The sequence below is a fragment of the Argiope bruennichi genome, chromosome 8 (assembly GCF_947563725.1).
Source record: "Argiope bruennichi chromosome 8, qqArgBrue1.1, whole genome shotgun sequence".
Lineage (NCBI taxonomy): Eukaryota > Metazoa > Arthropoda > Arachnida > Araneae > Araneidae > Argiope > Argiope bruennichi.
The window spans coordinates 100,977,493-101,049,581 of record NC_079158.1 but is presented as its reverse complement, the minus strand read 5'-3'; the positions used below and the strand labels follow the sequence as shown (position 1 = coordinate 101,049,581).

The 72,089-nt window shown below is 27.9% G+C and overlaps 1 protein-coding gene across 1 annotated transcript; it reads right to left on the bottom strand.

The window, feature by feature from the left end:
• Positions 1 to 15,973: 15,973 nt before the first annotated feature.
• LOC129981339 (homeotic protein ultrabithorax-like) lies at positions 15,974 to 63,330 on the bottom strand. Its single transcript, XM_056092134.1, has 2 exons — positions 62,664 to 63,330; positions 15,974 to 18,042 (listed from the first exon to the last, which is right to left on the bottom strand). Exons 1-2 carry the CDS (start codon positions 63,103 to 63,105, stop codon positions 17,681 to 17,683), a joined length of 804 nt encoding a protein of 267 aa, XP_055948109.1. The 5' UTR covers positions 63,106 to 63,330; the 3' UTR covers positions 15,974 to 17,680.
• Between the last annotated feature and the right edge of the window lie 8,759 nt (positions 63,331 to 72,089).

Sequence of the window (72,089 nt, the reverse complement as noted above, 5' to 3'; positions counted from 1 at the left end):
TCTTAAAAATTTTTGTTGTCCAATTATTTTTATTTACGTCTCTTTGTTAATTAAATCTTCAAAGTGCTTGCTGGTTTTGAAAAAAATAAGGATTATCTCATAGATATATTTTACATCTTTAAATCATCATATTTCAATCTTATCAATATATCGTTCAAAACAAAATGTATTTAAATCTGCGCTAATTTTGGAAACTTGATAAGAATAGGTTAATTCTTATAAAGTACAAAAACTTAAAATTTTTTATTCACTTCATTTATTATTTATTGAACTTTTATTAACATATTTCTCGCTATTTTAAAACATAAATTTTTTTCCAATTCCATGGGAGGTGTAAAAAAATTGAAATTTAGTTTACCATTTATTTTTGCTACACCGCTACTGAATGCTCTAATATTTCCCACTTATATCCCTTATACTAAAAGAAATTCTATTCTCAGTATAGAAATTAAAAAAAGAGGAAGAAAAATAATGTCGGTGAATATTAAAATATATAAACGTAGATTTAACTTAAAATCTTATTACAAAAATGAAAAAGTTATACTTGCAAGAACCCGTATCATATAACTAGCAGAGTACAATGGAAAAGAAAAAGAAAGAAAAAAAAAAGAAGAAAAAATATGCACTTGAATCATTAAAAGAATTTACAGTAATTTATAAAGTATAGCACAAAGAACAAAAAGATGTTAATTTTTTAAATAATTGTCAGTTTTGATGAAATTTTTTTCTTCCTTTATAGTATTTACCCATTTGTTAATTTCCTTATTTTAGTTTTTATAGCAATCAATATCTTATCTGTCAAATACTCTACGTTTTGTTTCCTGAATCTCTAAGGCTAAAAGTTTAAAAAAGGGGGGGGGGGGAAGGGAAGAAACAGAAAGAAAGGAAACAATCGTATTAATATAACCAGACCATACAAGCGATATAAATATAAAGAATTCTTTATTGGAAAAATTGGAACGTATCTAACCTTTTAAATCTGTGTTAAATAATGGAAATAGAAATAAAATAAATTTTCTCGTCTTGTTTTAGGAAAATATGAATAGTAAATCCCTTTCTATATTTCATTTTACTAAACAGACAATGAATGCATTGAAATAATTGCATTTTATATAAGGAATTATATATTTTAAAGAAAAATCTTTTACAATTTTCTAATGGATGTTGCTACATTGTAAAGCTGAAAACAGCCAATGCAAAACCGACCAATCGCGACTCTTATTAATTGTCAGTAAATTTACAAAATTCTATAGAGAAGATGAAATATATATGATAATATTTCATTTGCTTCTAGTATAAAAATTTTCCGTAAAGTCTTTTATATTTTTGGGTTATATTCGGCTATTTAATCACTGAAACATTCTTGAATTTAGGTATCTCATTAAGGATCCTTAAAGAAGGGTTGATAGTTAAGTTGGAAAATTTTATTCAGTATAACTGTTAAAGGCAATGTTCCTAAAGCAAGCAACTTATAGAAAATTTAGGCATTTTTAAGCGAAATATTAAATATGAGATTTATTTTAATATACTTTATACTTATATACCCTTAGGCATTCTACTAAAGATAAATGCTATTTAGGTAAAGTTCCATAATTATATCCGAAACGAAATGGCGATACATATTTTTCTAGTTAGTCGTTTGGCAATGCATAGAATGCTAACGAAATGCTCGAATTATTTTCAGAATAAAAAATGTCTATTAAATTTTAATAGATATTGTCTGATAAAATTTTCTAAAACTGTCAAGATATTTTTAGACAGGTTACCGCGTTTGTACATTGTTAATAAAATAATCATAAAGATAGGTTTTGCTTATCTGTCAATTTGTATTAAGCAGCCGTTTTGATTAAAATGCTTTCCTATTTCTATTGTATGTTTCTCATGATTTACTTTTTTACGATTCAGTAAATATTATTTATTGCATTAAACTTAAGAATACAATATATATCATATAGCCATTATGATCTTCATGAGTTTGCAGCGAGTCTTTATTATTTATGTCTTAAATATTTTATTTTTCAATTGCGCAGTTTAAATATTGAATTTTCTTCTTCTTTTTTTTTTTTTTTTTTTTTTTTTGCAATTAAAGAAAAACTATATATGAAATAATATAATTTTTCTCAGAGTAAAATCATATAGATTATAATTTAAAAATTATAATGCGATTTAAAATAAAAAAAAATCAGTAAAGTATATTTAGATTTAACCTTAACAAATCATATATATAACATAATTTTATATAAATAACTTTTGTTAGCTGCATTGCCAACGTTCTCATATCAAAAATTAGGAAAAAAAAACCCAATTAAAGCTATATAAAAAATCAGATTTATTTAATTAAAAAATGAATAAGTGTTAAGTAATTCACCTAAGTGTAAAATTTCTATTAATAGTATTTATATCGGTTAACTAATGAATAAGAAATCAATTTTTCTGCTAATCTCCAATTTAAACTAATGATCTAAAAGAAAATTTTGGATTAAAAAATGTTTACATCCTTTGAAATCTTATTTTTATTGCTAATTTGTTATATAATATTTGATATAATACTGAAAATACCCAATACACATGATAAATATTAACAATATAAAAGTGCGAGATATTTTAAGTTGCTCTACTTTATTAACTGTATTAAATATCACTTAACATCCAAACAAACTTATTCAAATCTATATAGAAAATACCGGGACCAGATGACCTTGCTAACAATTAACCATTTTTAATAAATTCTGTTTTAAAAGTAAACTGTTTTTTTAGCTTTTATTATAAGAATAGCCTTTTCTTGTACTGTTCCTAGTTGGGCAAATTTTTATTTTGTTACAATCAGTATTATCTTCTTATTTTTAAAAAATAATACCAAAAATACCAGTTTGTCCTGAAATTGTGGCAACATGTTTTTGTCTTCTTCACAAAATGCCAATCTTAGTAAAAAGTGGATATATTTTAACCTTTAGCAGATATAAATGCAATGCACTAATTAATTAAAAATTATTATGTGTGTTTTTTGGAATAGTATGCAATAAAAATGTTGTATTTAAAACTCTGTCATAATAAATTAATACAACTCAAAATCAGTACATATTTTATTATTATTATTATTATTATCAAAAACTGAGCATAGATTTATTTCTTAAATTTAAGTATCCAATTTCTTAAAATTGAGCATCTCGACAACATGTGTAATTTCTGTAACATTTTATCCTAATTCCCTAATAGAGAGTCAAAATAGTGCACTTTCTTAAGAAATTTCAGCTCACTTTATGAATCTCAAGAAACAATTTCAGTTTCTTAATAACAACTCCTTTTTTTTCCCCCCACATTCTGAGATAGCTGATATAAATATTCATGTCGAGCATTATACGTATCCTCTGGAATTAGCATATTTTCCAAAATCGATATTGTTAAAATATTATCTATAGATCTATACGATTAACAGTATGAACTTAAAAAAAAGTTTGTAGGTTATATTGATCAGATAATTGCACAAAATAGGAAAAAATTAAAAAAAAAAAAAAACATAAAATAGAAAACAATAATAAGCATTTGCGACTAGAAGACGAGCTAAACATCTTATTCATTTTCCTGTATAGGAAATATTAAAGAGCTTTTTTAGTAGTAATAACGAGAATAGAATATAAATAAGTAGTGATTATAAAAAGTGATTATTATATTATGGAAGATAGTCATGTACAACAAAAAATAACTAAATATATTCCCTGCCAGTTATAGAGATCGATTTCTCATCAAAATTTTTCCTCTGTAAATTTAATTTCTGTCATAAATAAATTTAAAAATAAGGAAATTCAATTTCGTTATTCAATAAAAGTTTTAATTTACTGAAAAACCATTTATTTAGAATCTTCTTTTTATGTGTTGTCATATTTATTTTTAATTATATTATATTTCTCTTCGGCTAGACTAAAAGAATGAATAGATTTCTAAAGTTTTCATCTAGAAAAAGAAAAAAGTATTATTTTTTTAAACGTATTTTGCATTCAGCAATCTAAGGAAATTAGTCAGGAGTTGCAGAAATGTTTCTTCCCCCCCCCCCGGAAGATGATTGTGAATATTTTTATTCTTCTACGAAATTCAAAAAATCAAGATGGATAGAAAAGAGCTCATAAATAACCAGAAGATTAAGTACCGTTAGAAAAATAATTTCACCAGTTTATTTTAATATTTATAAAACTTTTTGCAGGTCGAATTCCTAATGTTCAACAGAAATTTGTAAAAATATTTAAATCTAAACTCATGTTAATACTGCAATTAAGGAAAATTAGAAATATTTTTAAAATATGCATATGCATATAAAGGCCATTAAAATTAAGATATCTTACAAAAATAAACGCGAAGGGCAAACAACCCCAAAACTAAATCACACTTCTCAAACAAAGGAAAAGGTCATTTCGACGACTCCTTGCAGCTTGTTGTCAGTGCAGTAATTAGGAGCCCCTATGCATTAACACATGCGCAAAAGTTCTGATTTAAGAACTTTCACCCCGATTCCTTAGAACTTAAAGAGACTAAGGACCTCCTGAAATAATTTGAGTGGAACTTCCTCTCTTCTGGAAGAAATCGCACACGTTGTATTTTTTCCGGGAGCAAATTTTCGGACAGTCTTTTGTGCGAGAGAAAAGACCAAACGGAGAAATGTTTGCACACCGTGACATAACTTAGGTGGAAGGGACATTAAAAGACAGAACTTATTCGCAAAAGTTTAATTAAAAGCACTTCTTAATCGTCTTAATGAGGTCTGGCACGTTCTCAGAATCGAGATTGGTCTTAATGACTTTCCACTTTAATTACTGAGAACCCTTCGAAATGTTATTGACGGAAGCTGGTCTTTTCAGTTTGCACAGGACACGGGGAGTTTTTTTGTATTTGGCTCGTTTTCTAACGACTTCCTCTCATTTGCATATATCTCTTAATGCGAAAGTTTTGAACGCCTTCAACCTTTGGTATCTGCGGATGTGTGTTTAAGGTAAGAGAGGGCATAACTGCTTATATAACAAACAAGTTTCTGCAATAATTTCTTTTTGGAGAAACTTCGTATTGACAGTTTGATATCAGAAAGTTAATTAAACTATTTTTCACTGACTGAAAATTATTTTTCTATGTTTTAAAAATTAAACACGAGATTACAGCTACATGTTTGGATGGAGAAATTGTACGAAGAAAAAAAGTTTTATTTTAACAATAATTTTTTTTTTTTTTTTTTTTTTTTTCAATTTTAGAGGAGGGGAATCTGAAATTTTTATGCTTAATAGACAATTTTTTAAAACAACAAAATTCAACGACTATGAAATAAATATGGATTTCTAAAGACTGACAGATGTAATTGAAACTATTTTTCTATTTACTGATATCACAGTTGCTTTCTCTGAGCTTTCAAAAAAACAATTAAAGCATTTGAATTTGTTGAAATTTCTCACAATGCTATGATATATTAATATCCTTTTTATTTTATTAACTTGAATACATGTTCTTCTCATAAACTAAGTTGAAAGCTTTATAAACGAATAAAAACGTTTGTATATAATATAAATGACTTCATAGCAGGAAAAAAAAATGCATCACGCTTTGAAAGATAAAAGACATTATTTGAATTTTTGATCATATATCTGTTCAACAAACTATAAATTAATAATATTCAACAAACTATAAATTAATAATAAAGTACCTAGGTTTTACATGCTCTTCTCGTAAACTAAGTTGAAAGCTTTATAAACGAATAAAAACGTTTGTATATAATATAAATCACTTGATAAAAGGAAAAAAATGCATCACGCTTTGAAAGATAAAAGACATTATTTGAATTTTTGATCATATTTTTGTTTAACAATCTATAAATTATTAATAAAGTACCTAGGTTTGACTGTTTTAACTCTAACTGAAACAATACCTATATAGAAAATTTTAAAACAAATATCGTTCAAAATATTTTTAAAGTGTACATAGAAGAAATGCATTTCTTTCTCCTGATATTTAACCTTTAATAAAATCCTTGGGCACACAAGTGTAAAATTTCAGTTAATCCTTTTTTTTTTCTTTTTTTTCATTTTGTTATCGTTATTACAATATACTGTTTTCAAATCGCATCCAATCAATACTCAAACTGTAAAAGTGTTGAAATTTATGTGTGAACAAGAATGTTATTTACTGACACTACAGAAAGAAATATATATTTACTGACATTACAGAAAAAAATATTTTTTCGTTACATCTAACAAAACATTGATTTATGCGTGAACAAGAATGCTATTTAGTGACATCTCCGGAGAAAAATGTAATTTCGATGCATCTAAAAAAAACATCGTTTCCTAATTTTAAAAAAAATATATACTATATTTAACATCTCATAGTTTTTAAATCTTGAAATGAATTTATTGACAGAATTTCATGCAAGTAGATTTTTTTTATTGAAATGTAATGAATACAGCTTTGAAATTTTTTGCAAATAGACAGAATTTCTAACTATCCATGATTCTTAATTTTTTTAATGTGCAATTCTATTTTTCGATATTGTAAGAATTAAATAGAATTGAAAGAAAAGATGCCATATATTTTAGATACTACAGAATACTAAACATTGAACCACATCCATGATCATAATTCAAGCTACAACGAAATATGTTAATCACGATGCGCTGAAGGCTAGCTTCAATATTTTTATAACTGTAAAGAAGTAGAAGAAAAAATAGCTAGCTTATCGTGAGTGCAGCGAAGAAATTATTTTAGTGACACTGCTCGGGAATGGGAAGGATGACTGAAAATATTCTTATTCGTGAATTACACTGACAGCAGATTTCAGCTTCTGAACAAAATACAGAATTTTAGTAGGAAAGTAACCGAAATTCCAATTGCTAAATATCGCACACTTTATCATGCTTCATTGTGGGATATCTCTTGAAACAAAAATTATGTTTTAAAAATAGAGCTGTAATTTCTGAAACAATTTGATTTTTGAAATTCTTCCCTTCTTTGGGCGGAAACATATATCCTTCATTCCTAATACACTTTAAGACTATATAACTTAACAGTCGAGCTTTTATCAAAAAGTGACATTAAAATAAAAGAAAGAGGCGAATCTCAGCTTTCTCCTTCATTCTTCCTCCTCTCTCATTATTTTGTTTAATTTATTACTTTCTGAAATCATTTATTATAGTTTATTAAAATATATAAGTTTCATTTATTATGGCTTGATTTCATATTACGTGACTCGTTGGCCCCATTCATGTAAAATCTGTCTTTTTTCGTTCCTCCTACCCGATTTATTAGTAACTCTCCAAAATAATATAATACTTTTAATTTTCTAAGCACAACAACTTGCTAAGTAATCTCAGTGCCATGCCACTATTCTATTCTTCTGTCATATCTGGAGGGTATGAACTTTCAATTCAAGAATTCCGCGACACTCCCCTTAAATCGGCAAGATGCAAGTTCGAGACTAATATAAAATAAGAAAGCAATATAAGGTCGTTAATCAGGCAATGAGGATTAGCCATGCCTGTGCAATGGCGTAGTTCAGTCAAGAATGATTCTTGAGCCAGGAAAACCCCAAACCCAAATAAAGCTTGCACATATCGCGTCGTAGAAAGTACAGTGTTTCTCCCTCCCCCCAATGAAAATGGATTTAAAAGAAGAAAAAGAAATTAAATTATTCCAGTATGGGATATATTATTTATGCAATTATGTATGGATAGCAAATATTAGTAAATTAATTATTCCAGGATAACCTTTCACAACGCTTCTTTTTTTCAGTCGAAAAAAAAATCTTTCCGCTTTTAGCAAATATAAGTGAAAAAAAAAAATGGTAAATGAATTAGAAATTAAGTTTTGTAAATTTTTAAGAAATACTTTTGAAAAATAATATAGCATTTCTCTCTAGCTAAGACCGAAAATTTCTATAGAAATCTGTACTAAATATGTTTTCGCAACCATGATGTGAATAACTATCTACAATTTAGAGAGCATTCTTTCAACTAAAAATCTGGTGGGGTGCGGAAATTTGGAGACGGTATTAACGCAAATGTCGGTCTCGTTACAAGATGTCAAAATTATGAGGTCAGTTTCCAAATACTCTGTAGTATTGCGTTGAAACGAAACGCAAATAAAACTATTAGATTCCACATTTAAATGATATCTTTTCTCATAAATAAAAAAGACATTTTATCTTAGTAAAACCAATATCGTTAATTAAACAAATGTGAACAATACTGATCTATTTTTGGTCTTTGTTACTAATTTAATATCAAGGACATAAAAAATATGTCGAGAAGCTAATTATGAATTTTTTTTTTTTTTTTTTCATTTTCTTATTTCTAGATCGCTTCTTATACAACATTAATTTTTAAATGCTTGTTTAATATATTACACATTTATTTGGTTCCAAACTAAATTGAAATCTTTGTTTAGAAGGTGGGAATGTAGCGTTACCGCGCTTCGAAAACGGTACATAAAAAATATTTAGGTAATTACATCAGTATGAGGAAAACCTTTTTTTTGGGGGGGGGGGTAGGGATGGTTCTTAGGTAGTTAATTTTAGACAGGCTAAATGACATCCGCGAATATTCCAATAATATACAATAATTTAGTTTTCCTTTCGATTTAGTGGTATCATCTGAAATTAGTTTTATCTGCTTGAAAATAAAATTTCAAATGATCGGGAATTAAAGGAATTTAATAATATTTCTGACTCGCATACATTTGATTCAAGAAAAGTAACTGGATATAAAATTAATTCGAAAATTATAGAAATAGCTATAACGAAATTTTACTAGAGAAAAATCAACACTAACCTCCAGATCAATATGAGGGACAGAATTGTCACAATATATCCGAAGATTATCTACTTCAAAATAAATTTATCCAGTATTGGGGAGGTTCGGAAAAAATAATTTAAATTTTAGCCGAGATTAATTGTACTCTGAAATATAATATTAGTTTTAATATATCGGCTATTTTAATTGATAAAGCCGATATAGGGGATTCTAATAAGAAATTCAGAAAGTAGATAATACAGTACAAAAATTTCATTCTCTGCTTTATCAAATAAAAAACAAACTTTTAATAAAATGCAGAAAATGCACTGTCTGCATCATAAAAACTGAAGAGAATTGTATGAATTGCTGAAAAATTACTTACAATTATTTCAAGAACAGTATACAGCTTATTTTAAATGAAAAATTAATCTTCAAGTGAAGATACGATTCATGAAATTTCTTCAGTAAAACAATTAGGGACAACTTTGAGAATCTGACTCCCCCCCCCCCCTTTATTTCTTATACTAGCGAATTTAGACATTTTGCAGTCCTAAGCAAAACAAATCATGAGGACCCTAATTTAATAAACTGAACTATTTACTTTCATTTTTAAAAACATTTTAAACTTACACAGCAAGTTATCGATTTAGTTTTAGCCAATCTTTTATTTTAATAATTTTGTGATAGTGTATATTTATTATGACTCATGACTGCGCAGCGTTCACGTCTGTGCTCAACATTTTTTTAAGCACATGATTAGTATTTATAAATAAATACTACGATAACTAAAAGGATAGAAAGAAACAGATAGGTACCTGAATTTGTAAAGTTCAAAAAATTTAATTACCATCCTAATATCTTTATACAATCTAATATCTTTAAATGCAATCTTAATATCTTTATACAACCTACTATCTTTCAATACAATCCTAATATCTTATTATGGCTCGTGACTGCACAGCACCCACCCACGTGTGTGTTCAATATTTTTCAAGCACACACTCTGTGCTTATAAATACTATATTAGCTAAAAGAATGAAAAGAAACGGATAGGAAGCGAACCTTTTAAAGTTGACAAAATTTAAATACAATCGTAACACTTTGTAATTCATAGAATTCATATTTTTTAGAAATTTTGTTAAAGTACAACAAGCTAATAACAGCCTTTTAATCGACGTGTCTGCTACCTTAACTAATTGCCTAATCTACTTATTCAGGAATCCGCCATTGATTTCTTCCTTATCCTGAAGATACAAACTACCATTTATTTACCGCCGTTATTGCCAAAAAATCATATTAGATTTCAAATGCTGCACTTTACAACCTTAACGCATTTTTGTAATTAATAACTTGAAAGTGATAGGATTTCTTTTTAAATAATTATGTGACAAACAGAAAAATAAATTTAAGAGAGATTTTATAGTTTAATTTTATTTTATACTAACCGCCTCTGGCGTCAGCTTTGTTCGCCTAAATTATTGACTTTTTTAAACTGTCGAAAAATTTATATAATGTATTTTATGAAAAACTTGTCACCCTGTAATTTGATACGACTAAAAACCATGAATTCAATAGAAACAGCTTACAGGTAATTAAAAAACAGCGCAAGAAAAAGTGAAAATCTTACAAAACAAAAGCAAAAATGAAAATCTTACTACGGAATTTATGATTTGTAAAAACCTGTGATTGAATATTTTGATGAACGTATTTGAATTCCATCATAGCATTTAAAAAAAAGGGAGAAATCTACGAAAATGAGATTGATATCATTAAATAGGCATTTTTTTTTTTTTTTTTTAGTTTTAAGATAATATTAAAACTATTTCTTAAGATCATTTTTTGGAAAATATTGACATCAATTTTCGTTGCCAAGTCATTATTATTACCCATTTAGCGACGGTTAAATCAATTTTTACACTCGATTAAACTTTTCATGAAGCCCATATTTTGATTTCTTTTAAATCTTCTCCTTCTGACTAAATGTACAGTTTCTTGACATGGTGAACCATATCCAGAACATTTCTGATATTATTTTGCAGCTCCATTAATTAGCTATGCAGAGTGCTGCTGTAAATACAGCTGCAAAATAATTCAATGACGCAGTCTAAAATTCTTATAATAGTTTGTTTACTTTTGATTGTTGTCATTCGACATTAAATAATAAGCGTGATTTCTGTGCCACGTAAGAGTTTTATATATACAGTACACTCCCGATTATTCGCGAAATTAGGTGGCGCGGCCGCCGCGGATAACAAAAATCGCGGATAATCCGAAAAAAGCTAAAAAAGGGTATAGCAAAAGAAAAAACAGTCATTCCAATTTTGAAAAATTGTTTTATGTACCATGAAACGTAAAATAAACAGCAGGAAATGTTTAACTAACGCTTACTATTTTAGTATATCACTCAAAACTAACCTAAAATGCATTTTGTTAATGAAAACAGAAGTGTTTTGTACTGACGAGAGGCGTCAAGAATACACAGAAAAATTGATACATATGTACTGTTTTTAATACTGTAATATATTATGTAATTACAAAAGCAAAACTGTAAAACTACACCTTTTTGAAGAAATCAGTCATTTGTGCTTGCTTTTTGCTTTGGAAGCATTTTCTCTTTGCTTGGAAGCAAAAAAAAAAAAAAAAAAAACTTAGTGCGGCAGGCGCAGATAACCCGCCCGCGGATAATCGGGAGTCTACTGTATATATATATATGTATTCAAAAATAGTTGAAGAGGGAAAAAAAAAGAGAGAGAGAGAGAAATTCTATTTAAAATATATCAAATCCACTTTTACTCCTCCCCCCCAAATACATACCTTTGGAATTTCATCCCTATTTCGAAATAGTACTATTTTTTTTTTCTGTAAAGCATTTTCTTTACAGAAAAAAAATAAAAGAGACAGAAATTATAATTCAACAAAATGATATATCTAGTCATGTATTAAATTGAGATCAATCAGTATACTGATGTGGTTGCGTATTTGTAAATGATTTATCGGCATTGTAAATAATAAAAGGGGGAAAAGTTATGTTCTAATCTTAGCCACTTCCTTGTATTATCATACTACACAAAGTAATTGAATTGATTATTGAATTTCAACTGGCATTATTGGAAAAACACAGAAGAAAAAAAACGTGCTGTAGATCTAGACCTAGAGACATGCAAGAAAAATAATTGAGTAAATAAACTGGATATGGCTTTGTCACTTGATTTTTTTCCGGAAATCACCCAGGTATTTCAGCAGATGTAACTATTTATAAATTCTGATATAATTGCACATGATTATTAAACAACGTTTCGGAAATTCTTTAAAAGTAATATCTTCAGAAATTTCTTCTGGTCATATTCAGTATTAATATTGAATCATATAAAGATTTTTTTTTTTTTAATTTCAAAAGAGGTATTTTCCATGCCCAAAAATAATTAATTTAAATTTTACAAGATGAAATATTCAAACACTTTGAAATATGTATTCTAATTTTCTAAATTAAATGAATCGTGTTTTTCGACGAACGATCTATTTCCTTTGTTTGAAATAAATCGTTTTTTAATTCGGAAAAAAAAGTATAATATTATTCTGGAAAAATATCCCAATTTTGTTCAGAGGGAATTTCTTTTTACTGCTGTCATCCAAATATAACCAGCTCCAGTCAAATATTTTTTATTTATCATCCTTCCCTACAATAATCACCATTTCATCATTGCATAAGTAAAATATCTGAACAAACACAATCTTATTTTTTAAAAATTAACTTATTAGTTTATATTTTTACTTAACACTGACTTCTTAAAAACTTATATTGATGTTCATATAAATTTTAATTGTAATTTTTTTTCAATTTGTACTTATATACTTTGACATTTTATGAAGGACTTCCAACATTCTTTTTAAAGATTAAGAACAAAACACACTTTTAAGGATTTTATATATCCCTGCATTAGTATTATTATTGTTTTTAGTTACTTTTTCCCTCTTTAAAATAATACTTTTAATAGGCTTATGCCTGAAAATTTAAAAATAAAGCTTTTTGCGAAGATTTTTAATTGCGCGATGCGAATATAATACATCGTATTTCATGCAATCAGTATTCGGTACGTCTGTTAAAAGCTCTGAAAAGGTTATCTATAATGCTCATTTATGTGTATTATCATGTTTAACGTAAAATGAAAAATATTCGTTCCCTAACTATTGAGAAACTTTCCGATTTCAAATAACAAAATAACATTTAACAATAACATTTTCTGAGAAGTCACTATAACAGAAAAAAAAAATCACAAACCAGGTTAAAATGGTTTTGTAAAGAAATTTAGTAAATAAAAAATACGAATCTGTTGATCAACCATAAATGCATTAAATCGTTTCATCGAATTTGTAAATTCCGTAATGTACTTTTTTATATATATATATTTTATAATGTCGCACATATTTTTAAACGTATCTTTTCATCTAGCAGGAGCAACTGAACACACAAAGACAATTAAAATTCGCACATTTATAATCTTTCAATTAAAAGAATTTCGTTATTGTGACTAAAATTCAGTAATATGCATTTTCATAACACAGGTTGATTCCTAGGATGTATTTATGTTTTTTTAAAATTTTATTGTAAAAATTTGAGATTATAAAATTATTAAACGAAAAAAGATATTTTTGAACTATTCGGCATTGGACAATCGGTTATAGCTATGCCACTAACAGTTGCTGACCGAGAAAGATAAATTTTGACTCCAAAAATAAAAGTTCTACGGTAATCAAATAGAATTTTGTGGTCATCAGTACATTATCAGGTCCAGTTTGACAATTCTCTTCATTTACTGTAAACAAACATTTTCAAAAATTCCTGCATTTTTATGTTGTCTCTATCTTAAGATAAAAAAAATGGTCACAAAATCTGTAACTACTTAAGGCCTATTATCAAAACATAGTACAACTTCATATACATATTAATGCTTTTTACTAAGTCAGTGCCTCGAATTTTTAACCCAAAATAGTTATTCAAAAAAAAAAAAGTGTTTTAGTACAGTGTTGAGTATTCATCAAATTTTCCCCCTAACCAGCAGGATTTCTCCAAGAATCTGTTTTTATATAATCAGTCCTATTCTTTCACATACATCTCCTATTACAGGACTAATCACAAAACTCACATATAAAGTTCAAATATTTCAGGAAAAGATCCTGAGAACAATGAAAACTCTCCATGGAATATGAATAACGAAGTCATACACAAAGAACCTAAGAATCGAAACTCTACACTAAAAAGTTGGCAAAAGTTTTCATCATGAAGTCGAAAAACCATGGGGCGAAAAACTCATAATAGCCAAACATGTTCCGATTGACTAGAAGAATAGGAAATAACTCGTACCCATGTTCAACATCAGCTCAATATTCTGTTTTTCTTAATGTTATCCTTTTTCTTAACAAAGATGTAACAAATAAGTGTAAACAGTATAATCTAACGCATTATTTTAGAAACAGTTACATTATTTTTATAATATATATATATATATATATATATATATATATATATATATATATATATATATATATATATATATATATATATATATATATATATATATATATATATATATATATATATATATTTCTTCTTAAGGTATTTTTTAAAATTCTTTTTCAAGCAGAGAGAAACTGCTTAGACGGTGGAATTCGATAGTTTTATTTTTTTAATTGTGATATTCAAGTAAATGCAGTCTTTGTGTTTGCACTAATTCTCACCAAAGAGAAATGTTGCGTCGATCAGTTGTCCCGGAATAAAATATCATAATTACTACTATGACTTTACTGATATATTATATTAGTTAGTAAAGATTATAAAAAATCAAGAAGTCCTTAAAAAATTAATATAAGTTGAATTAATAAATAAGTACAACATGAATTGCAGTTACTGCTCCGGACTAGGTCGTAAAAATAGAGACCAAAGAAATTATATTGACATTTCATAAAAGGTCGCTTTTCATTTCATATTAAGATTTTTCAATTTTGAAACATTCTTATTACACAAGAGAGTAACTTCATTATTTATCTTCTTTTCATACATGCTTTTGAACATAGGGAAATAATATATACAAGTAATTTCAGCAATAGTGAAAACATTTTTACTTTCTATTTCTTAACGAATGACAAAGAAGAATACGTGTTGGTGTTCTATAGACCAAACCGTTTGGTCTAGAGTTGCCAAACTAGCTATATAACTTCTTCTTTAGACGGTAGAAATGTGTATCTCGTAGAGACTTTTTTCAAGCGATATTTTGACATTTTTTACCATAACTTCCAAAAATATTACAATACAAAAATGATGAAGTTAATGTTCACCATTTTCATTCATTTCTGTGGAAATATTACATACAATCTAATTAAGTTCAAAAAGTTATCTTTTCATTGATTCTAATTTCATAATAGTGCAATTTCTTTCTGAATTTAGGCAACAAAAAAATTTTTTTAACCTAGTTTTGAACAATAGATATTATATTACAATCCTGAAACCCTTTTTCCAACGCTTTCTTTGTTTCATCAAAGAATTAATAGCGTGATCTTTTTTTGATTAATGAAAGCCAAAGAAGAAAGATTCTGTTCAATATCTGTGTAGTTTACAAAACGAATTAAAAAAAGTAAAAATTACAATTTTTGAAATTACAAAATTTTGAAGACAGATAAAAGGCACATTTCAGGATTTTAATAGTGCTGTTATGTCTTAGGACCTGTTTCAATTGGAAAGGTTTATATACGCAAAGAACAGAGCATAGCTAAGACTATTAAAATAGCATGGCTTTAATGTCTAAAAACTTGACATGAAGTAATTAATTCAGATCAAAAACTATTTAACTCTAATCAATATAGCCAATATCTAACACGGACCAACTGGTTATTAAAGGCGATTAATATACCATAATTACTACAATTTTAAAGCATGCTCCTTCTTCAAAATTCCACAATATATTCATTACAGCACTCCGACATGGAAAACCAAATGAATCTCTCCTCGCAGTTAGATTTTGATCTTCTTGATGGAAAAACGTTTTATAATCGTAACTCATGCCCACTTTGTTCCTATGTTTAATTAAAAATATATTATAACAAATAAAATTATGGCATCAAGTCACACACTAATTGCCTTTTGCGATTTAATGCCAATAGAAATTAACTAACACTCAGATCAACAGATTTTAAGCAGGAAATAAAAGGCCATCAAATGAAGATTAAATACATTTTATTCAAAATTTATACAACATACATCAGCCTGATTGCACCTTACACGCGGTGTACAATATGAGGACGATAGATTGAATTCATTACATCAATACGTATATCATCATTACACGGTTCAAGAAATAAATTTCTATGCTTAAAATTCACGACTGGATCTCACTGTTCGATGACTGTTGTGGTTGTTTTAACACACAGAAAAATACGTATAATGATGCTTCAACTGAATGTTGAAGGGATTAAGTACAATACATTAAGACTTTGGCAACCAAAAGGGACATGAATTGCCACCTTTCGGATAAAATTTGTATTCACTAGTGATTAAATATTTATTACGAATCTGATTGTTCAGGTTTACGAATCTGGATCAGACGTATATATTTATGTGGCGTTAACTTTTAAATTGTTTTAACAGCTCGTATTGAGCTGCGATGACTTAGACAACAATAAAAACTTGTAAGACATGCTATTTACTTATCGTTAACTACTGAAAATTTGCCTTAGCTGTAAGCAAATTTATAAAAAAATATTTGAAAGCTATACGTTTAATTTAATTTTGTATATAAAATCAGACATATTCCTAACTACCAATAATAAACGAGAAATTCTCGTAGTTTATTAAAATTCAATTAAAAGTTGTTTGCATAAAATAACATTTTATAAAAACATTACTGCTTAAATCAAGGCGCTGTACAACTAGTAATAAATATTAGAAAATAAATTTTTTTTTCATGGGTCTCCTATATTAAAATGAGAATCTGAAATTTAAATATCTAATAAATTTTCTAGATGCGTATTGTAAAAGATTTTGTTTAATCTTTTCCATCATATAATTATATCAGATAAAAATAAGAAACCTAGAAAATTTACATATAAACCGAAAACTTTTAAGAATTTTTTTAAAAAAATGGTATGCCTCCCACGTAACAAAAAAATGCTATTTAAAATTATCCTATACACGCATGTATTATAGAATACTTACCGAGTTCATTATAGCAGCGTGAATAAATTGTAGATCACATGCTTTTTAACCATTACACATGCTTGTTATAATTAGCATTTAAGACGAAAAAGGTAGGGGAAAAAATCGTTACAAATGGGTTGGACACGTGACATCAATACGTACACAAGAAAATTTGTTCTGTACAGTAATAAGATTAAGTTCACATTCTATTAATCTATTTGGCAACTTGGCAAATATAACTTAAATCGAGTCACAAAATTAAAATGCATTCAAACACGTAAAAGTTAATTACGCCATCAAATGACGGCGCAATCATGAAGTCACAGCGAACATGGAACGCTGTTCAGAAAGATGAGAAATGCAAATCTCAATCCAATAAATACAATGTAGGTGCGTCTGCGTGTTACACAATACGAACAAAATGTAAACCTAAAATATTCGGTAGTTTTTTTTTTTCCAAATGGCTACATTATGTACACCTTAACATCCCGCAAGGATGGTTCTTGGACAACGTCGCTGTTCCGATAAAAATGAAAATTCCCAATACGATTTCGCAGCAAAACGTTCAAATAGTTCTTCCTTCAAGCCTTTCAAAGATGATGGTAACGTTTCCAGAAAGGATGGGTTGAAAAACGAAAGTCTAGGCTGAAAACTGTTCAATGAAACATGAAGACACTTGAGAAGAAAACATGAATGGAACTGAGGGACATAACACTGATTGTCTTAGATCTTACGTTTTGTTGGTGCTGATGTTGATGGTCGTGCTGCCTTCTACGGGCTTGGTGGAGGAGGAATTGTTGGTTGAGGAGGAGCTGTTGTGGTTCAGGTTTGAACTGGCTGCCGCCGCAGCCTTGGCTTGGCTCTGGCGTTCTTGCTCATTTAGTTCTTTGATGGCCTGAATCTCCTTTTTCAGCTTCATCCGCCGGTTCTGGAACCAGATTTTGATCTGACGTTCAGTGAGACACAGAGAATGAGCCATCTCAATCCGTCTTCGGCGAGTTAGGTAATGGTTGGTGTGGAATTCCTTTTCAAGTTCCAATGTTTGGAAACGGGTATAAGTTTGACGGCCCCTTCTTCGAACACCACCAGGACCTATAAGAGAGAGAAAGTAAAAACATTAGTCTCAAATAATAAATTTATCAGTGAAGTAATATAAAAATGGTTATTTAAATGATGCTTATGAAAAAAAGGAAAAAAAAATTTTTTTTCTTGTCGAGAGACTTAAAACGTTAATTTCTTCGAATATTCCCATGGCTTTCTAAACCATTGGAACCACTCCATAGACTATTTCTTCAAATGCAATATTTCAAAGGCCCATCTTTAAAAAGAAAGGGAAATTACAATAGAAATATGAACGAGTCAACTCTAACCAAATAGTTACCTGAACAGCTAACTTTTTGATACTTTTAATCGAGATAAAATTTTGACATTCATCCATTGCAAATTATTGTCTTTAACAATAAAGATAAATGCCATTCTAACAAGAATTATAATTCTAATCCGTCACCTCAACATTTATTTTTAACGTCTATGAGTTTGAGATAATAAAATATTATAACAAAAAAAAAATTTTATGCCATCAAAGATTGAAAAATAATATTTCTTGAAGTACACTCAGAGCACATACTGTACATTTCATTATCCGAAGAGTATCATTTTTCGTCGATTCCACTTGGCTAAGGGGTGAGATACGAAGGGATGAGTATATTTCCAGAATTCTTCCACTTGATTTCCGATATTTTTTTCGTTCAATTTTTCTCCACTTGTATGGAGAAAAATTGAACCTTATTCTTTTAACCATACTATCGTCGTTTCTAACCATACTATTTTACTTTAATTCAAAAGTGCCCATTGATTGTTTATATAACTAGTTCAAGTGTCATGAAAACTTTTAGAAGTGGCATGAAAAATATTTGATATTATATTATTAAACGTGATCGAGATTATCTACTCTTATTATACTCAAAATATTATCAAAAAATTCAATACGAAAAAAAAAAACTGTTATTATTATGCGAATTTTAAGGACATAAATCTTTCCTTTATTCATTATAATTTAATGTCTAGAGCCCTTAAAGCATATAAAAATTGCTCTAAAGCACTGTATTGTGAATTAGTACTTTTACCGACAATATTACAAGTTGTACGCCACTTTTATACCTTCCCAGTCCGCGGAAAATCTGAATTCCTCCTAATGTTAAATGTAAACCTCTCATCCTTTCATTTCAATATTACCAAAGAAAAATTTAAAAAATCAATTAAGCACTAGAATTTAAAAAAAATCGATGATGAGTTGTATTTGATGATTCACCTCATCATAGAAAAATTCTATTAGAAAAAAAAAGCATCTCTCCAGTCTTAAACTATTGATTTAAAATTAAATCCATATTGCTGATCAATTTGTGACGTTTTTTATTTAAATTAGTAAAGTGCAGTATAAATAACTTAAAGAGAAACAAAGAACAGCTAAAAATAGAATTTAACTAAATAAAACAGTTCCTTATCTCTAAAAGAAATTCCGGTTATGAACAAAAATCGGATACAAGAAATACGAAGGATAAAAAAAAAGAATCTAAATAATTTGAAACAAGGGGGGAAAAATCGGAAGAAATCGTGAAAGAAAGTTGTAGATTTTACGCTGCATTAATCCCCACTTCGAACAGGCAATGGTCCAAATCATTTTAAAACGTTTACTGAAATGTAATTTTTTCTCCCTTCATAAAAAGAATGGTATCGGCGGCGGGACATTATGTAAGTAGTCGTTCCATGTTCCCGCGGAGAGCGTTTTCTGAAGCTTATGGCCACTTGGAAAGCGATAAAATGGAACAATAACCTGTCAAACGGCCCATAAAGCGAAAAGTCACAGACCTATAAAATCTTTCACCGCTGACAGCCAGCGCCGGATTTTACAGTCATAGCCTCCGATTAACTCTCACTACTTGTAGATTTTTGAAGACGCCTCTCATTAAAAGCACATTTCACACGGTAATGGAATAGCAACAATTATTTATTTATATTATATAATTCTTTTTATAACCAAACATTTATAGTATCAGAAAAATTACATATGAGAAATATTTTTTCAAGTCGAATGAAATTTCCAACAGGATGGGAACTTGCATTGATAAAAAGAAAATACCCATCCTGAAGGCAATTTTTTTTTTTTTTTGTACTTAAAAATCATTTCTCATAAATCATTTCCTTTTTTCATAAAAAATTGCTAATAGAAATTTCTTGTAGGATGGGAATTTACTTCGATAAAAAGCAAATATTCATTCAGAAAACTACCTTTTTGGACTTAAAAAAATGCTTTACTCAAGTATTTTTTTTTTTAATTAAAAATGATAAATAGAAATTTTTTACAGGATGGGAGCTTGCATTAATAAAAAGAAAATACCCATCCTGAAGGACGCTTTTATTTGGACTTAAAAAATACTTCTCCTAAGTCATTTTTTTAAAAATTAAAAACGGTTAATAGAAATTTCCTTCAGGATGGGAACTTGCTTTTTATACAAGCAAATTCCCATCAGGATGGGAACTTACTTTTTATAGAAGCAAATACCCATCCTACAGGAAATTTCTATTAACAATTTTTAATGGAAAAAAAAAAGGATTGAGGAGAAATACCCATACTATACCTTAAGAAAATACCCATCCTGAAGACAACTTTTTTGAACTTATAAAATGTTTCTTTTAAGTAATTTTTTAAAAATTAAAAATGGTTAATAGTAATTTCCTACAGGATGGCATCTTGTATTGATAAAAAAGAAAATACCCATCCTGAAGGCAACATTTTTAGACTTAAAAAATGTTTCTCTTAAGTATTTTTTAAAATTAAAAATGATTATTAGAAATTTCCTAATTGATGGGATTTTGCACTGTTCAAAAATAAAATACCTATCCAGAAGGCAAGTTTTTTTGGACTTAAAAAATAATTCTCCTCAGCAATTTTTTTAAATAAAAAAAATGGCCAATAGAAATTTCCTACAGGATAGAAACTTGCACTGATAAAAAGCAAGTTGGTCTAAAACACATATAAATGCATTTTCTGCATAAATATCTCTACAAGAACAATGGAATAAGGAAAAGCAGAACCATTATTTTTATTTTCTACATACTTTAAAACAATTTTAATGTAAATATTTGCTGAGATATTATTTAAAAATAAAACATATATTAAACTTTATTGCAGATTTATTTATCCTCTTGTAAAAATAAGTAATACTTATTTTCTCTGTAGATCAACCTCTGTACATATTACTGTTTACATTTATTTATAACTCAGTTATTTCAAAGAATATCTAGTAATTTTATGAAAAAATTCAATAACCTCACTAATTATATGAAACAGATATTTCCTATTTTAACGTATATACGAAGAGGAATGTAGTTGCATGTCTTTTATGCAAATCTGTAGTTTTTGACCGACACTGATGAAATTCGGCACACGTGCTTTTCAAGGAAAGAGAAAAGGCACTATCAAAAATTTAATGAAAATATGTGAGTTTATAAAAGTGTTTTCGGCTGTATCTTCTGAAAATATTTCCTCATAAAAAGGATTCTTATAATACCTTAAGATTCAAAAAATTATCTACTTACCCATTCTGTTTATTTTTTTCTAATTTTAATACATTCCTTAAATTTTATTTGATACTCAGTAAAACAATGCTTTTATCATTATGATGAAATTCAAACTAATTTCATTATTCTAACAACTATTCAATAATATGGTTTAGCCAATACATAAAAATTGAAAATAATAATAATAATAATTGTTTTATCTGGACTCCGAAATAGCTTTTGCCCATCCATTTTCAACTATTAAATAACAAAGTAAAATTTTAAATTATTCCATTCGATACTAATAATTTAACAGTCTTTCTTGACTGTTAATATTCCTGGTTATCAAAGTGATTGTCAAAATTGATTACTTCTATAAAAAAGAATTATCAAAATTTATATGCCATGTGTTTACTGTACTCGGTAATGATTCAAGAAAACAAAATTTCAGTATTTGCTCGTTACAAAAAACCACATAGAAAAGGCTTATTGAAATAAATCCATATTATAAATCAGGAAAAATTATATAATCATGATGAAAAGGTCTATTCTATGACAAGATGCAAAAAGATATCATTTAAGATAAAGAGTAATTAGAAAGTATATAAATAATGAAGATAATAAATTTTTGCTAAAACTAAATCATAAAATGCAATTTCGTAATTCAGGACTGGCAATCATAGAAAATGTTTTCTCTATAGATTGTGATTACTTACTATGGGACATTGTGAATGCGTATCACTGAGCAACAAACATACTCATTGCGGACTGCAGGTATGACATCTTTTTTTCCAGATGAAATCGAAATGTGAACAATGAAATTGATTGCTTAGTCATTGAAAATGAATGAAGTTAAATTAATTTTTGGTAAATGGTTATACAATGCAAACATAAAATAAAAATATAGAATTTACAATTTTTAATAAGATTATGTCCTGAAACAAATTTTTATGATCAACAGGAAATCGACTAATCCTCATATTTATGCAAACTGCTGCAAGATATATGAAGAAGAAAATCTGAAAAATGATGGAACAGAAAACGTCAACAAGTTGAGATAAGTATATCTTCTTACTATTTATTACTTTAAGTTAGAAATAAGAAATACTGGCATAAAATAAGAAATGCATATAAAAAATTGTTTTAGATACAAGTACGGACAAGTATAAATTTCGAATTTACGTCGTTGCATTGAAAAAAAGAGAAATGTTAAATGAAACAAGATAAATATATTTTTTAATGCAACAAAAATTCGCAAAACACTTTTTACAAACTATTGAAATTTAAATCCACAGTACAAGAACGTCTTTTCCTCGCATGAAGTGAGCATTTAAGTGTTTGTAGCAACACTACTAAAAGCTTGAATGTGAAAAAAATCCGGTATTATAGTCCAATATTGAATCTATTTTGTTTCTTCGTAATATCAATGTTTTGTAGAGAAAATGATTCATTAATCAGTGGGAAAAAAAGGATAAAAATCATGCTAGACTAAACGAGCATTAATGAGCATTAAACGAGTATCTAATGCTCATTTAGAGAAAATAAAGTATTCATAAGAATGAATACTAAATTGCATTATTGCAAATCAGTTAAGGATGTAATCGCTTTTTGCTTATTCTCATTCTTCCTCGAATCAAAAAGTTAAATAAATTGCTCAATAAACTGTGAGTATTTTTAAGAATATCATTCCGAATTACCTCCTACATAGAGATGAAAATGGAAAACATTTTTTTCAGTAGTATTAAATGTCATATTATTTTCCTATTAATAACTATTGAAAATAACACAAGGAAGTAGAACTTAACCTCCTGGCAAAATCCGCTAATTAAAACACTGTTGATTAATGAAAGAACTAATAAATAACAAATTATTATAATTATCTCAGGAAACGTGATGATAAAAGAGTGGCAATTTTACCACTTAAGACTTTTTTTTTTCAAAAAAAGAAAACCTAGAAATTTGATAAATTGTTTCAGTGAAGTAAGAATTTACATACATTAAGGAGTATTACAGAGGCAAGTGGTATAAAATGCTTGCTTTATTTTTAATCAATTTGACAATAATGAACATCAAAGTCGAGTGCTCCTTTATTCCATGCAATATACCATGAAATACTTTCTTATTCCATGCAATATACCATGAAAATATACTATGCAATATACCTTCTTTCTTATTTAATGCAATATACCATGAAAATATACTATGCAATATACCTTCTTTCTTATTCCATGCAACATACCATGAAATACATTTTATGACATTTTTTGAGATATAACAATTAAGACTTTAATCAGATGATTTAAGAAAATCCAAATAACCAACAGTCATTACATAATTGTGTGAAAGTCAACAAGGAGAGCGGGACTCCTAAATCACCGAGCATATACAAAGAAACTTCACATTACCAAAGAAGATCAACATTTCGGCTAAGAAAGCAAAAGGTCGCACAAGAAATTATAATGAAATGTAATTACGTTCACGTGTCTCTGAGACTCCCTCTGTAAGACAACTCTGCAACAAGTAGTTAATTTCTTTCACTTAGAATAGATAAGACACATTACCACTGCACTTTTCTTAGTCGCTGTCCCAACCCTTCCCGAGTGCATCGGAATTAGAGCTCCATTTAACGGAATTGTCCCTTTAATGAGCTCTTTTCTCGTCGTAAATTCATCTTGATAGGCCACCCTAATTATGAGTCATGTCTTCGTGAGAGCATTTCCTGAAAGCAGCTGGCGAGGTTCAAATCCCTCACAGCGAGAAGGTCGTCATTTAATTGGCCTTTAACGCTGCACTCATTACCTCAAGCGGTCTCACCATGACTAAGCTACAATCTCGGAATATATCAGAAAAGGTGTGGAACGTCTTGGCTGAACTCATTGGCGAGATTTCGATGCCCTTTGGTTGACAAAGGACTGCAACCATGCATATGATGAGTATGAATATAAAAATAAAATTACATATAATAAGATTTCTAATAGAGTTTACTGAAATTTATTAATTATTTTTTGATGAACACCTAATGCTACTGTTTTATGACTAAAAATTTTTAATCTTGCAATTCTATTCCATATGTAATTTTTGCTCCAGCAGTGCTATTAAATTTTGCATAACTTTATCCATCTTTTGGCTTTAAAATTCAACTTAACTTCATAACAGTTGTTAAGGGGCGTCATATACTTAACAAACGAACGATTTTCAAACATTAGTCAATGCAAAAATTAGATATAATTCTCACACATGTGAAGTCGATGCAAAAATTAGATATAATTAATTCTCAAACAGTTGAAATCGATGCAAAAATTAGATATCATTCTCAAACATTTGAAGTCGATGCAAAAATTAGATATCATTCTCAAACATTTGAAGTCAATGCAAAAATTAGATATAATTCTCAAACATTTGAAATCGATGCAAAAATTACATATCATTCTCAAACATTTGAAGTCAATGCAAAAATTAGATATAATTTTCAAACGTGAAGTCGATGCAAAAATTAAGATATAATTCTCAAACATTTGAAATCGATGCAAAAATTACATATCACTCTCAAACATTTGAAGTCAATGCAAAAATTAGATGCAATTCTCAAATATTTGAAGTCGATGCAAAAATTAGATGCAATTCTCAAATATTTGAAGTCGATGTAAAAATTACATATAATTCTAAGTATTCCACATATTTTTAGTTTATAAGCAAAACAGAGTATTCTTGGAGCGGAGAGAACCGTCTAATTAGATAGTAGGAAAATTAACAATTAAGTGGTTAATGACAGGGTCAACAATCCCTTATTTGCTGTCACATTCATTTTAGGGGCCACAATCTATTTAAATGATATTAAGCATGTTCTTTGATAAGTTAATTTAATTTTTTACAATTATAATAATTAATTCTAATGTCTGTAAACTGTAAAGGGTTATCAAATCAAACAGTAAAGGGTTAAAAGTAGGAAGAGGAGAGTGATAGGCTAACCTTATCTAACATGCTATCTGTTACAATAGTGGTTAAAAGAACATTAATAAACGATTTCAACGAGTTAGCAAATTTGCCTTAAGAACCAACCGATATCAGAACCATCTATCTATAGACGGAAGTGAATCTTAAGTTTTCTGGATCTCGTTATTGCAATTACTACAGCATTTTTATTTTAAAACGACCCGTTCTTCATTTAAACCCTTTCCCCTTTCTTGGCAAATGTATTGGTTTGTCTGAGTATTGAGATCAGCAGCTAGATCGTCAGAGACGCGTTATACACAAAATAATAATAAGATGCTGATAGTTTTGAGGTGTACATAATATTGGAAGAAAAGGCACAAGTCTTATGGAACAATAACCACAAAAAAAGTCAAAAGGTCAAGCGATAATGATTATAATTATTTTACGTATTATGATGATTTAATTAAAATTTTACAAACTGATCTCGCTATATATATTCTCTGACATAACAAGAGAAATTATCAAGTAGTAGAGAAATGGCAAATTAAAAAGTGAAATTCTATACAGAAACATTCAACTTGAATTATTCCTATCTCAATTGAATATGATTTCATGTTAGAATTATGTTCATTTCATATCAGTAAAACATTTTATAATATGAATATAATAATGTTATGGAAAAGAATGTTAACATTATGCTTATTTAACAATAAAATTTCCGATAAGTGGAATAACCATCCTTAAAATACATGATAGCATTTTAGGGGGGGGGAGGAACCTAAAACTCAGTATTTGATTATTTATACACAAATGGAAATTAAGTGATATTAATTAGTCTTTAAAAGAATTTTAAAGAGAAAACATCTTTTTAGTCTGTAATTAAAAAAGCATAGAGAATAAATTTTAAATGAACATTAAACGACGAGCGTGACTCGCATTTTCATTTTTAAAGGAAAATTTACATGAGGAAAAACTCTTCAATTTTGTTATATGTATGCTTTTCTACCCAAAAAATTTTAATAATTGACAAGGCACCATGCCAATGCGTAGGTCGTGCTCTGCGTCTAAAACAGAGCCACAAAGAGACGTGAAAAAATTAGTACGCAAAAGCTGTCATTTCCACTTACGCCATGTGTCTAGATAGTTCTTGAACTCGACGGGGTATTATCTATAAGCGAAAACATAAACAAGCCAAAAAACGCGAACTTTTTCACCTACAGTTGACATTATCCTGTTCCGAGATGACAAAGAGGAACACGTTTTCATTCGCTCTTGAAGCAGCAAGTATCTTTAAAAAGATTTTTCTTTTCGAAACTGAAATGAACAACTCAAAAACAGCAATTTTAGCTGGACTAAAATTTAGCAGATCATGCATCTATATTTTAGTTCATTATCGAACATATTTTCTGACTTCAATTATTTTAAAGACTAAGCAAGTATTAATCAAAACAGAAGATTAAGTGTTAAAAGTATAAATAAAAGATGTCCCCATACTCAGTAAATATATATTGCCTAACGATAGAAATTAAATTTGTAATAAAAGAACACAAAAGAATTAGCTCCCATGCGTGCCTAGTGAATTACAATCAGTTATATAAATCGACATATAACTTATTTTATATACATATTACATATTATTTACATATGATATTTTATGACATATTTTATTTACAATAAAAATATAATAAACATAATGCATGAATAAAATATTTAACCACAAACATTTTTCCTAAACTGGCCAAACGATATTGAATTGGTACATTTTTTATAAAGGAACGTATGAATTAATCTCGTAAATCTCAGCTATATAAAATACTAGCCGCCTTTGGCGACCAGCCGGTTCGCCAATCTTAATGTTCGTTAAAATTTTAATAATTAAATATTTTATGCAATTTCTACTTTAATAGCTTCTTCATCAAAATATTTTAAAACTTCAAATTTTGATTATCATATAATTCATTCATAATATTATAAAGGCCTTCAGTCATAACGTAATATGTATCTCTCTCATTTTCTGTTAGCACCCGTAGAATTTATGCTTTAAATTAAAGTGGTAAGAATTTATCTTCAATTAATATAATAATATTTTTTACTGAAACAAAGCATTTTTTTATAATCTGATTACTGAAAATAGAGTCACTCAGCGTTTAGACTTTATGGGCACTAAAGAATATCTTTCTTAATTTATGTAATATCTCAAGAATTTGTCAACAAAAATTTCTCAGATTCATCATGAACAGATCGATTCATTAACAATGTTTAATTTTAAATGCATCAAACACTAAAAAAATAAAATGAATCGTTTAAAATAATCGGTCGAAAACAGGTTTAAAAAAATACTTAAAAAACGATGTACTTAAAACTATAAGCATATACAAAAAAGTATATAACTAACATAAATACAATTTAATTACAAAAGCATCCAATTAACCTAAAAATAATTTAAATCATTGAAAATAGGTTAAAAAAAACTACTTAAAAAACGATGTACTTAAAACTATAAGCATATACAAAAAATATATAACTAACATAAATACAATTTACTTAAAAAAGCATGCAACTAACCTAAAAATAATTTAAATCATCCGTTTTTTGCCATGTCAACAGTCAGAAAACAATGCGCATGCGTGAATTTTCTTCGCCAGTTACGTTAACGCAAGTGCGTGAATTTTTCTACGCCAGTTGGGGTAACGCTATGCAGATTATACATTTTTAATTTCCTTTATTCTGTGTTATTTTAATTCAAAAGTACTTCAGAATGAATGTGAAACATGGATTAATTAACAATGTTTAATTTTAAATGCATAAAACATTAAGAAAATAAACAGAATCGTTTGAAATAATCCGCCGAAAAATGTTAACCCTAGCCTCAATTCTGTTGGGAGAAAAAAGTAACTGAAAGTTGGCGGTGGGGAAAATGGAAGATTTTTTTGGCGGGAAAGTTAGTTTTTAACTAATAATTAAAATTCTAATTAAAATTTCAAAAAAAAGGGACCCCAGGTGCACATTCCCGACCTCTAAGGTATACATGTACCAAATTTGATAGCTGTATGTCAAATGACCTGACCTGTAGAGCGCCAACACACACACACACACACACACACACACATTGAGCTTTATTATAAGTATAGATGTAAGAAAAAAAATACTATTTTTTAATTGTCACAATGAGAAACAAGTTTTAAAAAATACTTTAAGCTCGAGAAATTATGTGCAAGCAGTAAATAAATCATCAAATTTATTCATCATAAAAATATAATAATAATGCATGAATAAACGGGATTAAATGACACTGCATTGTTATTTTTTTTTAATAAAAAATGTAAGAATTCATCTCGTAAATTGGAACCATATATAATTTAAGTAATAAAAACACTATTTTTTATTATCACAAAGAAAAATATTTTTTTAATTACTTTCAGCTCGAGAAATTTTGTTTTTTTATATTTGACATGAGACTTTCGACAATATAGTTATTTTATTCTTTTATTTATAAGATTCACTGTCTTGTTGGATTATAATGACTTAAAATACTCTAAATTTTTTATTTAAATAGGCGCTATTATGTACTTTTAACAATGTCTCAATGCGTACTTTCAGCATACTTGTAAGATAACACAAGAATAAATTTCAAATGCGACAAGAAACTAATTGTTAAACTAATTTTAACGAAAACGTTTACAATGAGAAATATAATTTTTACACATTAGTATTTTAAAAAATTGAGAGACTAAGTAAGATAATCGGCCTGTTGGATTCAATATTTCAACATATTTCTTTAAAACAGAACTGTTGAATCTTGCAGTGTAATATAAAACAATATTCATGGTGTAAGGTTCCAGTTTCCCATTGAATATAATAGAATAGCAGTTTTCAAAATTAAATTTTGCATTGTTTCACTTAAAACGATTCGATATTACTAAACTTATCTTGAAATTGTAAAATTTCGATAAAAGTTTCGACAAGAAATATAAATTTTATATTAACACCTAGATAAACAAAAATTTTCAATATTATACTTAGTGCAAGTTGCTCGTAGGTATAAATTAATAACTAACACCATTATTCTTCAAATTAAAAAAAAAGTTTTAAATGTTTGTTTGTCAGTAAATAATATAGAAATATCTTATAATCAAAAATGGCTTGTAACTGTCCATTTTACATACTCTTACATGTCTTGTTTAACTTCTTATCATATATTTTTTTCGTGTTCTTAATATGTACTATTCATTTTCAAAAATTTATGTTAACTTCTACAGTTTTCTAGAGAATATAGGATTTTATCATTATATTTAAAATATTTTAAGCATTATTCAAGTATAGATTGATGCCACGATGCCATTATATAATTTCGCTTCGTCATATTCTTATACTACTTTCATTCATCGTTTTAGCAGCTTTTCGTCTTCATTACTAAAAACTGTTTTCTGTCTGATTGAATATAAAATTTCTATGAATATTTAACTGTCTCTCAGAAGTCTATTTTTTTATCTACTTGCCTTTCAAATTCTATTTAATTAGGCACTGAAGTGACAAATACAAAGTTCAAATCTATGACTATTCATTATTTTTAACACATCACTTTTCTTGTCAGTTTATCAATGTATATAAAGATGAATGTTTATTTCTATGTTCGGAAACAGAAATCTACAGTTTTTGATGAAATTTGATTCATATTTTCTACATAAAGTGAAAAATCGCAGTGAATTTTTCAAACTCCAAAAGTTAAATTAATGAAGAAAGTTTTGAATTTTCGCACTATAACTTCCAGAAATACGATCTGACCAAAATAACTTTATATCAATTCAAAACTTTTAAAACTATCTTTTCAGTGACAACAATTACACTTCCGAATATATTTTTTTACTTCTAAATTTAAAAAAAAAATAATTGTTGCATAACCTGTAATAATATTTTTATTGTTACGGTGAAATTTAAACTACTTTGTCCTATCAAGCCATTCAATCGCATGCCTTTGCTAATGTCAAAATTAAAGTGAAAAAATTCTTTCTTCGGTTATTAAATCTAAAATAGGATTTTGGTTCCGCTTTTACATCGTAGTTTATGCGCTTTGCTTACGCAAAAATTTGTTGTGAACTGATTCTACTGAATTCAAATTTTTCATCTCATCGAATAACAAAGCGAATTTATAAATAAAGGATTCCATATGAAAACATTAACCTCCAAAAAAAGCGAATACCCAGGACGAACAGATTGCACAAGGCGAAGGAAAAATAAACAAATAAATACCAATCCTTCAATAAATTGAAGATACTCTGCAATTAAAGATACACTGTATCATAAATTTTTACAATGAAATGCTGTTTTTTTTTTTTCATTGAACCAATAAAAAAAATCGCAAGCCAAATAATACATATTAAATGGCATGGGTACCCATGAAACATTTCAGCTTAGTAAACTCATTTCCAAAAGCTATACATTCACGAGAAAAGCGAGATCCTTCCAGAATTTCTAATGCACGAATTAACATTCGAAGCAGGCGGCGGGGAAAAAGTGCGAAACATGGCTTCAACAAGGCATCCGTCTCTCTCTTTATCTTCTGCAACATAACTCTGATGTGCAAAAGGCTGCGTATCCATTAGTTACTGCAGGTGAGATACGAGGCGTGTATTAGAGGGGCTCTTATCATTTAATGAAGGTGAGGTCGCTGATAAGAGATGACAATGGGATGGGCGACCACCAGTCTGCTGCGACGATAAGAACCGCCTCGGTCATTAAGGATGCGGACCGGAGGGATTCGATCCATATTGGAGAGCATCCCCCTCAAGTGCTTTCGAGAAACGTGGAGGATTGCAGAGCACTGGCAGGTTTTACGTGCCGCTGTCGAGGACATAAAATAGAGTAAACAAGAGGGGGAAACGTACGAAAAGAGTTCAGGAATGTTTTGTTGATAAGTTTAAGGGTTGGGGAAAACTAAGTTAACTTAAGATTTATTTCAGTCAGGTAAGGTAAAGTGAGCTAAGTTTTAAGCAGGGATTTTAGGGAGGTTCTGATACGGCGGAGAAGTGGGAGTCGAGATTTTAATGGAATCTTCAAAATAATAATAATAATATTAATATCAGCCTAAAACTAATAAAAGAAGTAAATTATTAAAAATCTGGCAATGTAAAATAAAAATAAATTAATTACCCAACAACACCATATTTTACTTTAATTTCTTTCGAACTGACTAATTGACGTCTGTTATATGAGTAAACTACCGCATGAGTAGAGTAATGATGAGTACACTGCGAGGCATTTTCCGGCTCTAATGAGAAATTTGCAATTTTATAAAGTAGTAACGCTACGTTAACTTAACTTAATGCCGCCACGTTAAGTTTCGGGGGTCATTAGCAAAGCAGTCACAGATTCCCACATTAATATTAGATAACTTTTCATACATATATTACAGTGATAGTTTCTGCGATAAACTGTGTTCACATTATGAACACAGATTCATAATGTGATTAATCGTAAATTATCAATAATAACCGTGGTTTGTTCTAATAATAACAAGTGAATGTGATAAATTTATTAATATATATATATATATATTAAACTTTTAATTTAATCCAAATTAATTTAAAAGATTTTATATTAATTTAGCCCACAGTAACTTAATTCTAAAATATTTTCTTATTTCGGGATCCAATTCCACTTTCGATTTAATTAATTCCTTTATAAAAATAATGCCCCATCAGTACTATGTATCAAATGAAAGTGATCCCTTCGGTGCTCTTGAATAGGTGTCAAAGGTCATCACGTGTATTATATCAGAATAATTTTGTTACACAACTAATGCAAATAATTCGATAGATATTTGAAAAAAGTTAATTTAAAAAAACTAAGAGTAATAACAAAAAAAACTTTTTACTCCACCTTTTTTCAGCTTTTAAAATAACATGATTTTTACTTAACTTTTTGAGGTGCATATATTTTCAATAATTTTGTTATTATGAACGAAAATTATTTTGCTTGACAGAAAAGGAAAACCAAATGAATACTAAAATCTTTTTCAATTTTCAAAATAGCATCATTTTTTATTAAACTTTCTGAAATGCATAAAAGCTTTTCTTCTTTCTTTATCTTTTTTTTTTTTTTTTTTTTTTTTGTTATTATGAAGTTCTTACACAAAAACTTAGTTTGAGAGAGAAAAATAAAATTGGAGATTTCCGGTATCCGGTTAGATCAATATTGATAATCGCTGGACTTTAATAAAAGGAAAATATAAATATTGAACAAATCGATTTTGTTGGCAGCACTTGCAGTTTCTTCAGCTTATTAATCAATCTCACTTGAAAAATAGGTTGATAACAACACATTAAAATAAATAAATAAAAAGCAAGAGAGCAAGCATTTGCTGCTGAAACCTTGAAAATGTGATTTGGATTTAAAAAAAAAAATGCTTAAGAAAAAAATATATTGGCTGATTGCGTTTTGAATGAAACTTCTTAAAATTGCAATGATCTCATAATATTTTGAAAATTTGCATCATTTTTAACCTTTATTTCTTTTATATTTATTGAGGGATTTAATTGAAGTGTATTAATGTTTTTATAGAAAGAGACAATTAGAAGAATATTATGAAACAACACTTTTCTTTATTAACTATAGTAATAATAATTAAAAAATAATACACAAGATTTTTTATTGTAGTTACAAAACGTAAAGCAATGCGGGAAAAAAAAAACCGCTAACATTTTGTCGTAAGTCCAATGAAGGGTCTCTAAATTGGACCTCAAGAACTTTAAAAGTAAAATCAATTTCAGTTTCTTAAAATTCATACTAGCACACATTTTATCCTCTGTATCAGTTCTTTCTTTTTCTTCATTTTATATGGGACACATTTGATGTTTTTAAAGTTTCTTTTTTTTTAACATTATTTCCAATCTATGATGATTTCTGATGATTATAATTATTTGATTTATTCCTAATATAGTTTCTTTAATTTAAACAATCCATATTAGGCAATTGTCTAAGTAACATACTCAGTAACGTTCGAAGAAAAAAAATTACTTACACTCTATATTTAAATTATTTTAATGAAATTATTATAATAAATTGTAAGTCTTGGAATATACATATATTTCTACTTAATTTAAAACAGCAAAAAGGCTCGAATCATTTCATAAAATACTGAAAGAGTTGATACTTAAATCCAAACAAAATTGTTGATGTCTACTTAACGTCCTAAGTATTTAAGGATATAGGATATTTTGAAAATATTTATTATACGTAAAATATGATTCAAACTATCTTATGATATAATCCTAGCTTTAAAAAAATTAATTTACGCACGGCCCATAGTGATGTGATGTCGAATTCGTGTACGTAATTCTTTTTTATTGTCTAGAGAAAATCGGTTGTTAAAAAGGGCAGTATCGGTATATGATTAAGAATAAACAATCTAGTTTAAATAGAACAATCCTGGTGGGTTTTATTGTTTTTTAGTCTCTGCTAGGGGAAAAAAAAATCCCACAACTAATCTAAGCATCTATTTAGAATGTCATGGCTGACTGAAATAATGAAATGGGGACACCTTAATAGTTGAAAGAGAAAAAAGAATGATGTTCAATAACAAAAGATTCAATGTTCCATGATTCAATGATTTGCAACTATATTCCCTCTTAACCTAATAGCAGCAAGTTTAAACAGTTCATATGAGGTTAAAAATCCAAAATATAAAGGAAAATATCATATCGAAGAATAATTTTTCAAATTCTATTAAATTAACAGATCAGTTTTTCTTGACAAAAACAATACTGCATACAACAATCAAACTTTTTATCAATAAAACATTAACAAGTAAATTGAGCTCCAGTAATGTTTAATATGTAATATTAAATGTACACACTAGAAATTAAATAAATTAACAAATGAAAAATATCGATTTTTATGTATAAAAATGTCCAAAATGTTAGGTGTAAAAGAAAATGAAAATGTCACATATATAAGCATTTTTATGTGAAAAATGACTGGAATTCGAAAGTTCTTACTTTAAAATTTAAAGGAAGGGAATAGGTTTAGTAAATAACGAAGTAATGGGGGGGGGACGTTTTTTTTATTATTTTTATAACTTACTTATTACAATAAAATTGATAACTTTATTTTCAAGAATAAAGAAATAAAGTTTATAACTTTATTTTCTCATCGATAATATAGAAAGACACACATGATTTAAGTGTGAAAAAACTTTTAAATATATTATTCAATAAAACGCAACTACAACAATTAATATTATTGAATATTTTTGACTAAATTTAAAAAAAAAAAAAACACCTTTTTTTTTTGACTAAATAAAAAATAAGTCCTTGCCTTTCATCTATAAGTTCTGAGTTTAAAATCTATTTATAATAAAATTTGCTATGCTATTAACTTTCTAATCTAACGGCACATCGATAAAGTAGCAAATATAGTAAATCAAATAAGATATAAAAAAAACTTCATGGAAAATTATTTCAGAAATAAAAAAAATCATTTTATAGCACGGGCAACTTGTTTAGACTAAAAGAATATTTAATATCTCCTAAGAATACCCAGTCCTTAAAACACAGGAATATGATAATTATCGTTACAAAAATATAAAATATAACCTCTTCGCTATCTATTCAATCTTTCGCACTAGAATTCTTCAATGAAAAAAAAAATTTTTAACCTTCATTCGAGAAAACTAACGGATAATACCCCCCAAAAAAACTCTATTAAATGAACTGGGTGTTTTACCACAAATTCTATTCAAACGAAACTAAATTTAGTTTATTTAGAATTCCAAAACTCTTAAAACTATTTTAAAATCATAAATCTGGAGAACTTACATCAGAACATTATCTGTAAAAAATAAGCATTGATAAATTTTAAATAAACATGAAGTAATATGTAAGGGATAAGAGAGAATCCTCTAAATCAAAATTTTTACTTTCATGTTTCACAGTATTGTATTTATTTACATAAAACTGAGCATAAAAAATTGCTACGAAAAAATACTGTAATTATTTATATAAAACGCGCTTGCAAGTTTTTTTTTATTAATAAATTGTTTAGCATAAAATTTGGATAGCACTAGAAAAATGTTTTATGCAATTTTTTTTCATAAATGTTTAATGCAAAATCATACATATGATCTTATTTATTTGTAATCATGGATTGCGTATTTGTCTTGATTATTTTAATCTAAATTGACTCATTTCGATTTCCGTTGATATATATATATATATATATATATATATATATATATATATATATACTAGTACAATTTTTTTTTATCTTGCTCTTATTCAAACTTGGATTCAGTAATATGTATCATGAAAAAATAACTGTTCATATTTTATATACTCATGCTTAATTTTTGGCTTAAAAGAGTTGCTCATTCTCGTGTTATTGTTTTGTATTTTCCTTTCTGTTAAAATGGTATATCTCTTGGGCCTAATTTCAGGGGAGTTTCGGTCACGAGGAATCATTATTTGACTGTTTAGTCTGCATTCCTTCACAGAAAACATCTCTTTCTTTGAATCCCTGCCTGAGGGTGACCCTTGAAAAAGTCTTCAGGCCGGATTCTTTTTTATTTGATTTAATTTGATTTTCCTTTTAACTTGATTTTTATTACTTTTGCCTCAATTCATCTGTGTTATAGATGTAGCTGCATTTGCGCTCTCTATACTATGATGGTTTTCCTGTTCCTTTTTTGATTTTAGTTTGAATAAGAAATAATTTTTAGTTGTGATTCCGAAACTATTTCGTTTAATTCTCGCTTTAGTTTCGTTTTTAAAATATTTCTTACTTTAGATTGGTTACTTTGCCTAATATCAATGCATTGATTCAAAAGTTCCTAACCTGCTGAATAGTTAAAGAATATATTTTTGAAAATTTTTCATTTCAATTGCTTGATTGCAACCAATATCGCACAAGAAGTTCTAAAATATAGATACATTATTCAAAAAATTGATCAATAGCGTAAAAATGTAGTACAATATCTTCGTGTGACTTGGAAAAAGACAATCATTCCTATACATTTACAGTTCCTTATCTAAGATTGGTTGATGTCGCAGTAAGTTTTAACAATCCTGGAGCTATGACAGAATTCATAAATTAACTGTTTCTTCACAATCGAAAAGAAGAGTTAGTATCAAACATTAATTATTTTTAATGCCCTGAAACACCCATTAGTTATTTGCAATTTTTAATTCTATCACCATTTAAGATTACAGTTTCGGCATCAACTCCCCTTCTTTTTGGTGGCGTTTTGAAGATAACGCAAAAGATGGTTCGTCGTTCCCATTTTTTGCGCGATGCACATTAAAAACAAAATGAACAAGAGAAAAAAAAAGAATACAAGGAGTGTGGGGGGAAAAAACACTAACGAAGCAGAACAAAGCTGACATACAGACAAGAGCAGTTTTGTTCGAACGTCATTTCAAAAAAAAAAAAAAAAATCTTTATTTTTTTTTTTCCTCCTCCCCTTCCGAATTATCTCTGACTCGACGGCGAATATAAATTACGAAATGGCTGAATTTTTAAAAGGTCCAAAAAATCGATAGAAACAATGCTCCAGGAATCGGTTTTAATAATAAAAGAATAAAGCGATGGCTCCGCTACTTCTCGCTATCGTCTTGATTTATCACTTGCTCAAAATGCGAAAAGTAAATTTACTATCCACTCGTGTTTTTTTTTTTTTTTTCCTTCTTTTTCTTTTTATATTTAACATTAATACGTTGAATACTGGGAAACTAAGCGAAGGGAATAAATAATCAAATTGCAAAAGTTGCCGGATATCACACACAAATGTTTTAAGGTCAAACAATAAGCGTAGGAATACTGAGGTGTTCTTTTGAGATTTACTTAATATGTATTTTTTTTATGCAAAATATTGAAAATTGTAGATAATACGACACTAAATTATACATGTTTTCTTAGAATCAGATGATAAAATAGCTTTTTTAAAAAGTAGGCAATTGTTATTAATACATCAATATTTCATTAAATAAAATCACTAGTTTATTCGTTATGTCATCTACGTGCAATCCTTTAAATGATCTATTCTATATAAATCCAAAATTCATTATCTCGGAATTAGTATTATTTTATTATACTTTCATAAATCGGTTCACGGTCCAAATACTTTATTAATATTATTGTTCGTTATTATTATTTTATATGAAAATACCTATAGCCGATTCTTTTTAATATAACTTTTTATTAACTATTTATTATAATTTATTTTGATCTTTTGATATTTTTATTTATTCTCTTATTTGATATTTTTATTATTTATTTTTAAGGGTGGGCATAGTTAAATACTGATTTTTTTCTGATGAAATTCACCTTTACAAACAACTGTTATCAATAAATTCTGAAAGATTAGAGAATTCTAGTGGAAAGTTTATCAAATCACTTTTTAATTACTGCTTGCCTAGAAATAGTTAAACGACAAACATACTTCATAATAACTGAAATGATTTTGAAGAGGACCTTCTGAATCCAAGTCAACGACTAAAAACAAGTCGTACAAAACTGCTTCTAGTAGTACTGACTGCTTTTAGTCAAGGACTAAAAAACAGTCAGAGCGGATTAAGTACAGTACTTAGGATACCTACACTTAGGTATCAAGTTTCAGCCATCTTTTTTTCTCTCATCTCCACCATTCCAAACTAAATATTTTTTTATTGGTTTCAATCTAATCTCTGTAAAAGCATTTCTTAAACGACACATGTAATGACTAACTAAAATAATAAAACATGCCAATGCAAAACATAGAAAATTATTCTTTTACAAGATCAAAACATGTAAAAGAACAGTTTCAGCTCATAGTTAAAAAATTATAATATAGACAAAACGGTTAAAAATTAAACAAGAACTCTTAATATAAATTTGGTACGGCAGTTTATTAGTAAACCAATACGAATTTAACGGGGGGAGGGGGGATTGTTTTTAGAGCAAATATGAACACATAAAAAAAAATAATCCAGAATCATGCGCAGATATTTAAAACGATGCTTCCGATATTTAAACGATTTTCATCTGAATAGCTTCTAGTTGGCAATTTATATAATCAACTTAAACAAAAGCAAAAAAAAAATCGTATGTTGCTTTTTTTTTTTTTTTTTTGCTAATTTTATAAGCAGGCCCTATGAAAGTCAGGATGATGCAGCATTTATTTGCTTTTTTGGAAATGTGATTTCAAATTTAAAAAATCAACGGATAAAAACCGACACAGCTATTTTCAGTAAATTAAGTTCTTAATTAGTATGCAAATGATGAAATTACTATTCAATGTCGGTTGTATTATAATGATACTAGCAGGAAACGCACTATTCACCTGTTTTCCTTCCTATCCTTTAGAAACTTTTCCGTGTTTTTCATTTCCCCGTATTTTGTAGCACCAATACAATTTTGATTAAGCAGTATATACAGATTATATATCATACCAACTCTTATTTTTTGCCTTGAAAAGAAAAGAGAAACTAGGACATAAAATAATTATTGCTTGATCTTTATTTCTTTTTTTATTGCTATAAAAATAATAATCACTAGAGAAGAAAAAAGAAATCACTCGATAAGTAGCAATACAAAGACAGATTATCACTTCCGCTGTACGTTTTCATTTTTTAAGAATACATGCAAATTACTGAAAAAATTAGAGAGCCTTATATTCGAAATCACTTTGTAGATTCGAAACATTTTTCTAGTGATTTGCAAAGTATACATTCTAGAAATTTTCAGATTTTTTATATCACTTTATGAAATAAAAATAAAAAGTCAAAGTTAATTTTTCATTTGTTGATAATTTCTATTTTGAACAACAAATAGAAATTGAAATCTGAAGAAATCTGAATTAAAATACAAATGTCTCTTTAAATTTGGTTCACTAGTTGCAAAAAATGACAATACAGCTAAGAAATTGAAGGAATTATCAAATTTTAAGAGATAAGAATATTTTATAGCAATACAAAAAGATATTTAAAAAAAAAATACTTTATTTCTCTACCCTGCCTCTCCGCTTTCAAATTTTAACAGAAGAAACTCTTAACCTTTATTGACAGTTCTTGAAACGTAATTTAACATAAGATGGCATTATCTGCTGGCGTACACAATTTTTTCTTCATTAATTGTATTTTAACATGATAATTACTAATGCTATTTGTATCAAGATATTGCACAATGTGAAGCAACTCCGTGGTTAGAATAAATGTGTTAAGCAACTCCGTGATTAGGCTTAGAAAAAATTTTATGAAAAAAAATCAAAATAAATTTATTACACTATATGTTATAAATATGTTATTATATAATTATATGTTAATGAAACAACACGGAACTCAACTTTACACTTTAGTTGCTTTCAATTAGATTATTAAGTTTTCAATTCTTTTACCATGAAAAACATACTATCAATTCAAATATTATACAAGATTTATTCTCTGCATATTTTGAAATCAGAACAAAGGAAACTCAATGAATTATTCTAAAAAGTATGATAGTTTTATTCTTCTGAAAAATAAATAAATTTTTGTAAAATGCCGCAAAAATCACTATTTGCTTATTTTTTGCTTCATCAAAGCCTTTTAATTCCAACTTATTACTTTTTTTTCTTTTAATTCCGCCTTTCTGATACAAAATTATTTTTATTAATTATTTATTTATTATTATTATTTTATTAATTTACTATTATAATTTCCAAATTGTTTGACAAAGGATTCTAAAGCGTTCTTAAGGATTGTTTAATTCGTCAAAATAGGGATCAGAGGAAAGATAAAAGGAGGGAATGTCTACATTTAACAATAAAATAAACTCGGATTACTCGCAGACGTGGAATAAAATAATACGATCAGAAACGACACGATATTCACATACATGTGAAAAAAAATTAAACAAAAAAAGTATCTAATAGGGCAAAAATCAAGGTCAAAGAATGACGAAATCCGGAAATGCGCTCACCTCCCTTAATGAGACAGAATCGTCAAAACGTGGTCGTCTCAGAATACTGAAACGAACAATACCTATTAATTCTATGCTAAAGCAATAGAATTAGTAGACTTATGTATTATTTTTAACTGATACACTTATATAATAATTATAAAAAATGCTGTTTTTATAATTTCTTATAATAATTATAAAAAACAATACTTAATTTGGATAGTTAAAATGACACGGCCACATCAATCCCAAGAAGAAGATGAACTAATCCACCTACGTCCGATTTGCGAACGTTACATTTTCTTTAAGAAAAATTCCATATTATCACATCTCTCAAAAATAATTTAAAAAATATTTCGAAAATGTGCACTGATTAACTTTCTTTTTCTTTTTTTTTTTTGCAGGAAAAAAAAAAGCATTCCATGGCAGAAAAATGCTGATTTAGCAGATTTCGATATGAAGATCAAACAATCAGCTGGAATCCTTTGGAGTGCCGTTGAAAAATCGTCCACAACAAGCATTTTTCCTGGTTTGCTCCTTCGTACAAACCTACTTTTGTTTTCATGCCGCGTTTCTATACAATTAATATATTGAAACCGATAATATATTTAATTTTCATAAACTATATTACATATTAAACAGCTCTCTGAATACAAATAGCAGAAATTAGGAGGAAATAATACTTACATATAATTTAAATAAGATTTAAAATGAAAACTAAAGCTTAGTAATTTAAGTAAAAGCAGTAACCTCATTGATAAAATTAATCCATTACTCAATGAATTCATTACTTTGAACACAGATTCCAAAAATGATTAATAAATCTTCGCATAGGAAAGAAAATTGCGTTTCTAATTTTTCTAGTTTAACAAGTTTTAAAACCCATATCAATACAGAAAAAAAAGAGACAAATAATGATTTAATATTAACTCTTTCAGCCAACGAGTTTCATTAAATTACAAATCCACCCGCCCCTGAAGTGTACGTGTCACGAAAGCAAGTTATAATGTGTGAAAAGTTAAATTCCGAAAAAAACAGAAAATACAAGCATTCTGTAACTCTTCAAAGAAATTCAAATCTCTGTTATCAAATTATATAAATTATTATTCGAATTATGAAAACGCAAGTACTTCTGTGACTCTCCAAATAATTTTTAAACTCTCTTATCAAATTGCATAAATTTTCCAAACTATAAATCAAATTAATAATTTGTTTTTAATTTTTCGCATTATATTGTGCATAAATTTTAATATGTTGTATTATTGCCGAGCAGAAATTTATATTTAATTTTGCTTTTGTCTATATTTGCTTAATAGATATCCCAATGGAATTAAATTTTAAAATTGATACAACATTAAATCAATGTATTATGTTATAATCTTTTCAAAACGTATTCGAGAATCTTGTTAAAATAGCAGCTTAAATAAAGTACCAAAAAAGTTCTATGGTTTTAACTATGAAATAAATAAAAAGCAAAAATAAATAATAAAATTTCATGTAGAAGCAGTAGCCAACTTTTTCTACTTTAAAAAAACTGTTTCATTCCCAACAGTCTTTCAAATTTATCAAAAAGTTCTAAGCTTTTTTTTTTTTCTCGCATACTATTCTTAAACATTTTAATTAATTTTTTTATAAGAGTTAATGTTCTTAATTATGTTATGCTGTTAATGTTCTTATTAAATTCAAGATTCACATCCAAATCAATTTGGTAGTATTAGGTAGGATTTCGTAATTATTAGAATAGATTTAAACTAATAAGTCTTGACTTCTAATAAATCTTCATTCATAGTACTGCAACACTGCTTATTAATAATAACAATAAGATCAAAGAATTTTGTTGTACTGGTAAGTGCTGTACACACAGTGCAATTAAAAGCATGTCTGGAGAATTGTGAAGGATAGAAATTATAATAAAATAAAAATACAATTAACAAGAACTTTTTCAATTATTAATATTAAATCAACATAACGTCTGCGACGACGTTCAGTTTCTGAAGTTTATTTATTTATTAATTTTTGCATAAGGTAGATATAACAAAAATATCAACCAAAAAAAAAAAAAAGAAAGTAAATATGTATTGAAAATAGGAAGAAATGTGCTCTTTTTATTCATTAAAAAGATATAAAGCAGGACTTTCTAATATAGAAGTATATCGAATGATTTTTCAAAATGTTTCAGATAGCTTGTGTATGTAAGAAATGTATTAGTCAGCTTCAGAATTAAATCGTAACTTCTATCCAATCTTGAAATACCGATTTCAATTAATAAATAGCATGAAATTTTCAATTTTCTTCCGTATTATGAAGCATTATAAGAGTTGTAAAATTTTTTTATATAAGCAGATTGTTTATTCTGTAATTCAGGAATTGCAGAATACATTGAGAAATAATTACACCAAATTTCAACAAAATATTATATCTCATTTTTTGAAGTTTCTTGCAAGAAAATTTTGCGGAAATTTAGAATTTGTGAAAATACCATTTAAACATATAATTATGATAATATAAAGATGAAAGGAACTAACTAAGGAATTATTGTATCAACAAAATTCAGACATTTTATAAAGAAAGCAGTTCAACAATTAAGAATAAAATCTTCGATATTTTTACCTAAACTCGATTTTTCAAAATTTGTTATCACCTATATTTTGCGGGCTGATACATCCTAAGAAAATTTTTAAACCTACTATATGCTTGCAACGGTTAAAGAGCTATGAATCAGTTACTTTGATCATAAACTCATGTTGAAACTGTTCGGTGTGTTGACTTTTCCTTCGTTGTCTTACAAATGTGACTAAAGTCCAAAATGATAAAATTGTGATATTTCAGATTTTTCAATAAAATTCCAGTTTTGAAATAATATATCTGATCCTTTCTTTTTCAAAATTTATTAGATAAATAAATCTCAAGTCTCAAAAATTTCAATAACGAAACGATCAGGTCATCATAATTATTCTTAAGGCACATTTGACTAATGTGACAAATTATTTCGTTAAAAAAAAACACATTAAGGCTTCATACAACTGAAAGAAAAAGACATTTAAGATATTATATCAGTTGTTTTGAGATGCAAAAAGTTCACAGGTGTATATAATTATATGAAATTATAGTATTAAGCAGTTCTAGAGAAGCAAACTTTCAAACGTTCTTTAACGGATTTAATAATGAAAAATATAAGACACATACGAGACTAAATATTCTATATTAAATTGGATTTTATATAATAATTATATAAAAATGTAGCAATTGTTAATTCGATGCTTTAAAGACTTTTTTATGCTGTAATGTATGTGTAGAAAGAATAACATAAGAATGATTCAACTAGTATTTTATAAAACTGTTTCCTAACATAAACAATGACATTTCTTTTTAATAGGTTTCTTTTACATTATCTGAAATTAACACATATTTCTTTTTGCAGATTTTTGGTCCAGGAATCCAAACCAAAAGCGCGTGGAATACCTAATACCATCTCTAAAATGTAAGTATTATTGGTAAGTGATTCTAGTGAATAATAACAGAATATTGAAAACAATATACATTGCGCTATGATTATAACACAGATCTGATGTATTATTTTAAAATTTTGGATTAAATTTTTTCATTAGTATTTCTACTAAATATACCTCAATTGTTTTGTGATAAGGAAACCAAAAGTTGACTATTTTTATTTTTTGGATTAAGACATAAAATATCATTAATGGTTTTTATTAATTAGAAAAAAAGTAAAATGAATGCGCAAGTTATCTTGGAAATTAAAATGAAAAGAAATAAGTTATCTTGGAAATTAAAATGAAAAGAAATAAGTTATCTTGGAAATTAAAATGAAAAGAAATAAGTTATCTTGGAAATTAAAATGAAAAGAAATAAGTTATCTTGAAATTCAAATTAACTTTAACTCGGATTTAATTTTTTTAGAATTCAGACGAAAAAATAAAACGTTTTACGAATTTATTTTTTTACAACTTTGTGTCTCTTTTTTTTTTTTTTTTTAATTTTAACAAAGCTATTTTTTTAATGTTTTTTTTATTCGCCGAGGATAACAGATTTAATTTATTTTTCACTTTTTAAATATTTTAAAATTCTACGCGCACCTGTAAATACTTACATGCCCATTGATACCATAAAGGGTACGCCTGCTGTACAGATAGATCAAATGGTTGCTCTTGCAATGAATAGTTCATCTCAGCAAACGAAACACAATACCGTTTTATGGCACAACAATATGAAAATACTTATAACTTAGGTTCTAAAATAGCCTTTTGTGCCAGAGGGTCTCAAAAGTTTCTTAAAGGATTAGAAGTGAAGAAGCTCCTCCCTTTTCTTGACCAAAAGTGAAATCTGAAGACCAGACAAGAAATTATGACAGGGGCGCCTTGGAATTCTAACACCGGATAGGTTTGACTCTCATAAAAATGTTTGTGTGCTGATTACAGAGACCATCTGGATCGGCCTCTTGTGACGTCACTATGCCCTGATAGGATGTCCAGAATGTCAGAAGAAGGGTTTATGAAGGGGGGAAGGAAGAGCATTGAAGAATTATTTCAATGATGACAATAATCAGCTATTTTTTTTCACTGCCCACCCCCTACTTCAATCTTTTGATTATGTCCGAACTGCTACCGGAATTCGAACAGTAGTCAGAATACACTTTCTCATAGTGTGAGAGTTAATCTCGAGGACAACATGCAAGCGGATTAATTTTATTTTGATTTGCCATTTGTGAATATGAATTATTGACAGAAAATTTCAATAATGTGGATTATAATAACACAAAGAGTCTTGTAAGATGCCAGAATAAGCATATGATCAATGAGGCGATAACTGTGTGTTGCAGTGAGGTAAGCAATGATTTATGTTTCCCCATTATTGAGTAGGACAATATTTGATTATGCTATTTTATAAAGGGAGCGCGTGTGATGATTTTTTGTGTGTACACAGCAATGTATAAATATATTAAATATAAGAATTAAAGTAAAAGCCTATTTATAAATAAGATTTATTGAATATAAATAGTGATAAAATAAAAATATTACTCACAAATAAATAAAACGCTCCCTTCTTTCTCGATTTGTGTTATTCCAAGATCTTAAAACATCATATTTAAAGAAACCTGCTTATATATATTTAAACTAAATATTATCCATGTTTTATTCTTAATTATGTTTGTTCGTGCTGTTTGATTATGATTTTGGTATTAGGAAAAAAATGCTTGAGTTTCAAGCTGAAAAAATACAGAAAAATATTGATGTTTATAAAGGTTAGATAGTTTAAACTTTCTTTTATTTGATGCAATTTATACATATTTTGGTCGCATTTGATAGCATATGTAATGATGATAATTTCTTAGTATTGAAAACTTTGTCAATTTAACACTTTTTAAAAATATCTAAAGCACAAGTAAAGAAGAAGCCGCATACATTTGTATGTTATTCCGTTCAGGATGCACACAATCAAATAAAAATAATTTCAAATGAAAAATAGTTTCCCAAATAAAATACATTAGGAAAATTATTAGATCTCTTTCTGATATTACTATAAATAATATGAAAGGTTATAATAATATTAAAACTAATAAAATCGCCTAAAAGAGTTTTTTTTTTTTCCCAACTTGCTTACTAATATATAAATGCTAAATGTACAAAAATGTCAATTTCAACAAGGACATTTGCTTTAATAAATATGTAACAGTTAATATTGGAAGGTACGATTGCAAAATATATATATATCAAAGGGTTTCTAAAATAGTTAGAGAAAGGAAAAAAAAAAAAACGTCTTATTATTTGTTTTGCAAAGCAGATTTGCAATAATTTAAAATATCTTTTTTTTTAAATGTTTGTTTGGCAAATTATAGAATTAATTGAATGGGGACATAGGCTACTGGTTAATGTAGCTTAATTTTTTTTTATACAGTTTGAATGAACTAAGCAAATTTATAAAATTGTGTAAATTATAAATGATTTAGAAATTCTTTTTCGAAACAATTCAAGCAGAAGAAAATGTCATGACTTAAATAGGATTCAGCTACATTTGGCTAAATAAAATAGGTTGCATTTTCATTAATGTCAATGAAATCTAACCAGATGATATATTGAAAATCAAGCGATAAGTAAAAGTAAATAAATGCTTCTTATAGCTTTATAACCGATTTTTTAAGATGATAAATTTAACAGATAATTTGTATTTTCTTTTATCTTTTGCTCATGGTATTTTTGTAACGTAATCTCCATGCTTACTGAGTTGTATGCGTATTTTTGGACTATTTTGTTCGCCAAAAAGCTGTAATAATATGTCGTATAAAACGTATGGAATTATATAAGTTTAAATATCTCTACGCTCAAAAATTAATAATGTTTCATATTTTTTTAAAGAAACAATTTGGCGTTATTATGTATTTTTATATATTATTGAATCACAACTATACAATTTTTGTATGCATGTATATCAGAATTTAAATAAGTTAAAAGTCTTTTTCTTTTTTTTTTATACATTATTTTAAAAACCTTATTTTCAAAAATTTTCAAATGTTTCAAGCGTTATAAACTTCATTTTTATTCAACAAAAAATGTATTTGAGACAAAACTATGTATTTGAGATAAAACTATGTATTGTTTTGTAATTTCGTTTAAAAGTTTTTTTTTTCGGCACTATATTTGCTCATTTTCTTAATTTTTATTAACAATTGTTTTTCAAAACTAAAGTTTATTTTTAACTATCTAAAAAAACCCGAAGTCTAAATTGCATACCAAAATTTTTTTTTCTGTGTAATAGAAACCCATATTAGAAACCTTACTTAATTCCTTCTTAATTAAAGAGATTGAACAATTTCATATCCTAAATAAACATTTTTAGGAAAAGACGTTAAAAGCGTATTGGCTTCAAGGATGCCTTTAACTATTCATTTAACAATGCATATTTCAATGCAATGTTATTCACATATGTATGTATTGATTACAGAATTTTAAAATTTTAAAAGCATACATTTTCCCGGTCTTAATATTTAAAAAAAATTAAGAAAAGAAAGGAATTTTACATAAAATTCAGATTTTTATTAGATTACAATAATTCAGACTTTTTTTCCTTTCTTTACAATTTATATAAAAAAAAAACACCTATGTAATAAATAAACTTATCTCAAAACAAAAACTACTACTAGGAAAAGAAATCTTAAGATGCATTTTCTGTGTTTATTGTATATTTTCATTGTGAACAAAAAATGTGACAAAATGTTGCAAACGCTTTAAAGATCGAAGTTTGAAAAATAATATCAAATCTGTATACTTTATAATCTGAGATTAATAAGATATTAAATTCAGATTAAAAAATTATAAGTACTATTAAAAAAATTCCTGCAATATGAATTCAAATCTAAAGGAAAATAAAACCACTGCAAGTGAAATAAACCATTGCATCGAAATTACAATTGAATTTCCATATCATTCTCATTTAATTGTAAAATAGTGTCACTATATATATATATATATATATATATATATATATATATATATATATATATTAGACGGAATGTGACTAGTCATAAAAATGAATTTTATTTAAGCAGAATTAAAAATTATTCCAATTTAATTAGTATGAAATTAATTATTCTCAAAATAATTGGCTTTGTCAATAGTAAGTCTCAAAAATAAAGCTCCACTTAGATTTTAAAAATCCATCGCTGCTAATGAACAATTAACTTCAGAAGTTATTTAAAACTTCATGAAAAGTTTTTAAGAATTAAACTTTAATTTAGAAAACTTATTTCTTAGTTTGATTTATATTTATTTCTTGATTTGATTTTATCATCAGTCAAAATATATATTGATTTCATCAATACTTTAAATAATTATACTATTTTTCATGCAGTTCTTATTTTTTTATCTATACATTTTTAAAGTAGTTTCTTTGAACCTCAAATTGAGATTTTAATCGAAGCTATACAATTTAGTTAAATTATTACATATTGTAACAAAGCATTCAAGGGAAAGATAATTATGTTTACGAGGCGGGTTCTCAACCGTTGCATTTGAAAGCAACAGACCAATCCCAGTGCATCCCACAGTGCGTAAAGTGAGGCTCTGTCTCTAGAACCAATGACACGGTAGGAAAAATGCTTCCATTGTTAAGGAAATTCAGCATTTTTAAGTAATCGTCACAGGAACTTTCTTAAAAATAGTTGTGAAAAGCATAACTTTTCTAAAATGTTTCATAACATACTCAAAATAAACACAAAAGTTGCAATAAAAATTCTAAAAGTTTATCGCAAATTGAGACAAAATATGCAAAAATGATATTTGTTTACATATAAGTTACAATATACAAGTTTTCTTTATTGTATGGTTTGAATTGCGATCTCAAAACAAATGCGGAAAGCAACTACGGTAGATTTTCATTCTTAAGATGATAATGAATAAAGAGTGAATTAAAAAATATATTTATTGCAATTGTATATTACTTAAAATCTGTGATGCCTTCTATAGTTTGTCTATGAACCTAAAACTAATCTTAAACTGCTCTAAAGTTTTAGTTTTCCACATGTATGAAGTAGCTAATTTGATATTTGCTATTACAAATAAAAGACGAATTTAATACATAAATAACTACCAAAAAGTTGAAAGAATTTTTAAAAATGGAAAAGAGGCGTAATCCGTATAAATTATATCTTTTAAATATTTTTTTAAAATAAAATTTGAAGTGCTTCATTTAAAATAATTTTTACTTACTAATTTCCACCATTCTTACTTAAATGAGCACTTTCTTTATTGTGTCTGTGCAATTCAAATGCAATGTGTGTGTTTTTTACTCAATTTTCCTCCTTGGATTTTTCACATTATTGCTTTTTAACACTTTTAAATCTAATTCCTATCAAAGATCTGTAATTTTGAGGAATTCAAATCATATAAATTCACACTTATTTTTGTTAAGATGGGATTTTTTTTTTCAAATGATTGCTTTTTATCATTTCGAAATTTAATTTGAAATCTAACATATCAATGAAATTTGTGATATAGAAATATAATTTTATCAACTCAAATACGCGAAATATTTATTGATTCTCTATACGGGTTCTTAAATGTCATAGTAAATTTCATACTATTTTCATGATTTTGAATTAAATCCTGTATCATAATGCATTTAAACACTTGTATACTATTTCTATATATCAGAGAATAAATAAATATCTTGAAAACGGCAATTAAATACCGAATCAACGGTCTGTTATTTTCTTAAATGCTTTCAATCTCTAATTCTTTAATTAATTCAGTTAGTGAATAAAAATCTTCAATTCATTAACAGCTTTCTTAATATAAATTGCTTAACATTTATTGATCACAAATTATTTTTTTTAAATCTTATAATTGAAAAAGTTTTGAAGGACATTTTTATATTTTAACTATGCACATTTCCTGAAACTTCAGTGAATTAGGCAGTTTTAAATTTTACTCAATTACATGATATAAGTTTCCAGGGACTAAATTCTCATTGCTCTCAATATGAGTACTTTATATATTTATTTTAAAAAATATGCTCTTATTGCTAAAAAATATGGTATTTTCTAACACAGCTTCTTTACTTATTCATTTAAATACTCATGCGATAAATTTTCCCCCCTCGCTGATAAAAGAATGAACCAATTGATAAATTAAAAACAAATGATAAATTGAAAATAATGGCAATATAGCATCAAAATGAGAAAATTAATAAATTTGATAAATTAATGTTTTATTATTTGATATTCTGAGCATAGAACATCTTTTTCAAAAAATTTACAATTGAATTTCAATTTTTTTTCAAAGTTTATGAAGTCTTTTTTGTGATACATATCCGTATAAAACTTATATTATTACTTAATTTCCCACATATATATAAAACAGGAGACAAATATAGAGTTGTTGTTATTTTGATTGTACGCTAAACGTTTTACTAACATCAGTATAAAGATAAAGGTTCCATAAAAAAAGAGCAGAGTGCAGATTTTTTCCTATCGAGTACGTTACATACAAACGCCAGACTACGTAACTAACGGTACAAATATGGTTTAAAAAAAAAAAAGAAACACATGCAGCATTATACTAAACTTCTGTTAGCATATCTAGAAAGGTTAAGAGCCATTTCGCCAATTAAATATCAATAATAACATGTTGGCAAAACTCCTCATTTCTGATGGAGAGTCCACAAGATCAAAGAACGGTGGTAAGCAATCAACAATATAAGTACAGATTTTCAAAAAGAAACATGGGCAACTTTTTACTAATTTCTCTGTATATTCAGAAAGGATATGAACTATTTTTCTATATGTCAAGAAATGTTAGGAGCCATTTCTCTGCATATCCAGAAGGAATATGAGCTATTTTTCTATATGTCAAGAAATGTTAGGAGCCATTTCTCTGCACATCAAGAAGAATTAGGTGCCATTCCGATATCATATTGAATGAAATACCAATATAAGGGTCACGGGCCGATAAAATGCAGGCAAAATTTCTCATTTCTGATAGACAGTCCATACCCGCAAATGCATGGCGATAAGTGATCAACGGAGCGAGTGTGGCTGCACAAAGTGAAACATGGGCAACAAGCTTTCATCGACGGACTTTTTTGAATAAAAATGCCGACGCGCTCATAGATAATTCCTCGTACAGAAGTTGTTTATTTTTGTTCGCGGGGTTGAAAGCTGAGATATGCAAACGTAAACGCGTGATGCCGAGTGATGAGAGCTGGGAAACATCAGATAGAGGACAAAGAACCTCTTTTTTATCCTCCGAGTGTGTGAGGCCTAATAATCATTTACAAAGACCCATGATACAATTTCCACAGATACCAGGGTTTGTGTGTTTAATTATCGGCGTATAATAAAACAAATGCTTACTTAAATTCTCATTAGTGTTGAAAAGTGCACGATTATTCTCTTGACGTTCACAGATATTGAAAGCTTTCTTTGTTAGAGCGGCATATGCAGTGTTTTAAAAGAGTTCGGACGAAAGACTCTTTCTTTAAACGAATCTGTTAACATCATAGCGTAAAAACTTATTATCTTTCTCCAATAATCAACGCATGGTGATAGAAATTCGATATATTCATTCTTATCACATAGTTTTCTTTAAATTACACCATATCATTGTTTTAAAAAGTCGATTTTGATAGCGTAATTAGATTTGCTTGCATAACGGATTTTATTATTATTTTTCGATTTCATAATTTGCTTTTTCATATATTTCTATCTCTATTCCTTCATTTCCGTCATATGTAGCTTTAAGAAATAGTTTGGACGGAAGAGCGCTCTTTAAATGTATCTGTTAATATCATTGCCTATTAATTTTATCACTTATTACCAATAATCAAAGCATACTAGAAAATTGGTGCTTAGTTCTTATCAGAGAATTTTCTTTTAATGACATCACATTATTATTTTTTTAAAATCATTCTTGCCAGTAGAAATAAATGTCCTTCGGTAATGAATTTTTAATTAGATTTTTCCTTTTTTTTTTAAATTGTCCCATATGCACATACTAGTAAGAAAAAAAATCGTTAATGGTAATAGAAATGCATTCTTGAGTAATTCATTTTTTTATCCCAGATTTTTTAATTTCTCAGTTCGTCTCATATATTTCTACCCTTATTTCATCATCTGCTGAAAACTAGAGAATATACATCCAATATTAAAGAGATTATAATTTGACTTTTTCCTTCATTAACAATGAATTTAATTGAAATATGCAATAACATATTTTCACTTACATAACAATAATTAACAAAATTAAAACATCATACCATAATTCATATTTTGTCATGATCTTACTTTTCATTAAAATTCATTTTGAAATTCTTTTGAATGGGCAGTTTAAATGTAGAATAGTATTTGATTCTCCACTATTTTCTATAAGCAAAGAAATTCAAATCACAAAAATGTTTTAACTTTTCTCCTGCACTAGATTTTAGGAACACAATATTTATTTTTAAATAATACAGTACTGTTTATATTTCTTTTAAAGAACAGATGTATAATAGAAATTTCAATAAACAATTGGGATTATTACCATTTTAATTCTGATAATATACTTTCATGTAAAAGTGATAATTTTTAAATCAAAGAACAGACGTAAACAATGTATAATTGAAATTTCAATAAACAATCAAAATTATTACTGTTTTAATTCTGATAATAACCTTCATTTGAAAGTGATAACTTTTTAAAATTTATAGCGGTATTAGTTATTTTTTGTACTACTGATTATTACATAATAAAAAAACTATATCCCGATTTTAAAATCAAACATAACATAAAAGCGAAGAAAATCGTATTTTATTGTATCCCTTATGTGCTAATTATACAATCTTAACTGATATGATCTGTCTTCTGTCTCCGATTTTTTTTTTTTTTTTTTTTTTTTTTGCGTGCAGGTAGGTTTTTTATTAATTAAAGAATTTTAATAGTCGCCAGAAGTTCCGATTGCCTGTGAATATTAGATGCAGCATTATACAATTTTTAAAAATGTTTTTTCCATTAGCATTTAGCAGACAAAACAATAAGCTAGAAAATTTCAGATTCTTCTCAAAGGCAACTTATCTTCTGCTACTCATTAATTATGAATACTAAAGTCATGAAAGTTTCCTTCTAAACAGGAACAAAGAAATAATAGAGGAGGGGGAGGGGAGAATTTAAGAGAAGGGGATAAATGACGTTTACCCGAATCATTGAGTTGTATATCCGAGGTATTTAATCATTACAATGGTTACGAATAAATAGGGGCTTTGAAATACGACGTACAAGTAATAAACAAACAAACGATATTTTAATGTACTTTTAAATGCATAAGGAGTTACTTTAAAATAATTATCCTGAATAGTATAAATACAGCAGTAAAACACTAAGCTTAATGAATGACCCAAACCATGATCCGTATCTGATTGAATAATTTTCTAATCTCCGTATGTCACGTTGATATCTAAAATATATAAAAAGAAAAAATATATTTTCGCCATGCATGCTATCCTCGTAGTTTGTGCATGACTGCTTTTTAAATGAATAACAAAGGCATTGTAACTGATACGACATTTCGAATGTTTTGTCTAGCAGGAAACTTTAGCATTTGGACAAAGCATTTGTGCATTTTGGACAAAGTATTAAAAGTAAATAGATCACGTAAAAATTTACGGGAAAACTTTTTTTTTGTTATTTTTAGGTATTAATTGTTGATTATTACGTGATTATATATATCTTGGAACGGGAGAAAAAAAAAGCCCTACATTTTTAATAATACTTAATATTCTCTCAAGGTTCATAAAGTTGCGACAACCATCCTTAACTACAGGATGCAAATTTAATGATCGTTTATGTATAATTTTATTTTTGACAGAAAATTTAATACTTTTTTAACAAAAAATCGAAACTTTTTCAACCCTCAAGTAGAAATGTTATGGAAATAACAAGCAGAGAAATTGTAAAACAAGACTTTCTTCAACGGGGAATCCAAATCATAAACAGTGACAAATTTTTCAATGCGTCAATGTTTGACGAACTGACATCAATACTGCATAACAAATAACAGCATTCTTGGCGGAGAACTTGTTGTGAAAGTCAGAGTAAAATTTTCTATATGAGAAGGAAATAAAAATTCTTTCACGACAAATTCGCCCCCAAAAATGCTGTTATTTGTTGTGCAGTATTGACGTCAGTTCATTAAACTTTGATACAATGAAGTAGCAAATCAAAAATCGTCATGTAATTGAGACAATTATTGGTCAGAGAATTTCCAGTGCTCAAATGATTAAATACATCATGCATTATATATTTCATATCACTCCCCAAACCCAACGAGGTGCCATTTTGTAAGAAGACAGAGTATAAATGAAACAAGCGATAGCCCCTCGCAGATGCAAAAAGTGGGAGGGGGGCTGCGAACAGATATTGCAAGCTTCGTCACTCATGCTGGGGGACCTGGTATGGAAATCCTTTGCCTATGCCCAACCCGTGGAATAAATTACAAGTGCAGAGTTAGCCCCAAGCATTCTTTCTTCCACGGTATTCCATTCTAAGTAAATGGGGTTCAACCCTTTTTGAGGTGCCAGAGGGAGAGGGAAAAGGGGTAATCAAGCTGCAGACTGACTGATCCAGTGTCTTGATAAGAAAATGTAAGGGATGGTATAATAAGAGCGGCGAGCAGGCAAAACTTTAGTTTCAAGAATATTTCTTTCGGCTAATTTTTACGATTTACCATTTTTAATAAATAGATTAATTATAAAATCTATTGTAGTACAAATCAGTTTTATGGTAATTCATAGCTCACTTTCTGTCAATATTTTCACAGTTTTCATAAATTTAATAAATTTCATTTTGTACTACACTTTTAATAAATGATTATTTATTTACTTTAATTGATCATATTTTATTTTTAGATAATTAAATTTATTGCAGATAACTTTAAAATAACGCTTTTACCGAAAAGCTCTTTAAAAAATTATAATAGAATTCATTGTAAAACTATCGAAGAAATTATTAAAGAAAAACAGCGAATAAATATTGAAATTAATTTTATTCCTAGTAGAATTCCTAGTAGTTCCTAGTAATTTTATTAATAGTAGAATATTTAGAAAAATATTAATTATAAATATATTTAATTCCTTTAAAACATTCAAATGGTTAAAATTGTAACTTTGACAATCAGAATCGATTTAATATCTAAATTTAAACTGCAAATAATTTTAGTTCAAATTTGCTTTAAAACTTGTAGAAACAATAATATAAAATGTTAACATATTAATTAATCGAAAAAATTAGATTTTGCTTTAGATAATAAATTTGCGCATTGCAAATTTTCTCATGCATTTTTCATCAAACATATTCTCTCGGTAAAGCTTGTGAATTGGAAGGTCAGAAAAAAAAATTTTAATTACTACAAAAACGATGACAGCATAAATGAAATAACTTTTAACCGCCGCAACAAAAAATGATTTAATACGATAAAGTAGCTTTCGAATTGGAACCGATTTTGCTATGATTAACATGATTTCGAATTAGAACTAATTTTGTTTTATAAACACTATTAAAAAACAGAAAAACGTAACTGCTTAAATTAAAAGTTAAGACGATATATGGTAAATTGTTTCGAAGATTTAAGATGTATCTAAGATACAAACAGCTGTTAGAATATTGGTAAGAGTTCTTCAATGCCGTACTAAAGATGGCCTTTTAATATCCGAAAAGCATCATCTAATATGTTCCTCCTTAAGAAGAGCCTCTAATCCCCCTCGGATATGACGGATCATAATGGCGAAGATGTATTAGGTGCGGAGAATTATCTCTGCGATAAGGCCAGCGCGCCGACAAGATCGGACATCTCCTGAAGATCATTTTGACATCCGATGCCACACAAGAGCTGCCATAATCCTGGGACCTCCAGCTGATAGGGCCCAACAAACGAGCTCCTAAAAGACACCGGGGGTAGACGGGCACCTGTCAGGAATGCAATATCCACGAGGAAGTGGAAGACACGATCGCTCTCTTGTAAACACATGGGCCCGTTTCGAGACATACGTGAGCAGAACGGTAAGTGGTTGGGGAATTCGCAGCCAACTCCTCTGTATTAAAAATAATATCGGGTGGGAAATACGAATTCGCCGGTCAGGTCTAGTCTATTTTTATATCCGGCACACGGAGAAACTGATAATTGGAATCTATTTTGGGGTCCTCACTTTGATTTTCTCCAGAAAGCCGCGTTAGATGTTTCGGCGAATCAATGCCCTACCCTCTTCAAAGAACAGTGCAAAGCTAGATAGAATTTCTATCCAAAACATACTGCATTTAATTTTCCAGATAAATTTTGTGGTGTCAGATAAGAAAGAAAAGCATCAAACTATTGTTTTATTGCGACAAGGTCAAAATGATTAGTGTCTTCAAACATTATTTGTATTCTGAAACATGGTACGCATATTTGAAGATAATCATGCGGCTACCTTTTTGTGGTATCAAATGGTATTTGAAACAATGTTCTTCTTTCATGTCAAGTACATATTTAAAGATAACCATACATAAAACTGTCCTTTTGTGGTATCAGAGGGTGTTTGAAACAATTTTTTTTTCTGTTTTCATGTCAAATAAGACAAATGTTAAACCACTATTATTCAAATAACTTTAACTCTATCTCCTTTAATACGCTTTTTCTGTTATTTTTCCAAATCTTATCCTCTTATTTTCTCTGACATTAATAAGAACTTCATGAAACCATTTGGATGTAAGTAAATCCGAAAATTCAGCTTAGATCTCAAAAGATCAATATATAAACTGATAAAATTTAAATGAAATTATTCAAATCACTAATGTAATTATAACGAATAGGTGTTCACATACAGTATTAATTAATACACTAGTGATGGGATTTGTTGACGGGGCACTCGGATCTGAAGGAACCACAATCTCCGACGACTAATCTTTAATTAATTAAAACTTTGTTGTTATTGATTTAACCTAATGGTTGTAAATGTTAAATAAACTTGGAGTTAAATTACTTTGGAGTAATTTAATAAACGTTTTAAATAAATAAGAGAAAAGTTTAAACAATTATTATTAATACATAATATAATTTGAAATAAAGTAATCAATATAAGTAATTTTAGTAAATGAAAAGTTTCCAATAGTAAATCGGAGCAAAAATGCTTATTAAGTTTTTAAAAAATCAGCTCGAAAATACCTTAGTAGATGATATATCATCAGTTCAAATAGCTCTTCCAATTAACATCAATAATCTAAACAATAGAATAGGTGCTTCACACACATTATTAATTAATAAACTTACATTCATTTAAAAGTAATTTAATAGATGTTTAAAATAAATAAGTGAAACATTAAACTAGTTTTAATAATACACAATATAATTTGAAATAAAATAATCAGTAAAAATAATTGTAGTAATTGAAAAGTAGTCAATAGTAAGCAATTCGGGGAAAAAAATGCTTATAAAGTTTGTTTTTAATCGGCTCGAAGATACCTTAGTAGGTGATATATTACCAGTTGAAATAACTCTCCCAACTAACATCAACACTCTAAACAAATAGTCAACATGGATTGAGTAGGGAAATAAATAACACATCTCCTCTCAGCAGCAAAAATCCCATCCTGATTGAGGATCTCTTTACGAAACATCGTTGAGATAAGTTATTGTAAACATTGGGCTACGTGCTCGTAAATTATATCTTGACAACCGAAACTCTTTCCTATCATAATAATATCTACCCAAAGATCCATTAGGGAGACGTTTTGATAGCGCTAGATATGTTTACAGCCCATTACGTTAAATGCAGCACTGGTTCGATGCGCATAATACGGCTTAACATAACTGTAAATGTGGCTTTATTTGTTACAGAATAATGCGATTCTGCTAATAAAAAATTAAACATTGAAAATACGTATGAGGATATCTGTCAATTCATACACAATTTATTATATTATTTAAATGGAACGATTACCAATAGGGAAATAACATTTCTTTCTTTCTTTCTTTTTTTTTTTTTTTTTAATTTAACATTAAGACGTGGATAAGATATTAGAAAAATTAAACAAACGAACTTCAAAAATCACAAAATCATTTCTAGGATCAAAAGATATTATAAAGATACAGCGTTAATAAATCGAAACTTCAGTTACTCGTTGTAAATAAATAAGAATTTTTTTTTAAAAAAAAATCCATATATAAATTAAAATTCAAACGTATTTAAAAATGTAATGCATAACTTATTTTTGATTTCCAAATTTCAAGAGGAAAATCCAAACCTTACGAATACTCTCATTCTTTTAGTGTAAAAAAAATGCTCGATTATTTATACACTTCTTTCTTATTTATATTAAAAATGTTTGATTTATGATATTTATATATATACCTTTGAATCAATTCTTTTAATAAGAAATGTACAGAATTAAAAAATGTATGTTCCATATAGACCTTAGATACACCTGTCACTCGGATTTATTTTATACTTCATTCTTCTTTTAGAAGTATATAATTATAAACAGTACAACAGCATTATTTATTTTATATGCCAAAGTAAGATTTTTAACTATTATTGTAAACAGAAACATGCCAATTTAATTGGCCCTATTACCGTGAGAGACAACATTTTGAACTCAATTCTAAAATAATCTAACATTTATTACATTGTAATAATTTTCAGAAATTTTCTTCATTTTATCCTGCATTTTCTCTCTCTTTTAACGTTAAATAAAGCCATAATAGAGCATTTGAAAAGATTCACAAGAAAATAGAAATAATTCATAAAAAATAATACTAAAAAATTAGTTTTTATAGAAATATCGAATGCCAAAAATATCAGCATCTTTTATATAATTTATGAATAGCTGTTTATTTTTTTATTCATTTTCATAGTGTAGTACTATCGATTTCAGTATTACTATTTCATTTTCTAGAAATCATTTTTCATATTTTTCAGTATTGCTACTCATTTCCTTTGATAGAAAAAGTATAACAAAACAAATTTAAATTGCAACATACTCAAAGAAAAAGAAATGGCATAAAAGTAATTAATTTTAATATCATTACAAAACTATATATTACAAATAATGACTAATAATAAACGGATTTTTTTTTTCATAAAAAGTTGATAATATCAATCGCTAATAATTAAATCAATACCGAATTATTTCACACATACAAATATTCTAACATCGAAAAAACGCCGAGAAATATCAGCTTCAGATATTTTTTCTTTAAATTTCAAATTTCAAAATTTTGCATTAAAGGCAATAAATAGGGCAAAAATTCGACTGGTAAAGAGGGCAATTAATTATTCTTCATTCCGACTTGCACTATGAGAAGTTCCAACGAGAAAAAGGCAGACAATAATTTACAGCTAATTTTATGATATTATCCATAAAAATTGCAGCATAATATTTAAAATTTGATGCCAAAATAATTATAACAAAATAGAAGTATTGCAGATATGCGTGTCATTAATAGAAATATTCTGTAGATAATAAAGAAGAAAAATGAAATTATTGCAGCATTAATTTAAAAACGCGAGTTTAAAAAATCGCTTTCGATAAATGATCTTTTAGCATTGCCATTTCTTTTAACTACTTAGATCCGAAGGAAATAATCTAAAGGGCGACCCCACCGTTTGGCCGAATGACGCATAAAGGCGGCATTTAAAGCCTCCCACTTTGGAGAGGCCTGTCCCAGGGGGCAAGCGAATTTTACGACCCATCCAGCAGGAGCGGAGCAGACCGAAAATAGTTTCCAATCCTTGGGAAACCCTTTACAACACTTAACTTGCAATAAAGAGATGTTTACAGGCACCTGAGAACTAAAAGACTATGGCAAGAATTTACGGGCGTCATAAAATCCGCCAAGCACCCATCAGTGGCTGTTTAACAGGTAATTACGATTACGGATCACATACGACGCCGGATAAACTACTTAGGATCAAATAAAACCTTTTGTGATCGCTGTGGCGATTTTTTATTTTTTCCGCCAGTACATAATTTTATTTTACGGAAGTCCTAAATGTCAACACTTGGTTAGACTCACTTAGCAAGAGCGCTCTGGACACCTTGCTAGTCATTAAGATTTTATATAGAGATACGCCGCTAATAGAGTTTATCCAGCTTTCTTGATTTATTGAACAGTAATGTTACAGAGTATATTCTTCTTATGTTTCATTCACTATTTAAGTAGAACATGGTGTTATTTCATTCCCTTTATTTCTATCGAATGTATGAGAACATATATTAATATATATTTTTAATGAATAATACTTTAGCTTTCCTTTTCTTTTCTTTTATATTTAATACGTATATATGAATGTTTATTATTATTCAACAAAAAATTATTTTGAAAAAATAATGAGAGAAAGAATTTTATATTCACTTTCTTAAATTTGTACCACTCAGACAGAATTTTAACTGACATCTTACAATGGATAATTAGTAAATGCTTTCACAATGCTTTAATAATTTTCCGAACATTTTTTTAAAAATAATCTATATACATAAAATAAAAATATTAGATAGTAATTTCGTACCATTAGGGTAATTTCAAATTAGAATGGTAACTTTTAACTATAACAAATTTTGAAATACGGCCATTCTTAGGGGAAAACATCTTATCGTAATATAGTCATCAAAAATGCTTTTTTACATGAAACTTTAAAATGAGTTAAATCTAAAAACGATGGTTTCATTTCAAAAATTAAATTAGCAATATTATTTTCGTTTTGAAGTGTTCGGTGGTATCGATTTCCTGAAGATTTTTTTTCCGCATTTTTATATGAAATTAATCGCATTTTTTAGACAATCAGTTTTTTTAAACATTACACAATGATACAATACATTACAATTTACACTATGATATGTGATCATACTTAAAAGTTATATATTAATTTTTCAATAATTTTTTTCTCTCCCTTTCATTAGAAGATATTTATAAATTCTATTTAATATTAAAAAATGAACAATTTAGAGAAAAAAAACTTTAATATTATGTGATGCAAATAGAAAATTCCCAATACATGAATAATAAATATAGGCATCCTAATTTGTTTTAATCATGAAATAAAATTTCAGTTTGTTGATCACAAAAAATTATAAACTTATTTTTCTCGAAAACGAATTCGTTAAGAACATTTTCAAGAACTAATTACATTGTAATTGATTTGAAATGAATGAGATATCCTCATTTTCTTTCGTTGCAATTTTTATGATATTTTATGAATGCAGAAATCATAAAGAACACGGAGGACACTGCATATTATTTATACTGATATATTTTAATGACAGTATAAAATTAGTTACTCTGTAAACATTCTTTCGTTTTAAAATCTTCTTTGAAAAATATGATTACAGTTTTATATGGAATCAATATTTTTTTATTATTACACGAAAGTTATTAACAATACGACTAAATTTATATTCTGTTCAAAGGTAACTAATAGAAATTAATATTTAATATAGCTTTATGAAATAAACAAGCAAATTCATTACAATAATGCCAGTTTTTATTTTTGAGATACAAACTGATCCACCAAAGGCTTGTTCATTAAAAAGATTTTTAAACAGTATATATTTCTATTATTAACATGGTTTTTTTACTTACAAAATCACATGTTTTGTTTTAAAAAAATATATTTGTTTTCCTTTAGAACTCAAGAATTTCTATAATTTTTCTTCCCTTTCGTTTTATAAAAATTCTATTCGTTATTCACTGAAATGACTACGGAATCAATTATTTTCTGATGTAAATAAAAATCTCCTAAACGAAATTCAATTCCTTCAACAACTGATACAAAAACATATAGAATTGACAAATAACTGAATTTTATTTGATTTAAATCAAACTTTTGATTAAAATTTTCTCTAATTTCTTGTTCAAATTATTTATTTTTCAATCACTGATAGAATTATTATTTGAGAATTTGGATAAATTCAACTATTCATTCAGACGATAATCTGATTAATTAAATATTGCAACAAAGCTATTATTAAAACATCTTGAGCAATTTTTTTAATTAACATATAACTGTTTTGACTTTTAATAAAATGCAGCAGAAAACACTATTATCATATTAGAATGAAGCAGGTGAGTACAATTTATCAAGATTCATTTCAATGCCAGAAAATATATGTAGTATCAACAGCTAAAAGTTTCTACATTTTCTTAGATCAATAATTTAACAATTGAAAAACTTTAATATATAATTAGAATTTTATAATAAAAAATAGTTTTGGGTTTGGGAATAGTTGTAAAAAGTAATATTGAAAAGTTATACATTCAATGAATTTGGCAATGGGAATGCATAGCTTAGAATGCATAGTTTGCTTTTCATATTAAAATGAAGTTCAACTTTTGTATTCCAATAATTAAAGTCATACAGGATACAAAATGTGTTACATGTAAATAAAATGTATTATAAATATCTGAACAAAAGGCTGACTTTTTTTATACATTATTAAGTTTATTGTGTGTTTTTTTATTCAGAAAAGCATATTTCTAATTGAAAAGAAATAACCAGGTTTCTTTGCAGGATTTGAGGGAAATATAATGTGGTACATTTACTCAGTTTATTCAATTAAATTCTATTGATAATGTTAATGCTTTCCTTTTAATTGCATTCACAATTTTCATCATATAACATTTGTCTATCAATTAGTCACAGTTTCGCTGAACAACCACTAATTTACTTATCATTATTGATAAACTTTTGTTCAAAATGTCTATATATCAAGAGTTCTATCCAACTGCCTTATTGCTATATGAAATACAAGAGCTGTAATTGAAACAGGTTTATTGTTAAGAAAGGCATCTTATACAAACCTTGCACTGCCATCCATGGGTAGAATGTGTTATTGTGGGTTTGACCAATCGCCGGCGATGTTTGACAACACTGTTGCCAGGTCTCACTGCCCCTGGGGGTAGCCGAATTCTCGGTCGCAAATGACCTCATCTGCTCGTTGGCCGCCCTGGCCATGGCTGGCCAGTTCACCATGTCTTTGACGGCCTGGCTGAAACCATTCTGCTCTTTGGCCAGACACTCAGCTTTGAAATTGGCTTCTCCCCCGGCATACAACTTGCAGGACCCATTGCCCCCACCATTGGTGTCCCCATAGGGGGTCGACTCGTGGGCATTCCGGGGCGTCGGGCCGGGGCCGTACGGGGGCACCAGCAAGCTCTGCGGAAAGCGGTACGCCTGTGGTTCGGCGGTTGTAGCAGCGGTCCCGTTGTAGAATCCGCCTTGCTCGAAGTAAGTGTTCATCATCACACAAGACAAAACAAAACGTGCTCTTCTATCACCAAAATAAACGACTATCACCCGCAAGAAAGATACTAGAACATGCGAAGGGCAAAAGGTGTTTTTTTTCCGGAGGGGGCCCCGCTATTTTTTACCCGAGTGCTGTGTTAGATTAAATTTGTCCATGGCTACCGCCGGCAGAGGAGGCTGGTTGGGCTTAAACCCCGGAAGGTCGGCTGCCAGCCAATCAGAGCGCTCCGAACTCTTTTCCTCTGTGTTGTTGTATTCTGCCGCCATTCACGCGAGGTCCTCTTTTCTCTTCCCTCCTCTTCTTTCTGGTTCTGTTTTCATCTTTTTTTTTTTTTTTTTTTTTTTCTCCTTCTCTCTCTCTCTCCCTTCCCTAAGTGGTGATGTAAAGGAAAAGAGGAAAAAGCAGAAACGTAACACGAAAGCCTAGATCGTTCTGTTCTTGCTCCCAGCATAGGATTTACTCATTGTTGTTAGTTAAAATTTATTTGCCTTTTTGGGATCTAAAAAGTGGCTGTTATTCCATGTAGTGTATTTAGAGAATAGTATTAAATGATGGGGTCATCCAGAATAAAGATGAGACACAATGAATCATTCATTTCTGAGTAATGTGTAAACTGCGCAATAAAAACACATTTAATGTATTGTTATTTTATTTCTCTATCTTTTTATTTCCAATGTACAATGGTCAAACAGATTTGGATTTTATTCACTCCTTTGTATTCATTATTACACTTTTATATTATTAAAAGATATCACAATTTATGGAGCTGCTCACTAATGCAATATGTAATGATGGATATGTTTAAGTAAGGAAGACAAATAGTCCTCAAAAATTAAAAACTGCTTTGAAAACATTATTAATTTCACAGGAAACTCCAAGTAGCAGAAAAAAAAAAGATATTTCACATATATTTTTTTTATATAATTATATTGAAATAACACCTGAAATTCATTTGAGAAACTTCATTAACACATGCTACGTATCCAAGAAATTACGATTCAAAATTTTTATTATCAAGTACCATCTTACTCTATGTAAAATAAAAATTAAATGAGTGTTTTTCGAAAATAAATAATTATAAATAATCATTTTCTTTGAAATTTATTTATCTAAAAGGCTATTTGGTTTTATATATATATATATATATATATATATATATATATATATATATATATATATATATATATATATATATATATATATATATATATATATATATATATATATATATATATATATATATACACCAGAGTCATAAAGATCCAAATCATTTTTATTTTGATTACACTTATGTTACGAGAGCATTACAAGGGTTATTTATGCAACTTTTATGTCGCAGATAAAATTTAAATGGAAAAAAGGCTATACTTTTAACGAAAACATTTGAAAAAGAAGTGGATTTTAAGACATATATTTTGAGAAGCAAAATAAATTTACAACGCTAATGGCATTTTAGTTTGGTTTTATGGAGGAAGAGCTATTTTTGATCATGATATGCCAGAATAAAGCAGAGATACTTCCTTATTTTTTCTCTGTTATCATTCAAAATAACTACTAATAACGAAATAATTTTTCATCTATACACTCCAAAAAGATTCAAAATCTTAATTATTCATGCAATTTCTTCATACAAAAATGCCAAAAACAATTTCTCATGACCCATTGTTAAAATGAATCCACATAACATGTGAAATTATTTTTACTTCCCGATTCGCCATGATTCCAGATAGAGGTACAGAAATCGCTCTCTCTATTTACCATCTTTTCCCATTATTTCCTTCAAAACTAGATATATTTGTTCTAAAATACCCATATTCCTCAGAAGGTAATTCATTCAACAATTACATAACTTCATTTTTGAATGGCCCTTCCTTTCGGTATTTGGGGAGGGAGGGGGCATACGCCATCCGTGATGTTCTCAGGACCTCCAACCCAAAGGGGCGCAGCTGTTACCTGGGGCAGGAGCCCCCCTCTCAGGGCACCCATTCAACCGACCACATCCCATCAACCAATTGCTTTGAGCTCCCAGGGCATGATTTACATCCCTGTTTCCCACCCAGCCAGACGACCAACCAAAGCTCTCTCACCTAAGCTCCCCCCTGGTCCCTACCCTCGGATGAAACAGCTGAGGGTGAAGGATTACCTCACCTCGAACAAAAGATTGGACATGTAGACCTTTTTTTAGAGCAAAATCAGACACAGAGGTATTATGATTTACGATACAAATTTCATATGTGAATAGTCAGTATTCTGAAGTTCAGAGACAAATTGAAAAAAAAAAATTACAAGTCCCGTTAAAAATTGTATGGAATAATTGCTCGGGAATATTTCTAAGGGATAAAACAAATAAGGTAAAAAATAAACACAATTATTATTATAATAAATTATTATAGTTATTATAATACTTGTATATGGCTCTCTTTGATTTGACTCTTTTTATATCTTTTCTATCTAAGTTGGAGTTGAATTTTAACAACCAAGTTGCACTAAGCGTTTGTTTGGTGAATATATGAACATATGGCAACGTAAAATTATGGTCAAAATTATAACTAATTCATTTGAAAAAAGATGGTTAAGTATTTAAAAGCAAGTGGCTCGTGATAAAACCATCATATATGATGTAAAAAAAACCAATCAGCTGCAAGAAAAGGAACACATTACTGTGAGGATTTTCACCCATTAGATCGTTAAGAGATCAAGCCGTTGCATTTAAAATTTACGACGTTGGAAGTCAAACAGTGGACATTCGGATAAAATATGTACAACTGAATAAGGTGTTTAACACGTACTACAAATGGATGCGGTTTCACCAAAAATAAATGCTTATGCTTAAAACGAGTATGCCCAGTGCGAAGACGAATCAGTATAACATCCTTACTCCTAACTGACGTACCAGACTATTTACTTCGTGTGGGCTTTAAGGAATGTATTGTTATTTTCTTGTATATTCCGTTAAAAAGTGTAAGAGAAAGAAATGATGTGATGCATGAGGTAGTCTTTCTTTAGACTAGTTATCCAGCTTAGGATAAAACTGAAGAAATGATTATAATACCTCTGCGGACCAATTCTTAATCTATTTCTGATCAAAAATTAATGCTTTGGAGCCAATAGCACTCAGCAGTTATTATTACACCGCCCTCCCAGTATCAATGTTTCCAAGTCACTTAGAAAGAAAAGGATATATACCATTACTGAATATAGCTTATATTAATTCGATCAGCGTTGAGTTTTGAAGCTACATGTTAAATAATTTGGCGTACGATTATTTGAACCACCATACGATATTTGATCGTAATTAGGCGATCTCGTGTACGATATTTGAGCCACCAACTCCATAACCAGCTTTGACTCTGATGTAATAGCTAGGGATATAAAGTATTTCTTTTGTTAAAGTGTTAATTGAACTGATGATGTAAAACCAAGCCAATGAATATGAAATAAATGCAAAACCATGATAGAGCTGTAGAATATATGGAAAAACTCGCGATATAAGTCGGTCTCTCATAAATATAAAACTCTTTCTCAGATAATTGTCTCACAAATATACAATAATTCTCTCTCATCTAATTCTCAGTTTTTCAAAAGTATAAAACTTTCTCTTATGCAATTCTCAGTCTCTCACAAGTGTTTAATTCCATCTCATTCAATTTTCAGTCTCTCACAAGTATTTAATTCCTTCTCATCTACTTCTCAATCCTTCATACGTATTTAAAAATATATATACAAGTCGGTAGAATTAAAAGAGGATACAATACAAAACAAATGATGACCATTCATTCTGTACAGAATGCGATGATGATGGTAGAGACAAACTAAATGCATCTTATAATAAATTAAATACACCTTTACTGAAAATTACTCATAATATTTCAATAAAGATGCTTAAAAGTTGTAATAAAAGCACAAATATTTTTAGTAATCATTTTGTCTGAAGATTGAAAGGATTATGTGAAACTAAGAACAATTATCATACCTATAATTTTTCTGTAAAAACATAGATCAATACAAATAAAATATGAATACTTATATTTAATTTAATACGACAAATGTAATAAAAATTATAATAGGCCTGTTAGAGAAAACCAACAAATGCACATTTGCATTTATGGAACAAAATGTGAAAATCATTCAATTCATTTTTTCTCTCCCCCCCCCCTTTTTTTTTCTCTGTTTCTTCATCGCACAAAACTAATAAGATATACTCAAAATTAAAGATATTTCAAGCAGAGGGTTAAACACAAATTGCACTTTTTCCGATAGATTTTTTCATTAAGAGCAATACCAGTAATGTTAAGTTTAATTAATTTTTCAAGTACAGAACACTAAATTCATAAATTCTTTTCTGATTAATTAATAATTGATAATTAATTGATAAAAATATGACAAGACATGATAATGAGTTCAAATATGATTATAAAATATAATTCGGAGTTTAAAACAAGAAGTATGGTTAATTAAAAGCGTGATATGAAATATTCAATAAATGTGTACTATTAATTTTATAAAGAAATATACAATTAAGGCATATGCATTTACAGTTAACATCTACATCCACTCGGCTACAATATAACTGATCTTAAGGTTGAAAAATAATCGGTTTTAATTTATAAGGCATTAAGCCACCCAAACTAAGGTTGACTTAAAATATTTAATAAGATTATACATTTTTACAAATCAAACTTCACCGGAAATATAATATTAATAAGATTTCTATTTGGTTCCCTGAAATTAAATTAATTCTGTAAATCGTGGGAAAATATTTATATTATATGTTAATTCAGATAAATTTGTCTCATTATTTTACACCATTATCCATTCCTTTGATCCCTTGAAAATAGAAAAATTGGGAAAATAAAGCACGTTTTCTTTCATTTAAATTTAATAAGTTTCATAAAGCGCAGAACATAATAATGGGCAATGTTTGATTTTTGCTGTTGTAATCAAAAGAAAAAAAAATTTAAGCAAATAATTATTCTTGCTAAGAAAATCAAGAGATATTCTAGAAAAATACACAGTATAAAATGTTGTCTTTAATCAGATTTATACTTTAACTAAAAACTCTGTTATTCAGGAGAATTTTGTAAAAGTTTTTTTGCTCATTGTTGATACATATAATTTTTAAACATTTTTATCATTTATTAATTTTTTTTTTATTATTTATACTTTACTTTTTCATCGCATATCAGAATTCTTTTTAAAAATTACTTTTATGAGTTTACGCTAGAATTTTTGATGTAAGGGCAGATTTTAGAAAACTTACCTCTTTGTTAAATATTGAATAAAATTTTTTTTTGTCTCGGCACTGTTCTGGCCCAAATCATGGAAATAATTTAAATTAATAAATCATGTTTGATTAAAATTAATCGCCATTAAATCAATGTTTCATCCATTTCAGTGGATTTTCATTCATTAGCTGTAAAGCTGTTCAATAGTGAAAAAATAAATTTAAATTGCTATTTGTTAACTATTAACTATTATTGTTTAAAAACTATTAATAGTTTAATAACAATAATAATTTAAAATTATTATTGTTATTATTGTAAAACTATTATTTCTCAAATTAAATAAGTTAAAACAAAATATACTAGCTATTGAAATTCTAATATATTTAGAAAAGAGATTGATTTATTGTCTATTAAAATATAAAATGTAAATAAATTATAATTAAAATATAAATAAACAAACAAACAAAAATGCAAACTTTATAGATGAAATTTTATAAACCTTTAACATCTGTGACATGCATTGCTTCATAATATGCACTGTCGTAAATTGAAACAGAATAACACTATTTGAAATTAACAAAAGTGTATAATATTGTACACAAAAATTTTGTTCGGGCACAAATCATGAAAATAATTTACATTAACAAACTTTGATTAAAAATAATCGCCATTAAATCAATGTTTCACTCATTTCTGTTTCTGTATATTTTCATTGAGAAGCTGATAACTATTAAAAAATAAATTAAAATGAATTAACTATTGAAATTTTAGTATATTTTGAAGATATTGATTTAATGTTCATTAAAAAGAAAACATAACTATGAAGAAACAAACAAAAATATAAACTTCATAGATCCAATTTTATAAACTTAACAACTGTCACACATGCATTGCTTCATAATATGCAATGTTGCAAATTGAAATAGAATAAAAGTGTTTGCAATGAACCAAAATAAGCCAGACGCAGGAAAACACCAGTAGAGTAAATATTTTGTTTCCATTCAAGAAACTACTTGGCTAAACAAAGTCTGCTAGCAACAGGAAGAAATGAACAGGTAGGTGTTTTGTTGCTAAGTCTGTCGCAACAGGACTCCTCTCCTAACAAAAATCTTTCCACAATGTCACGTTGTTCGTTTCCGTTTGCAAACAGCAAAAAAAGGTCGATTCATGGCAGAATGTCTGGTTTGTTTCCATGAAGGAAAGAAAACACCACCCTCTCATTAGGAGTTTAATTATTCTCGTTTCGTATTCGCCAGAAGCAACAGAATCTCACTTTTATGAAAGATCTATTCTCACTTGATATAATCAGGGAAATATGTATATGAATATACATCTACACATGTAAATTTCCATAACACGTTAATATTTAAAAAGGGATTGGTTTTTAAAAAAATGGTATTTCTTTGGTTAAGATAAACGGGTCTTTAAACTATAAATTCTAAAGGGTTCAAGCTGCAATGGCAGTTTAGGGCACAAATGAATCAAGTCCACTTCGGGCCAATTTGAAATATTCCGTTCAGAATTTAAAAGACACATGAAACATCTTTTATTATTCCAGCATTTTTAAATATTGTAATTTTTCTTCTTAATAAACATTCTAGCAAAATTGAAAGCTTAATTTTATTACAACTTCTTTAATGAATTTTTTTAAATTTATTTCTTTGATTAAGATAAACGGATCTTTAATCTATAAATTCTACAGGGTTGTAGCTACATCTGCTAATCAGTGCACAAGGGAATCAAGTTCACTTAAAAAGCGATGAACATAAGCAATTTTCTTTTTCTTGACAATCAAGTGAGGCTTGGAAAAAAAAAATAACTAAAAGAAATAAAATTCAAACATCTCATCCACTACAAATGATTCGTGAACTTTTTTTTTTTTGAAAGTGAGAAACTATTTTAAATATTTAAATAGTTATAGTATTGAGAAGAAATAAAATTAATCTTATCCATTAATTAATCTTTATCCAAGACAAAATATAACCAGAGAAAAGAATACTGAGAAATAGTAATTACAAACGCCTCCTTTTCTTTTCTAAATTGTTAAATATATAAATTTATAGAAAACTTGAATTCCTTAATACCATGAAATCACTTCTTCAAGAAGCATTAATAAATGTAGTTTATAAGTTTTTCATATAATGTTTATAAATATTTATTTATTACCATAGTAACTATACAAATCATTATTCATTGTAAACAAATGCACATTAGATACTATAGCATGGACTAAATATTGCTTTCAAAATATAGATTCTATGCAATTAGCTTGATTATGTGAATCTCAGTTTCTATCATGCACGTAATTGGCACTAATGTATGTATTTTACATGTTTCGGATAAACTTATTACATTTTACGTCTGATGCAGAAACTGATTTTATACATAATTGTAGAACAAATATACCGGAAAAATTTAATTCTATATTAGTAACATATTGTTATTAGATGAAACTGATTGTTGATATGAAATTCGTGATGTTCTCTTTATAAGACAACAAATAATTGATAATCAAAAAATCAATATAAAAATATTGATAAAACAAAATGTCTTAAAAATTGAATACTGCTTGATAGAACTATAAAGCATTATTATACTTTTCATTGCTTTAGTATTTTTTTTTTGAATGATTTAAATTTTCTCTTGATATCTCTCTTTGCTTTTAAGTGTTTATTAAATATACCGCAATATAATGCTTTCAATTTTGACAAATGATGAAGAGAGAATGAATTTCTCTATATTCACCTTATCTGAGTGATAACTTTATTTAAGAACATTGCTTGCTTTAGATATAAAATAACAAACCAATAACTAATCAAACTGTCAAAAGTCAAATTTAAAATGAAGATTCCATATCGTGAGAACATCTTGTTTTTGCTTGACTGTCTAATTCGCAATTATCAAATTCTATTCAGCATGCATTGAATTTACTATGTTAGAATTTAACATGAATAAATTCAAACATGGTGAATCATGAATTTCACCATGTTTGAATTTATTCAAATTCCAGTGAATCTTTGTCAAAGGTAAAAGAAATTTTTTTGCTTTAATTTAAAAGCTTTGCGCAGATTCGGTAACTTGCTCTTCTATCCAAAATTTCCTGAAGCGCAAGAGTTTGTTGAAAATCGTATTCAGAATAGCCTATTACGTTTCACAAACTAAGATATTTACACATGTAAACTATTCTTCTGCTAAGTTTAAAAATTTAATTTCGCAAATAAGTAAGTTAACTGAAGTTTAATTGTTCTCAAATGCCACTAAACAAAATATACACTGATATATAATGTTTCCAATCTATTCCATACACAGAAATTCAGTCTTAAAATAAGTTAAACATACTTCGACACGAAATTTATCATAATATTGGATATTTTTAAATCAGAACGTCTATTGGTAATTGATTATTTAATAAATTTCATGTTTACTATCCCTTTTTTATTTACTTGATAGATAAAATTTCTTTCTAATTTATTTTATGTGGAAAAAAATAAACAATTATTGTATTATTTGCCGTATTGTTATGCCGTCCCATTTTTTTAATATTAACATTAACTAAACGTTTCAAGACACAGACAACTACGATTACAAAACAAAAGCATCTAAATGTTGTACTGTTAAAGTGTTACAACAGTGTGATATGAAATGAAAAAAGAAATAGCAATGGTGGTCATTAAATTAATCAGCGACTACAATTAAAAACTAGTTTTCATCGTATTTAAATTTATTAAAATTCCAGTGAGTTTAGTTTAGTTTAG

What these genes read in the sequence shown, in the direction of transcription:
- LOC129981339 (XM_056092134.1), bottom strand. Translation starts at nt 63,105, where the DNA reads ATGATGAACACTTACTTCGAGCAAGGCGGATTCTACAACGGGACCGCT. An exon ending in CCCATGGATGGCAGTGCAAG is followed by an intron (nt 18,043 to 62,663) that starts GTTTGTATAAGA and finishes TCTCTCTTATAG; the next exon opens with GTCCTGGTGGTGTTCGAAGA.